At 33.2% G+C, this 68,510-nt stretch overlaps 1 long non-coding RNA gene and 1 pseudogene across 1 annotated transcript; both read left to right on the top strand.

Annotated features, from left to right (window-relative positions):
* Positions 1 to 31,757: 31,757 nt before the first annotated feature.
* LOC114387726 lies at positions 31,758 to 36,826 on the top strand. Its single transcript, XR_003661394.1, has 2 exons — positions 31,758 to 31,928; positions 36,119 to 36,826. It is a non-coding gene; the product is annotated as an uncharacterized LOC114387726 (long non-coding RNA).
* Positions 36,827 to 37,893: 1,067 nt separating this feature from the next.
* On the top strand, positions 37,894 to 60,698 carry LOC114386160 (annotated as a pseudogene).
* Positions 60,699 to 68,510: the final 7,812 nt, after the last annotated feature.

Below are 68,510 nucleotides of genomic sequence, written 5' to 3' on the forward strand. Positions count from 1 at the left end.
ACTATTGTAGTAAGTTCTTTTTTACACAATGTAAGTATATTTCCATTGTGTTCTAGGTTGAGGAACACAATGAAATTATACTTCCATTATGTTTTATACTTTTATACAAAACAAAAAAATGCACAATAAAAGTACCATGTCGTTGTATTTCTTAACACATAACAGAATGAAAATATACTCCCTGGTTGTGTAATTTTTTGGGTCCGCTATGCAATTTTTTTTACCTCCAAGAATTATACCTCAAAATCATGATTCTGTTCTACACTTTTTTTTCTCCCAAAAATATACAAGTATAAAATTGCATTATATATGAATCAGTATAAAATAAAAACACATTTCAATTTTGTACCGATTCACAACCCAAAACGAAATTTACATTTTTGTTCTGTATTGGGAACACATCAATCATCGTATTATTAAGGTAAGAACATTATCTCCAAAGTCTGAAAAAAAAAAGTTATCTTCCTCAAATATTAAGAAAAAAAATAAATATTGAAGTTATTAATTTTCCAATGTGGTGTTAAAAGTCAATGAGCAGCACCGTCAATTACGCTGGACAGTGGCCAGTATTTTAGACCTTTCTAACAATATAAAATAAATTTGGTTTAAATATGTTTTATATATTTGAAAATATAATTATCCAATGTTAATTAGTACTGTGCGAATGCAGTGTATGACTGTATGAGAATTGTCCAGATAGATCAGTATGATGATGCTTTCAATTATTTGAAAAGGGTAAACTATATTTTTATTCTCTCTGATATGATTAAAGTTTGAAAAATGCGCTTGACATCATGTTTCGATCCTTAGATTGAAAAAAAATGAACTTTCACACAAAATAAAAATATTAAACTAGAATTCAAATTCAACTTTGTTTGGAATGAATCCATAGATTGATCGAGTGTTTAGCCATGATCATCACTAGTGGAAGAGAAATGAAATTTGTGTAAGAAAAATGAAGAATAGAAGTGAAAAGAGGAAAAAGAATGAAGAAGAATTGAGAGAAAAAGAGAAAAAAGAGTTCGACCCCAAAGCTTGCACAACAAGTTTCTAAATCCATTTTTGTACAAATTGAAGTAACTAACTAACATCCATGAATATATACACGGCCTAAAGAAGGGATGGGTCTTGATTAGGCCCATTTAATTTACTTAATTAAACTAATTACACAAAACCAAGTCCAAATTCAGAGTCTAATTATTCATGTTCAAAGGTTCTGACTTTCAAGCTCAATTTGACCATCGAAATGATAGAATTGGTCCAAGCTTATTTGTGACAAAATTGAAGTGCTTGCTGACAAAATTAAAGTTCCTTTTCTTAGCTTTCCGGGGATTTTTAACATGCTCCATTTGAAGTTTTGTAGTGTCATATATGCCTTACACAAGGTAGATTGGTCAAGTAAGCATAAAATCTAAAAATAAGCAACAATTATCAACTAAGCTCAATCATTTGCCTAAGACTAAAATCGAGTTAGGTGAAAAAATAAGAATTAAAGAGAGGTCAAATAAACTAAGAAGAATAGAAAATACTAAACTACTAATGCTCGATCATAATTTGTCTTATTAGCTAGGAAATAACATACATTGTATTAGGTTCCACCTTACTACCTTAAAACCAATAACACCTCTACTTGTTTTGTTTCCATAGACCAAGATCAATTTGGAGCTCACAAAAATGTTGAAGAAAAAATTTCAGTAAAAACTACAAAAGCTCATGAAAATTTTTACTCACTAAAGCTATCTAAAAACATAGCAATCAAGTGAGAGTCAAGGCTTGCGTTAGACATATACTCTCTCATATACAAGTATCTTCTCCTTTTCCTAGAAGCAGCACATCAAAAGTATTACAAGGTTGCAATGTTGCAATTTAGCTATAAACATTACTTCATTCCTTAACTCCTTTGAGCCTTAACAAGAAAAATATGAGTGCCTTTTGACTGCAATTTGTCTTCCATATGGTAGAATTCCCTGATAAAAGTTTGCAATAATTCTTTGGATGTTTCAGGGCTTCTTGTCTTCAGTCCCTTGAGTCCTGTTGATTTGACAAGGTCTTTTACCAACTACATCATCTTTCTTCATTAATTTAAAAATAATTATGCTAGCAACAATCACTAGAAATCAGATGATGGGAATGTTAAAGTTGCAGTCCCCAGACCCAACCCTCTTAAATTAGGCATTCATGGATGAGGTCTCTTTGCTCGTAGAGATATACAAGAAGGAGAGATGGTAACTTCATCAATTTAGGAGTCACTAACCGGTAAGGTAAATACCTTACCGCAGTTTCTTCTTAAGACATTAAGTTCATGCTTGTTATGTTTGTTTGCAGGTTGTTGAGTATCGTGGTGTGCACGTAAGGCCTAGTGTTGGTGACCTGAGGGAAGAAAAATACCATTCAGAAGGCTACATTTATTTAAAAATTATTTGTGATTATGGTGGGTATAAGTTATGGAGATATATTGTAATTTCCCTGACTTTATTGACTTAATTTTTGTAGCACAAAATGCGGTCGAGACTACATTTTTAGCTGCTGCCATTTGCAAATGTGGTGGAAATGAGGAGAAAGGGAAAACACTATACAATGCATACAGATTGAATGGGCAGGTTTGCATATTCTTTACTTATAATATGCTTAATAACATCTCTATGGTGGCAATCCTCAAATGTAGGTTTGTTCCATAATATGTTTATAGTTTATACAGATAAGGAGGCAACCACTGACTTCACTACATTGTTAACTAAGATATTCAATAGTGATCACAACCTCTAAAATATCAAGAACACTTTCCACCTTTCATGCATAGCGACTTTCTGTTTGCATGACCACATGGACCATGTGTCGCAACCTACCCATCAGCGGGAAGGCGACGCGAGGGCTCATGGGTGCGTCTTCCAAGGGAAGAAGGCGCACGGAGTCTCCACAAATGTTTATTCAGGGAAAACATCGGGAAAACCAAAACGTGTGGTCTATGAACTTTAAGTGTGAAAGGTTCGGGAGTTATTTTTACGCACAGGGAAGGTATTAGCACCCCACACGTCCGTCACAAGGGACTACAACCTTCAATCAAGTGTGCAAAATATGACTTCAAAGTTTATGAATTTTTCCCTTTTTTATGTTCTTTTAGCTTTTTATAGGCCCTCTTATATTTTTTATCTTTTTGTGGTCGACAAGGGTGTTTTCCTCGCTCCTACATATTCCTCAATTGCGATAAGGAAATCAGACCTACGTAGTTCTTTCAGAACTAAACATTGGTTAAGTTGTTTTTATCTTTTTCTGCAAGATATATTTTAACCGAACAAAAGTCGTTTAAGGTATTGGACCTTTAAACGATCTTTTGATTTTTGAAAAGGGGAGAAACGTTAAGGCATTGGACCATTAACGATTTCTTGGTTTTGAAAGGAGAGAAATGTTAAGGCGTTGGACCATTAATGATCTCTTGGTTTTTGAAACGAGAGAAACGTTAAGGCGTTAGACCATTAATGATCTCTTATTTTTTGAAAGGCGAGAAATGTTAAGGCGTTTGATCATTAACAATCTCTTGGGGTGGTCGACAAAAGCAAGGCTTTTGCTTCTACGTATCCTCAATTGCGATGAGGAAATCAGACCTACGTAGTTCTTGCAAAAGTGGGTAAAGTTATGTGTTGATTTTATGCTTTTGAATGGTCCATGTTAACCGATAAAAGCAAAGAGGACCGTTTAAGGTGTTGGACCTTAAAACGGTTTTGAGTGACTTTTGCGGACAAAGCTTGGTTTGTGAGTTGATTTTAGCCTTAGTTTCACTTTGGTTATTAGTCAATTCATTCAAGGAAACCTTCAAAGAAAAACGTCCGATTGATTTTTTTGATTATTTTATTCAAAGATATTTTGATTATTTTATTATTATTATTTTCAAGATATTTTGATTATTTTATTATTATTTGCCTTTTTTTTATTTAACCGAGGTTACAACATGAACAATCAGTTAGATTTTGTTTTAATAGTGATTAAACGATATTACAACACAAATGATCGGTTGAAATTCATTTTATCAATTATTAGGCGAGATAATGACTTAAATAAATGGTAAAAAGCTCATTAAAAGCGGAAGAAAAGAAAATCGAAAGTGAACGAGATGAAGATAAAAGCAAACAAAACAAGAAATGAATTGAAAGTCTCGGATTCGAACACTTACCAGTTGAGGATCGAAGAACGAACGAAGAACGACGGAAAATCTTCATGGATTTTCTCACGGAAACGTCTCGGAAGCGTTACGGAAGCACCTCAGCTTGGATTTTCTTCACGAAAACACATTTTTTCACCAAAAACAACTGAAATGCATAGCATAGTGGTCAGAGATCCTTGAAACTCAGCCTCCTCCCCCTATTTATAGGAGAAATGGGGAGGTGCTTGCCGTCCAGAGGCTTCTTGAGGAAGATTTCTTAGCGCACCCCAATTACAAAGTTCACCCCCCTTTCTGTACTTTACGGAAAAGTTACGGAAGCCTTACGGGAGCATTTCGAACTTGATTTTCCTCTTTTTTCTCTTCCCTTTCACCAATATTAAGTGAAATATGCTAACCCAAGGTTTTTGGAAATTTTATGGAAGCATTATGGAAGCCCCAGATGCTCCGGATGCCTTTTTTTTAACAAAATGGAGGTGGTTGCCGCCAGAGGATTCTTGAGGAAGATTCCTGAATGGACCTTGTAATTGATAAGTTCACCCCCCTTCTAGAATGTTCTCGTTGAAGTTTCTTGAGTGCACCCCCCGTATTTGATAATTTCACTCCCCGCTTTTGTGTTTTTGGCTTTTTTTTTTGAAACGTCTCGCAACTTTACGGATTCCATGGCAATGGGTATTTTTGAAGTGGTCAAATGGAGGTTGAATACCGACAAACAATGGTCCTCAGACGAAATTAGGATATGACACCAGGCATCATATGTTTCTTGACATACTCATAGAATTGTGGTTGTTCAATAGAATCTGGTATCGCAACTGATATGATGTCATCAATATCTACAGGAGATGGATACTTGCTGGCAGCATCCAAAAATAGCAAGATATGAGCATGTGGTAAACCTCTCTTTTGGAATTCAACTGTGTAAATATCTGCAATTGTAACATTGTCAGTTTAATCACAGTTATACACGCAATAGTCAAATTAGTACTAAGTGCATTAGGAGTGGACAACTTACATGCAAACACATTGCCTAAAACTTTTCTATCTTTTAAGTCAGACATTAGTTGTTCTAGCTTGCGTTTAAAAATTCTTGTTACAATGTCTGGACAATCTTGTGCAGTTAAATTAAAAGCTGAAGCGGATCATTGAATCTCATGCCAATACAAATTGCAAGTAAAAATTAAGAATAAATATGGAAATCCAACAATTCTACATATGACCATTCCATCAAAGCATAATTGATCCATATACCTACCGCTACCAACAAAACATGAAGGTAAAATAATACGCTTTCCACAAATGGCATGCTAATTTTCAACCGGTTGTTGTGAGTTTTTTAAAGTGTTATATTTAACACAACGCAACTGCTTTTGATGAGTTTTGATAAAAAATAATTGTTCTGCTTCCATCATTGTGTAACCATCAACAATAAATTGTTGAAACAATCTTCTAGACCCCAATAAAGTTTGTGCTTCACCTTTTCCAGACTGTAGCCTAAAACACAAGAACTCTCCCATGGGCTAAGTATGAGCCCACTTATATTTGTACATATTAGATTAAAGTTTCATTATTTTTGGGCCTTGTATTTAAGGATTCATAATGTAGGTAGGGTACCCTAGAAATGTAGGATTTTTCAGCCCTTGTATTTAAGGGCACCTAGACTAGTTTTTGTATTAGGGGTAGTTTTGTAATTTCACGTGCATTAAGTGAATATTTGATGTGTGTTGGGAAATAAATTTAATTGAATTGGGAGAAGCCCAATCCAATTAAATTTTAGAGGGGGAGGTGAACATTTGCTTGCTACACCCCATTGCCACATCATATAGTCACACTTTGTGCATGTCCTTCATGTTTTACATGTCTCATGACACCTAAGCACACTTAGTGGAGAATCTTGGACTTGATCTTTGATTAGTGGGCTGAACCATAGCTAAAATTCACTAATCATAATTAGTGAAATTTTGGCTCCACAAATTCAATTTCAAATTCAAGTGAAATTTGAATAGAAATTCAAATTTTCCTCCAATTTTGTGTGACACTTAGGCTATAAATAGAAGCCATGTGTGTGAATTTTTTTCAACTTTGATCATTTGAGAATTACGCTTCAAATTTCATACCTCATTTGAGGCACAAATTTCGTGCTCCTTCTCTCCCTCTCCCTCCACTCATCTTCTCCTACCTTTAAACTCTTATCCATAACTTCTTATGGTGGTGAGCTTCTTCTTGACTCATCTTCTCCTTGAAGTTACATCTCCAATCATATTTCTTCATTCTCCATTCCGCTGCCATTCATCTTCAAGAAGAAAAGGACTCCATTGATGAAGAAGATCCAAGGCCTATAAGCTCCATATGGAGCTACGTCATGTGGTATCAGAGCATCTTCGTCTAGGTGATGTTCTTTTGCTTCCTCTATCCTTTTGTTTGGTGAATTCACTTTAATTCCTTGTTCTTCATCTTATTCTCCATGTATATTCTCCATTTTCTTGTGGTTTGGTGCTGTTTAGAGTAGATTCAAAAAACTAAATCGATTAAATCTTAGATCTACAGTTGTTCTTGCATTTCTATGGTTCAAATTTTATAGATTTACTCTTGAATCATGTTTGTGTGTTGATTTTAGGTTCTATCATTTTTCAGTCATAATCTTCTTGTGCTGAACCTTTAGATCTAAATTTTCTTCCAAAATATTGATTAGAAAAAAAAACACATAAATCTAAGTGTAAATCACTTAATCCATGTTGTCTTAGAGTCATGTTTAGTCATAGTAGTTGTCACATTATGTTCTAAGTTTGTGTTGAATTTTTATTTTGTTTATTGAATTCTATATACATTTGTTCATGTATTCTTGTCATTCTTAGCCTATCTTTTGAATTTTGAGTCTAATTCATGTATGCTATTTAGTTCATAACATGTTCTAAATCAATTCCTAGAAGTAGTCTTGTTGTTGAACATTGTTTTGTTTTCTAAGTTTCCTATATGATGCCTGTGAAGAGATTGAGTTGTGGTGCTGAGTTGTGGCTGGATTTGAGAATCAAAATAAGTCTTAAGCTCTATTAAATTGTGTTATTCAAGACAATTGAGCATAAGTAAACACAAATTGTAATTATCCAAGCCTTAAGCAACATAAACACTACTCTTGATTTCTAGGTTGAAATCGCTGGTACTGGCAGCTTGAACATACAAACTAGTAAAAAATACTGGGAATTGGTAACTGCGAATTTTGAGCTGAAATTTTTACTGAATTTTCTAGACATCTGGAAAAAAAATTATAAAATAATAAACAAGTGATTTGGAATAAAGTAAAAAATACTAAAAATCACACAAGTTGGAAGGAAAATCAGTGTCTAGGAAAAAAAAAGAAGTGAAAGGGAAGTGTGCTTGTTGTTTTGGCTCGAAATTTGTTCTATAATTGGTGTCTATTTTATACCAATCTTAGTTCTAAAATTTCAATTTAAAATTAGTGTGAAAACAAGTGCCAAAACTAGAGGTTTCTTGAGTCTTTTTTTAGTTTTTTTTACTCTACTCTAGAGCCATTCTACGTTTCTCTTTGAGTCCTAGCTTGCTTTTATGCGTTTTTCCTTGTTTGTGGGTTGCCATATAGGAAATTGGAAAGGAGGATTGGTTCCATCCCTTGAAGAATTTGAGTCAAAAAGCAAGGGGCCAACCACCTTAAGAGCTATTGGACTAAGAAGCACTCTAAATTGAGTGAATCACCAAAGAGATCACAACCACCAAAATTGAGGACTGTTTTGTAATTTTGTAATTGGCAATTTACTTACCTTCATTGCTTTCAAATTTTGTAAGAAAAGGCCTTTCATTGGAAGTGTGTTGGGAGCCTCCAATAGGTTACCAAACTTCCATTTGTGTGTAATAATTTTAGGCAATTTTCCCTTAGGATAGTGAGTGTTTTGTTGGGAACCTTAAATGTAGTCATCCAAACACTCTTAGGATTTGCCTACTTTACATTTCTTGCACTTTAATTTCTTGCTTACTTTCATAGCTTATTTTATTTACTAGTCATGCCTAGTTTATCTTTCTATTGCATGATACTTTCTTCTTGCTTATCACGCTTATCTTGAGTTCTTTTGAACCCTAGCTTTTACCTTTTGCAAACCCCCAACAAGAAAGAACCACAACTTAGGAACCAACATGAGTTATCATTCATCTAGTGTTAATGGTAAGGGTACTAGTCATAAGGACCCTCTATCTAAAATCTTAGATGAGTTGAGTTCTCTCAAGTTATGTAAAGAAAAACTAGAAAGAAAAGAAAAAGTAAAAGATAGGGTAGAAATAAATCAAGATAAGAGGGAACAAATAAGGGAAGAAGAAAGAAGGAAAATATTAAAATTTAAGGAAAGAAAAACATGCCACCTATAGTAGTCATGACTCTTGTAAGAGCCTAAGTGAAGAACTTCATGACTATTATGAAGGAAGGCATAGGTCACATCTTAGACCTCACTCCCATAGGAGAGAAAAGGAAAGAAAGCCTCAAGAGCCTAACATTAACCTCCCATACTTCCATAGGAAGGATAATGTAAAGACTTACTTAGATTGGGAAATAAGGGTAGAGAAATAACTTAAAATAAAAGTCTACCTCAAAATCTTATGGCTCTCACTCTTATCCAAAGAAATACCAAGGTCTAGGCATCTTAGGGGCAACACCTTCTAAGCCAAAGATGATAAGGGGAAGACAATAGAAAAACAACCCCCCTAAGGCTAGTATGCAAGAGAAGACTAGCTCTATAAAGTACTTTAAATGTCTTGGAAGAGGACACATTACTTCTCAATGCCCCACCAAGAAAACCATGATTATGAGGGGCTAAGACATTTATAGTAGCCAAGATGAGGCTACTACCTCACCTTCTCTAGTGAAAGTGAAGAAGCAAAAGGGGAAGAATCTAGTGAATAAATATACCCCTAAGAAGAAGGACACCCATTAATGGTTAAGGAGGAGTGTAAGGAGGTAAGTGTCTCATCCAAGAGGTTAGCTAGGAAGGAAAGTCATTTTGCAATAAAGACAAACATTAAAGAAACTTCCCCTCTTAGACAACCTCCACATTTTCTCCTCTGTCAAAAGACACTTGTTAGCATTGCCACACCTCTTGGGCTTGAGGTTATTCCTCAAGTAAAGAAGTTGTTGGATGAGGGTTTGGTTCGTAAGAGCTTACATCCTTGTGCTTTGTTGGTGTCCAAAATAGGTATTATTAGGCACCAAATCCCCAAAATAGGTGGTATGATGAATATGTTGAGTGGTGCAACCATCTTTTGTAAAATCACTCATGCAATCAACATCTTCATGACTTGTGTACATAGGGACTCATTAGGTAGGTTTGTTCTTATTTTTTGTTTCAATACAAACCTAAGTGCTCATATAGGACACCTTGGGTTTTTCATACTTTTTGGTAGGAGTAATCAACATGAGAATATAAAAAAAGGTATGTTTTGTTGCATTACTTTCCTTAATTTTTTAAATGGTGATCAAGGAGTTCCCACGAACCCAAAGAGAATAAAGGTCATTCCTGAGTGGTCCACTCCACCAAGTATAAGGAAAATTTGGAGCATCCATGACTTAACAAACTTTTACAAAAGGTTTGTCCCATATTTTTCTATACTTGTAGCACTACTCATTGAGTTGGTGAGGAACCATGTTCCTTCATGGGAAGATGCCCAAGAAAGGGGTTTTCAGACCTTACCTTACTCCAACAAACCAAACACCACTAATATATATGTTTTTATTCTTTTTACAGGTGTTGAAGGAAGAAGCCCAGAGTTTCAAGAACCTCTGGATTTGAGGTCAAATCCTTTACAAGGGGGAGGGAATGATGTAATCCTACCCCCCAAGGGCATTGGATAGAAGACTCCAAGAAGATTGGACCAGAGATGCAAACGAAGGCCCTACGGTTCTCATGAGTCTTAGGGTAGATTTTGGGTCCATGGGCTAAGTATGAGCCGAATTATATTTGTACATATTAGATTAAGGTTTCATTATTTTTGGGCCTTTGTATTTAAGGCTCCATAATGTAGGTAGGGTACCCTAGAAATGTAGGATTTTTCAACCCTTGTATTTTAGGGCACCTAGACTAGTTTTTGTATTAGGGGTAGTTTTGTAATTTCACGTGCATTAAGTGAATATTAGATGTGTGTTGGGAAATAAATTTAATTGAATTGGGAGAAGCCCAATCCAATTAAATTTTAGAGGGGGAGGTGAACATTTGCTTTCTACACCCCATTGCCACATCATATAATCACACTTTGTGCATGTCCTTCATGTTTTACATGTCTCATGACACCGAAGCACACTTAGTGGAGAATCTTGGACTTGATCTTGGATTAGTGGGCTGAACCATAGCTAAAATTCACTAATCATAATTAGTGAAATTTTGGCTCCACAAATTCAATTTCAAATTCAAGTGAAATTTGAATAGAAATTCAAATTTTCCTCCAATTTTGTGTGACACTCAGGCTATAAATAGAAGCCATGTGTGTGCATTTTTTTCAACTTTTATCATTTGAGAATTACACTTCAAATTTCAAACCTCATTTGAGGCACAAAATTTCGTGCTCCTTCTCTCCCTCTCCCTCCACTCATCTTCTCCTACCTTCAAGCTCTTATGCATGGCTTCCTATGGTGGTGAGCTTCTTCTTGACTCATCTTCTCCTTGAAGTGGAATATCTAATAATCTTTCTTCTTTCTCCATTCCACTGCCATTCATCTTCAAGAAGCAAAAGACTCTATTGATGAAGAAGATCTAAGGCCTAAAAGCTCCACATGGAGCTATGTTAGTTAGTCTGTTTCTCTTTCTTTGATGAGAATAATCCAAATCTCTATGGTTGATATCACTGCAGTACCCATCTTCACCACAAGGAAACATTAAAGGATATTGCAATCCAAGATAACTTGGATGAAGCTCGTTGATTCTTTGTAATCGTCCACTTTGTTTTTCAAGTATTATGGTTCGACTGATGAGTTGACTTACATCATCAACAATAATTGCAACCACCTTTGAAACTGTGGGCAAATTATAAATCCTTCCATTCTTTTTCCTGTCTGCAATCAACTGTAGATTAAGATTCTTTATCTGGTAGTTATCATATCTGTCTTTGGTCAGCCTAAAAGACTTAGCAAACATACTGTATTCATCAAGCATTTCTTTTAACTTCGAAAACAGCTGTGAATAAAGTATATTTTTCCTTGCACAAATACAAAAATGTCATGAATAATATAAACTAAATAATTGTGTCCATCATTTAACTATATGCCAACTCAATGAAAACAAACATATTATAAGCTTTGATATTTTGTTGGTAATTTATGCTTTCGGGTGATTCTTCATCACATAGTAGCTGTTGCAGAAGCATTGGAGAATTCTTGTGAAAAAGTTGTATCCTTCCTATGCTGCAGCAAAGACTATATTTGGAATTAGCTTGATTTCTATTTTTCCTCGTCCTTTCTTGATACCACATAGTAGCTTGGTAATATGCACATGTTTCAGAAGCGTTTCTTAGATCAACATATCCTAAAAAAGAAAGGTTAATTAGTTTGACATTAATAACATTGTCCTTAAGCTAAAACCTAGTTGATTGACAGTAAAACTTGTGCTACTGTGATGAGCAGAATCATCAATACTATCTGATAGCTCATTCTAATTATCTAGTTAAGTATCAGTCATTTTTGCATAAAAACCAACAGTAACACAATTATAATTATTACTTGATGTGTAATTCATTTGATATAGTCTGGAAATTATTGTCACCTGCATTTTCAGTACTATCATTTGGAGAGCCTTCATATGTCTAATGAAGTGGATCATTTGCGTGTTCAGGTACAAAGGAATAATCATGCGTTTGATTATCTAATAGTGCAGTAGAAGTTGAAAATGAAACTACAAAGTCATTGTACAAATTATTACGAAACTTGCAGATATTGTTGATAGTTTTCCTCTGTCTACTTGGGAGGTCATTGTTGTTTGCTGAGTATTAATGACATTTGCTAATGCCATTTGAAATTTTTTTGGTTGCCACTTGTTCCAGCTACATTAATGACAACATAAGAGAAGCTCAATCTTCATAACATATCTAGCAAGACACCAATACAATGTGAACATATTAGTAGAGATACAAAACCTATATTTTCGTTGACTATCTGTGTCCAGTTTCCTTTTTAATCTTGACAAACTGTTGTGTTAGAAACCTCTTCTTCCATGATTCATTATCTGAAAAAAAAACTACTTTAATAATGAACTGAAGATGTCTTAGCAAAATATCACTAAGCCAAATTGTTAAAGAGTCTTTGAAGATTGACAAATTTGTTTGAAGTTATGCACTTATTTTGATGTTATATGACTGTTACATCAAGTCTAATTCACCTACCAGCTGTGAAACAATTTTTTAATAAGTTATTTCTATTAATAAAAATGATATACGAAGTCTACTAATTAGAAAATTGTGTGCTTTTCATTAGGATCTTAGATGGTACCATGGTTAGAAGAGAAAATGTGACTTACTGGAAGACTTAGTACACTTGTTTGACAGCTTTTGTTGGTCACACCAGCTTTTTTGTAGCTGATAGACTTAGTACACTTATAGCTACCTTGTAGCCACCAATTAGTAGATTATGACTAATTTTTTATTGGTTAAAAAATACTATAATTGCAGCATATCAAATTTTAGAGATATTTCATCCAATTGGTAATAAGCTGCCAGCACACGTAAAAGCAAACCTCCTTTTGCTTTTGATAATAGGCTCCCAGGACAACTCACAACTTTTCCATGATTTCTGTTGGACACTTATCTGCTTTGGTGTGATTGGTTTAAGACCATTAACTTGAAATTGATTTGCCTTTCTAATCCTTTCTCATTCATAAAAGAAATTACAATAGTGTACTGCTACTTACACTAAACCTTATACAGAGGCTAAAATGCAATTTGGGACAGATATTTTAGAACAATTTTAGTTAGGAATGATTATACAATTAACACAGATCATATTTTGGTCATTCACAAATTGCCATGAATTTCGAATTTCCTTGTTTCTATTTTTAGGAACATTGCCTTACATTAGATCATAACACAACTTAGGTGTATGAGGAAGGCACCTCTACTATGTGCTTTCTAGATTACAATTGAACACATCTTAAAGTCAAATACAGTAGTTTGACATAACAATTGTTAATATTTGGATATAAGCCTTAATGATATTGAGTGTAATGAAATACAAAGAGAGTAGCCTCCATCATGGATTAAGACTAAATAGATAGTATTTACAACCATTTATAAAGCATAGTAAAATCAGATATTAAAATTCATTTATCCGAAACATTTGATAAACATAAGCTCTGATCCAATATGAAACATTTCATAGTCAATAAAGCATATTTTATATCTTAATTTAAGCCTACTACATAGTTGCTTATACAACACAAGGAAGGCTGATTTGGTGAACCAACTCCATAAGTGTTAACATATTACAACACCCAAAATAGAGCAGTTTTGGTGAACCATCACCATAAGTATCGACATATTACAACACCCAAAATAAACAGTTTTTGTGAACGATAACAATAATTAAGTACACACATATTTAACAGCCACAAAAGGTAACGTTAAAAAACCCAAAAAATAAGCAGGCTTCAAAATCCTTTTAATTTCCTTCCAACCATGTTTTACTTAGAATTGATATGCTTGGATAATTTGGAATAGGATAATTGAATTGATGACAGGTCTTCAAATAGTACTAGTTCCAGCTGAGATTTAGAGATCAATAATTCTCTCTTCGTAGGAGCCACTCACTTAGATGATTCAGAATCAAATTCTTTACTGGCTGATAAAGATTGTTGCTATGAAAATATATAAATACAACTTAAATTACCTTATGTGTAAGTTCAGTGTTAATAAACATAGGTTACACCAAAACTTACAGTTACACAAACTATATCATCACTCTTCTTCACAGACGAATCTGACATTTTAGGCTCAATTCCAAGAAGTTATAATTAAAAAAACATTAAAAGTCAATTATTTTAGACATGGTCACATTACAAACCATCGAGATTTTCAATTATATTGACCTCATTTGTAGGAAGTCTCTTCAATAATAATATAATTAGATCTTCATCCTCTGATACATGTGACACAGAATACCGGGTATTGTTCGACATAGACTTAAATCTAATAGCTTATTTTTCCCCAGTATCATATCAATAGCCTCCGGAATGTCCTTTGGATCAAATTCACCTTCCTACCAACTGAAACATCAAATTTAAATATATAAAAATCGTAAGCTAACTATGATGATTATTTAAAGCAGTGATTATTAAAAGAAGCCCCATTAGGTTGGGCAACTCTCACTTCCAACCGAAACCTATATAATATAAGATGACTTAACTTAAGTTATAAATGATTTAATCACACATCAATTGGAAACATATAAATAAGCTATGTATCATAAGAAACACAAGGTTTAAACTGAGAACCTGTGCACAGTTGTTGCACTTTCATTTCCACAACCTTGACAGGTGTATGGAAATTTCTCACAATCCACTTTCTTGTTACATTTTGGACAACTCTCATATATGCAACCATTGGCAACTAAGAACTTGGTTATTGTGGCAACAGATACACAAACACATTCCTAGCAGACAAATATTTAAAACTTTTAACATCATAGTTTTTATACATCATTCTTAATAGTGAAATCTAATGAGTACTCAAAATCAATCCTAGCAAATAAATAATAAAATATAGAACAAATACAACATTTACCTTTTTCAACTCACAAAGTTCACTCAATGATTTCACTTGAGCATTATAAAGAAATCTATCATCTAAAGTAATTTTGGAAGAATAAGATGACTCAACCTTTGACTGCAAGTCACAAGGCTTAGTTGACTCAGATCTAATCTGCAATAGAGATAACTTCATTTTAAACTATTATAAAAAAAAGTATTTGTCCCAAACTCATGCATTTTATTGAAGAAAGAAGTTTGATTGGACACTACATAAGCCCCTACATATGTATTATGATTATTAAGGCAAGCACAATATAATCTACAATTTATGTACATAAATAAGAAGTGAAATTAAGGTTGTTATTAAGGAAATAATGACCTTGTGCTTCCTTAATTTTTGCCAAATGAAGCAGAAATATAACTGGTCCATTTTCATGTTTGTCCAAATAATCTTTCAGAAGAATGCAAAATCCTCCCATAGAGTACAACTGACAATGGTGCCACTATTAAAAAACAAAACATAAATGTAGTCAATTATATGGATAATTATAAATATTTCTATTAATGACAGAAAATATCAATTTTTATGAATAAGAATGATAGAAAATATCTCACACTTATCCTTCATGGTGAACACCACCTTTTTGGGTTTTCCATCTAGGCTCCATTGCAATACATCAACTAACTCCCCAATAACATCCGCCCATAATATCAATTTTTATTTACTTTTGAATACAATAGGTGGACTTAATAAGAAATAGGTAATAAACATACCTATTACGTAGTCAGGATTGACACCGCCGGTAAGAACATTATCAAATAGTGTAAAATCATACACCATTTCTGGTATCATTGGAAAATCCTACTCTTTTATTTTTGTGGCATTGGCAAATTTCAGTTTAAAGGCATGCTTTCTTGGCCTAAATTATCCAGTATTGTTTTCAACTTCAAAATTTCGTATCATATATGTCTTACCCACTTTAACAACATCATTCCACTTTTTAGGATCAACATTTTTAATTTGAGCAACAATCTTATGAGCCTATGCAAATATAAAAAATGTGATATAAGATGGAAATTATTTGACAATAAACCTGAATAATCTATATTATATCTTCTCATCCATCAAGATCATTTCAATGTTACACCTTGGAGCCCTTCGAATATTCCACATATTAATCACATGTACACCAATTCTCCAAGTCTCATTTTCATCAGCAATGTCCATAATGGAGTTGAGCTTATGTGTCATGATGAACTATTACATAGATAAACATTAAAACACGAGTAAATAAATAATCTATAAACTCAACATACAAAGTAAAACAAAGGAACTTTTTAATGTACCAAAAATGGATAAACAATGAAGTTAGAAACTAAAGTACACAAAGCATATCCATAAAGAGAAACCATGGTTGAATTGTAAACATGAACTAAATAAATAACCCATAAACTCAACATAGAAAGTAAAAAAAAAAAGAGGAACTTTTTAATAGAGTAATAGAGTGAAGTGTGAATCGGAATAGAGAGATGAAGATGAATACTAAGAGAGTGGAGAGGTTAATGCAAATAGAAGCACGATAAGATAGAAAAAAGACAAAAACTAAAAAAGAAGGTTTCTAACAATACACAAAAGGCCATTCATCTATCTATAAAATAGAGCATGAGATGATACATACAACTGGAATGCAAAAATGAGGTTGGAAGAAAAGCAATTGGAAGCTAGTCACACAGTGGAAATGGAAATACAACAAATGAAAACTGGTTAGGATTTTTTATATAGCATGCACAATCAACATAGCTCGGTGACATGACCTGATAGGTCTGGAACCTAGCACTACTACAAAAAAGACTAACGACGACGGTGGAAAACAACATACAAAGACGGTTTTGCACCATCTTTGAAGCTAACATCGTTGAAAGTTAAGACTTTTGAGGACGGTTCTATAAAACCCATCTTAGAAAAATGTTGCCTTCTAAGACGGTTGTTAGCTAAGCACCATCTTAGAAAGGTACCTTTCTAAGATGGTGGTTAGCTAAACACCATCTTAGAAAGGTAACTTTCTAAGACAGTCCTTAGCTAACAACCGTCTTAGAATGTTATTTTGAAAAAAATAATTAATTAATTCAAAGTAATAAAAGCATTATTATGAAATGAAAAAAACAACATTATTATGAAATGAAAAAAACAACATTAAAATAATAAAAACAATTTTGTTAGTTAGCTGAAGTTTTGTCTATAAATACATAAATGTATTGTCAAAGTCAGAGCCTAATAATACCATTCATTCTCTATTAAATTACTTTTCTATTTCTCCACCTAAAACAAAGTAAAAAAGGTAGAAATCCAAAAGCAATGACTGATCAATACCCAACAGTCAAAAAACAATCTTCATTGGTCAGCTTCCTAACCAATTGATACATGTTTTCTCATTGAAAGTAATAACGAGTTCTTCGCTTTCGGCAAGTGCACCGGATCGCACAAGTAGTATAAAACGGTAAGAACCGAGTATCAAACTCTCGGGGAACTTGTGTTATTTGGTAAGCTATTTAAGCAAATAGGTGTCTGGTGTGTAAAGATAAGTGTGAATATGAACAGGTGTGTAAACTATCTGTGCAAAAAGGAAAATCACGCGAGAGAAATGATGTGTAAAAACAAGTAGAAAACATGTTGGCCTTCCTAATAAGTTCCTGATGCTAAAAAGATATTTTCTATCTAACAATGCTCATGTGTTCCTATGGTGTCTCCTGAGATATTAAACCCCAATTCCTCATGATAGTTTAGCCTAATCCTGATCAAGCATAGTCCACAGATTCCTCTTGTTAGACTAAACTCAACCAAGACCGCATTAAGACACACATACACAACTAAATTATCACACCCCGATTCCTTGTGATAGTATGACAACTTAGCCCTGTACTATCAAGGACTTTAGAATCAAACCAGTTTCCACTATTGAATGACCCTAACAAAGCTTGTGTTTACGTGATCAAGGTAAAGGCATATTCGAGTGAAAAGAAGATAGCACAGAGAACACACAAAACATCATTAAATAGATAGAAATATATTTACAACAGAGGATTTAGCTTTCCATAACCAGGATGTTGGATCAAGTGGCCTCAGAATAATTAAGAAAGGGGAGTTGAATTAATTATTAATGAACCTTTACTAATTAAAAATCTATCCTTCTTAATGTTACTAAATTCAATTAGGCTTTTACTATAATGTTAAGAAAGTAAACAAAAATAGAAACTTAACCAAAAGTAAAAGCGATAATTAAAGTGCACAATGGAAATTAAAGAGTGTAGGAAAGAAGAAGACAAACACAAGAATTTTATACTGGTTCGGCAACAACCCGTGCCTACATCCAGTCCCCTAGCGACCTGCGGTCCTTGAGATTTCTTTCAACCTTGTAAAATCCTTTACAAGAAAAGATCCACAAGGGATGTACCCTCCCTTGTTCTCTTTGAACAACGAAGTGGATGTACCCTCCACTTTGTGAAGGGGAAACAAAAGATATCTTAGGCGGTTAGTCCTTTGAAATCTTTTGTTTAAGGGAAAGGGAAGAATCAAAAGAATTCTCAGACTGTGTCATTTTGAATTCTTTGAAAAGGGAGAAGTGAGACACAAAAGAATTCAGGCGGTTAATCCTTCGTTCTTTTGGAAAAGGGAGAAGAGAGACACAAAAAGAATTCAGGCAGTTAGTCCTTGGCAAATTCTTTTTGGAAAAGGGAGAATAGAATGAAAAAGATGAATAACACACTTTTGTTTTTTGTGAAAGAACAAAGTTTGGAAACTAGAAAACTTAGAAAGCTTTTGGCAAAGGAAGAAGAAGAAGAAGTTCAAGAAGATGTTCAAAGAGATTCAAGGGTTGTAAAATAATATATGAAAAAGTTATATCAGGTGTATATAATGCAAGTCAAGGTCTTGCTTTTATAGACTCTTCATGTCTGGTCAAGAAAACCATTGGAAGAGTTATAACCTTGAGAAAATCTTGAGAAAACCATTGGAAGAGTTACATCTCTTGATTTTTATTCAAAACATGTTACTAGTAATCGATTAACAAAACCAAGTAATCAATTACACAAAGCATTTTATGAAAAGATGTGACTCTTCACAATTGAGTTTGAATTTCAACGTTCAGATACACTGGTAATTGACTACCAATATATTGTAATCGATTACACCATTTAAAAAACAATTAGAACGTTGCAAATTCGGTTAAAAGCTTTTGAAATCAAACTTTGCCACTGGTAATCGATTACGAGTGAGTAAAAACTCTGGTAACTTAGAAAATTTTGAGAAAAACTCTTTTGAAAAACAAAATTGTACTGTTTGTTTTTTGAAAAATATTTTCAATACTTCCCTTGTGAAGTCTTCTTGATTTCTTCTCTTGAATCTTGAATTCATCTTCTCTTGAATCTTGAAATCAAACTTCTCTTGATTCTTAAATCTTCTTGATTTCTTCTCATGAAGCTTGAAATTAATCTTGATCTTGAACTTGTTGACTCAATCTTGAAATCATTCTTTGGGTTTTTTGTCATCATCAAAACTACTTGAATCAACTTGATTCATCATCATGAAGCTTGTTTCCACACAGGAAGCCTTCTTTACAGTAAATAGAAGAACAAGATGAAAGATTGTGAAAATACAAGTGGTGAGGATGTCTCCTTCACCTCTAGGATCTCATAATCACTCACAAACTCATCTCAAGCTCTCAAACCGGCTCCTGCTTCAAGCTCTAGTCATTGCAGATCTTCACACAGCAAAATCTTTCAAAACTCTCTGGAACTTGGACCTTTCTCTCTTTAGAATCTCTAAACATGCAAAGCTTTGAATCCCAGTCCAAACTCCCTCTCTGAATCCCAGCCCGTGATATTGTTGAGTTGCAGGAATTTGTTGAAATGGATGGTTTGCTTCACAAAGCAATCCAAGTAGAGCAACAATTAAAAAGGAAAGAAGTGGCTAAGAGGAGTTCTGCAAACTTTGGTTCTTTTAGTTGGAAAGACAAAGACAAGAAAGATGGGGCTGCTATTTCTAGTAGCTCCACACCTACCCCATCAAAAACTCGTTCAAAGTCCCAAGAGGAACCCTCTAAAAGGAGTAGAGATGTGAAGTGTTTCAAGTGTGAAGGCCTAGGACACTATGCTTATGAGTGCCCTAACAAAAGGTCCATGGTTCTTAGAGATGGAGAATATATAAGTGAATATGATGTTGAAGAGGAAGAGGAGAGTGAGTACGTAGAGGAAGAAAAGACTCCGGAGGGAGATTTGTTGATGATTAGGTGGTTACTTGGTGGTCAATTGAAGCATGTGGAGGAGAGCCAAAGAGAAAACATCTTTCACACAAGATGTTTAATCAATGGCAAGGTGTTCATGGTGATCATTGATGGAGTAGTTGCACCAATGTGGCTAGTGCTAGATTAATGTCAAAGCTAAATTTAGCTACTAAACCACATCCTAGGCCATACAAACTTCAATGACTTAGTAAGGATGGAGAGGTGCAAGTGAGGCAGCAAGTTGAAGTTGATATTTCCATTGGGAAATACAATGATAAGGTACTTTGTGATGTTGTTCCTATGGAGGCTAGTCACTTACTTTTGGGGAGACCATGGCAGTTTGATAAAAGAGCCAATCATGACGGTTACACCATTGAGTCTACAAGAAGTGTGTGAGGATCAAAAGAAAATGAGAGAAAAACTTCTTCAAGAGAAGAGTGAAAAAGAAAAAGTGAGCAAAACACTTAAGAGTGAGAAAAAGAGGGAAACACTTGAGAGGAAAAAGAGTGAATAAAAGAAGAGTGAAACACTTGAAGTGAGGGAAAGCTATTTAGCCACAAAAAGTGAGGTCAAGAGGTTGTTTCGTGCTAAACAATCACTATACATCTTGCTTTGCAAAAATCAGATTTTGAACACTAACACTTTTGATGATTTTGAAGTGCCTTCTAGTGTTAAATCCCTTTTGCAGGATTTTCAAGACATGTTTCCATCAAGTGTGCCAAGTGGACTACCACCTTTGAGGGGAATTGAGCATCAAATTGATCTCATTCCGGGAGCTTCTTTGCCCAATAGGCTAGCCTATAGAAGTAATCCATAAGAAACCAAAGAGATTCAAAGACAAGTGGATGAACTCATTAGCAAAGGTTGGGTAAGAGATAGTATGAGTCCTTGTGCTGTCCCGATGATTTTGGCCCCTAAAAAGATGGGACGTGACGCATGTGTTTCGATTGTAGAGCCCTTAATAACATCACCATTAAATATAGGCATCCTATACCTAGGCTTGACGATTTGCTTGATGAATTGCATGGTGCATGTTACTTCTCTAAAATCGATTTAAAAAGTGGATACAATCAAATTAGGATTAGAGAAGGGGATGAATGGAAAACCACTTTTAAAGCAAAATATGGTTTATATGAATGGTTGGTTATTCCTTTTGGCCTAACTAACGCTCCTAGCACTTTCATGAGATTAATGAATCATATCTTGAGAGAGTTCATAGGAAAGTTTTTTGTGGTGTACTTTGATGATATTCTTATCTATAGCACTTCACTTGATTTGCATATTGATCATTTAAAATCTGTCTTGTGTGTGCTTAGAGAAGAACAATTGTATGCCAATCTTGAAAAATGCATCTTTTGTACTAACCATGTTGTGTTTCTTGGTTTTGTTGTGAGTTCAAAAGGAGTGCAAGTTGATTAGGAGAATGTTAGGGCTATTCAAGAATGGCCTACATCTAAGTCTATGACCGAGGTGAGGAGTTTTCATGGCTTAGCAAGTTTTTATAGACGATTTGTGAAGGATTTTAGCACATTGGCAGCACCTCTAAATGAAGTGCTCAAGAAAAATGTTGGTTTCAAATGGGGAGAGAAACAAGAAGAAGCTTTCAATGTTCTTAAGCAAAAGCTAACTAATGCCCCCATACTTGCGTTGCCAAACTTTCAAAAATCTTTTGAAATTGAGTGTGATGCTTCAAATGTTGGGATTGGGGTTATGTTGTTGCAAGAAGGCCATCCAATTGCTTATTTTAGTGAAAAGTTAAGTGGTCCTACCCTTAACTATTCAACTTATGATAAGGAGTTGTATGCCTTAGTGCGGGCTTTGAAAACATGGCAACACTACCTTTATCCCAAGGAATTTGTCATTCATAGTGACCATGAGTCCCTCAAATATATCTAGGGACAAGGCAAGCTTAACAAAAGGCATGCCAAGTGGGTGGAATTCCTAGAGCAATTCCCTTATGTTATCAAACATAAAAAGGGAAAAGGTAATATTGTAGCCGATGCTCTTTCTCGGCATCAGACACTACTTTCTATGCTTGAAACAAAATTGATTGGTCTTGAATGTTTGAAAAACATGTATGAATGTGCTGAAACTTTTGGTGAAATTTTTAAAAATTGTGAAAATTTTTCAGAAAATGGTTTCTTTAGACATGAGGGCTTTCTTTTCAAAGAAAACAAATTGTGTGTGCCTATATGTTCTACAAGAAACTTGCTTATTTGTGAAGCACATGAAGGAGGTTTAATGGGGCATTTTGGGGTCCAAAAGACTCTAGAAACATTACAAGAACATTTTTATTGGCCTCATGAAAAAGGATGTGCAGAAATTTTGTGAACATTGCATTGTATGTAAAAAGGCAAAGTCAAAGGTAAAGCCTCATGGATTATATACTTCATTGCCAATTTCGGAGTATCCTTGGATTGATTTATCCATGGATTTTGTTTTGGGGCTGCCAAAAACAAGCAGTGGTAGAGACTCCATTTTTGTGGTCATTGAGAGGTTTTCTAAAATGACTCATTTTATTCCATGTAAAAAAGTTGAGGATGCTTCCTATGTGGCTGATTTGTTTTTCAAGGAGATTGTGAGAGTCCATGGTTTGCCAAGGAGCATTGTTAGTGATAGGGACTCTAAGTTCCTAAGCCATTTTTGGAGGACTTTGTGGGGAAAGTTGGGCACTAAATTGTTATTTTCAACCACTTGTCACCCACAAACCGATGGGCAAACGGAAGTTGTTAATAGGACATTGGGAACTTTGCTTAATACAGTTTTGAGGTAGAACTTAAAAACTTGGGAAGCTTGTTTACCCCATGTTGAGTTTGCTAACAATAGAGTTGTTCATAGCACTACTAATTGTTCTCTTTTTGAAGTTGTTTATGGTTTTAACCCACTAACTCCTCTTGATATTTTGCCTATGCCTAATGTTTTTGTTTTTAAGCATAAAGAAGGTCAAGCAAAGGCGAACTGTGTGATGGAGCTTCATGAGAGAGTCAAAGATCAAATTGAGAGGAGAAATAAAATCTATGCTAAACAAGCAAATAAAGGGAGAAAGAATGTTGTTTTTGAACCCGAAGATTGGGTTTGGGTGCACATGAGAAAAGAAAGGTTTCTGGAACAAAGGAAATCAAAGCTTCAACCAAGGGGAGATGGACCATTTCAAGTGCTTGAAAGAATCAATGACAATGCTTACAAAGTTGAGCTACCCGATGAGTATAATGTTAGTTCCACTTTCAATGTATCCGACTTATCTCTTTTTGATGCAGATGGAGAATCCGATTTAAGGAAAAATCCTTCTCAAGAGGGAGAGAATGATGAGGACATGACCAAGAGCAAGGGCAAGGATCCACTTGAAGGACTTGGAGGACCTATAACAAGGGCTAGAGCAAGGAAAGCAAAGGAAGCTCTTCAACAAGTGTTGTCCATACTATTTGAATACAAGTCTAAGTTTTAAGGAGAAAAGTCGAAGGTTATGAGTTGTATCATGGCCCAAATGGAGGAGGACTAAATGGCGCCACTTCATCCCAATTTTAGAGTGTTTAGTTTGTCTAAATAATGGCCCAATCCATGTAAAGTTGGCTGACCAAAAATATGTTTTGGGTTAATCAACTAAAGGGGCTTTAGTTTGGTTCAGTTCAAGTTGTAATAAGGGCCCAATTGGCAACTTAGGCATTAGCCTTTGGGAAACCAAATGGTGATTGGCTTGATGGCTTTTAGGGTGACTTTTGGTTGCCACAATTTTAGTTACACTCAGCCATTAAGTTCTTTCATTCCCTACGTTAATGGCTCATTACTAAATTTAAGTGGATTGTAATTTCCTTTAATGAAGCATATGTAAAATCTGATGGTAAAGCTTCTTTATAAGCTGAACCATTTTATCAATAAATAAAAGTTGAGTTTTATTCAGAAAAATTAGAATTTATCTCTTTTATCTTAGTGAGACTGATTCTCCTAAGTTCTTGAGTGATTCAAGAACACCCTGACTATATCAAAGGTCTTTCACATCCTTTGTGTGTTGCCCTCGTCAGAAAGAGTGATTCTTTCCTTCCACCATTTCATCTTCAACCTTGTTCTTTCAAACCACAATTCCAGAAAATTCAATTCTGCCTAGAATTATCTCGTGACCATAACTCTCGTTTTACTCATTCAAATTAAGTGATTGTTAAGCCTAAATTGAAATTCAAAACGAAACCTTTCACCTCGTTTTGGAATCACCTCATTTGGAAACCTGTAGCTTGAGTTATAACCATTTCTGTTTTTCTGTTCAATCACCACTTAACCTACCTTTTTACCATCCCATTCATCCATTTTATGTCAAGACCCACCTTATTAAGGCCCAAGAAATTAGCCACTACCCAACCCTGGAATCTTGCCAATTTCTCATCCTTTTCTTATTCAATTTTTGAATTTTCCATCAAGGTTTAATCCTAGACGATCCTATGTCAGCCCTTGTGTAATGAAGGTTCATATCAGTACTGTGACAAAAGACACAGTACCCCAAATAAAACAACCTCAAAGCAAATGATTTGATGAGTTAAAAAATTGTAATCTGTTATATTTAATAGATTTGATAAAAACGTGATTCTTAATTATTTCTTAACCCAAAGGGGGTCTCAAACTCCATGAATTACAAGCTGATGATATGAAACACCCAAATTTTAAATCCTTGTTTGCAAAACTATGATTTGTAAAGATAAAGTAGGCATGTTCAAGTTACAAACCCAAAAAAAAATATGGAATAAATTATATTAGATAAAATAAAGAAAGAAGGCCTAAGAGAAGAAATCCATACAGTGCAGTGTTCTTTGATGAAGATAGGAAGGCTTCAAATCCTTTTAATGCATTCCCACATTGTTCAGGATCCTGCAATAAGTAACTTGTCTCCATATCATACACCTATGTTAAGGGGAAAAAAGATCAACAACTGCTCGCTATGAATCACACCAAAAGTACATCACTACATGCCCAATTAAGCAAAGACGCTAACATTGCGGATGAGTTCACCATACCCTTTTGCCCTAAAAGAGAACATTGTGTTATAGGTTTAATAACCCCAAAAAAAAATCAATTCAACCACAGAGTAACAAAAATAAAGGATTATTGCCTTCTGATTCCGTGTTTGAGAGATGGATAGTATCAACAAGTCTACAAAAGTTATTACCTTTTGTGCGGTGTCGTTTTGTTCACGTTCATCTCAACCACCCAAACAAGGAAACCTCACTTCACTGGCAGTGGCGGTGCGCGAAAGAGAAAACCTCATCAAAACCCCAAAACCCAAATATAGTTGGCCAAGGCGGCGCTCGACGGTGTGAACACCCTCACTCACCACCGACGCCGAAGTCGAGTACAACAACGACAACAGGCGTGAGAGTGACGACGAGCGAGACCACGAGATCGATGGTGAGGGAGACTGCGAGAGCGGCAGTGAGGGACACTGGGAGAGTGACAAGGAGGGACTAGGTCAAGTTGAAAGTAATGAAGGTGTGAGTGAGAGGGAAAAAATGTAGATGAGTGATTGAGAGTCATTTAATTGATAGCACATACCAGGACGATGCCTCCAAAAATGTCGTGGAAAGTGCCACCGTGTATTCTTCTAAAACAATTTCAAAGGACCGATGTGGAAAGTGCATCGTAAAAACCTCTTTTTCTAGTAGTGTAGCACACATAGCCTGGTCTTTTGAAATTCAAATTGAAATTTCGATTAAGCTAGGAAATGGTGGAATGAAGAAGTAGAGGAAGCACAACGCGGGTTTTTGAAAGCGAAAATAATATTAAAGTGAAAAAAAAAACGGAGGAGCCAACACGTGTGCTAGGTGGTCGTTCTTTTATTACTAACAATTAGATTGTATGTAACAAGAACTTAGGAAGTTCTTAGATTACTAGAACAATTGATAAGGGTGCAGTTTTACAAATGGTAACTTAGAAGGTTATCACATTTTAAGTGATTGCAGAATATGTGGGTCAACTTGTGTGTCAGTTGACTTAACATGTCCCATGACCACTGTTGCCTGTGAATAATTGATTGACTAACATGGAAACAATGCTTACTTTTTTCTTAATTTTTCTGAATTACATCCATCAAATAACTATCAAACTTCTACATTTTGTGGCTGGTTTATTGTACTTAACATTTGTTTTAGACATCATTCATTCCCTATGTGGTGTGGGTGGTGACATATTTTTTACTGTGGCTATGTTATTTGTAGGGAAGAGAGGCAATTCTGCAAAGGTCTTCAGTGTAATATCATGGAGTAGGATAGCTGTGGGGTTAACTTTTGCTTCTTTTTTGTCTGTGATAACTTTTTATGCGTGTTGATTTGCTGTTCTAGGATAGCTGTGGGGTTAACTTAAGCATGCATAGTTGAATGAGAGTGGTGAGTGAGTCCCTTTATTATAAAGTATTTAGTTTCTAAGTTTGGTTAACTCTAATAGGAAAGGTCTAGTTTGTCAGACATTTGATAAAGTGGGGATTAAATTATAGACATGTACAGTTTTAGAGACTAAAGCAAGTTGCCACTTATGGAAACGAAATTACTTGTTTACTCTTTTTTGTATGACCAAAAGCTATCTCTGAACTCATAATTAAGAGATTAATAGTTTTATCTTTTCTGATAAAGATCTTTTCATATAATGACTAAGAATCGAGCTTTTAACAAATTCAACCATCTACTAATTATATCAAATTTTGTTAATAAGTCTGTAATTAGCTTGGCAATCAGTTATTAGTATATATATTTAATATTTTCTTTGGTAAAATAGTATTAACAGAGAGGTGTGTACTTATCTAAAGTCTAAACTCTTCCCCACTAGACCACTAGTAGAATTCTAATTAAAGTTGTACTCCTACCATTGTGATTTATAAGTCAAACTGATCATAAACTTGTTATTTTCTCCATATTCTCATTTACATTGCTTAACTTATTTCATATTTTTCACTCTTTTCTTTAATCTCTCTTAATTTGAAAAACAAAAGTCATGTACAAATTGAACTTCTCGATTCCAAAAATAAGATATGCATACATTTGTAGTTGGCAATGCTTTTTTTTTTTTTCTTATAAATATAGTTGGCACTGCTTTTGGGGTTAACTTGAGCATTTTGATACATAGAATGGTTGCATGCAGAATCTGTTCTATTGTATTTGTATAACCAAACTTCATAGTATTTTATTATGAAACATTGTTATTAATATAATTTATACAACAGACCCAAGATTTGGTATCTCATGCCTGGGAAAAGTCAGTACGGTATATGAGAATGACCTCGATTTGGTGATTCAATTTTATAAATTCCTTTCAAAGTAAGTTCTCTCTTTCGTGTAGGCTGTAGCTTTCACTCACTTCTTACCCTGTTATCACTCTCATGTTAATGTTGCTGTTACGCAACCGTGTGAATTGAGTTATTTCTCTTTTTCTGATTGACATCGTCAATTGTGAAACATACTAGTTATAGTAATTTGAAATCAGGGTGCAACGTGATGGCAATGTTATCATGGGTGTGAGTTAATTTCTTTATTTGATAGGTTCAGAGATTTCATGTGTGTGTGAGCTTTTGTAACCGGTTACTTTTTCGCTGTATTATTGCAGGATGACTTCGCTACTAGGACCTCCAGGAGCGGGCAAAAACCTCCTTGCTTCTGGCACTAGCGGGCAAGCTTGATAATAACTTGAAGGTTTGTATCATAAATGAATACTGTGGAAGTTATCACTAAACACGCTTATAAATGAGGGAAAGAAAATTTCAACTCAGCGTTTTGTATAATTCTGCTACCATAACTTATTTTAGCAACATAGTTTACGAGAAGATAAGAAAGAAAAGGAGAAATTCAGGATAAGACGAGTGACATAATTATAATTTATGTAAAAATAATAAAACGAGTTCAAAATGAATTGGTAAACAATTTATTATTAATAATATATCATTCATATAATTACTCTTATTATATAATATTTTCCCTTTATTTTTTTATATATCACATGAATAACAATATTATTTTATATTTTATTCTTTTTCTTTTTTTCCTTTTTTTTTATAAAAAATACTAACAAGTATCCTTAGGATATTAGTTACTGAATTAAAAAAAAAAATTCTTTTACATTCTCTCCTCTTCTATAATTTTCACAACAAATATAATATTTTCTTTCAATTCTTTACCAATTTTATAAGAATACTAGGCAAAGAAACCCTTTTCTTATTTACATTAAGATAAATTATATATATTTATTGTATAATTAATTACAATTTCTCTTACCTTTAAATTTAATGATTTTCTGTAAATTTAATCAATATAATAAAGAATGTATTTAAAAAAGTGTTAGAGAGTGTATTACTATTTTTTACATGATTAATAGTTGTATAATTTTAAGTGATTTTTCTGATTTTTTTTAACTCTCTTCATTTTTTTATATGACTAGTAGTTGTATAATTTGTTCAGATTATATACAATAATCTTAAATTTTGATTTATCTAAATAAAGAAAATCTTCATTTTTTTTTGGTTAATTTGATTTCATCGATGTCTAACCTGCATTGAAATTTGGTTGTTTGTAATTGTGCCGCTCTCCCATGTTCATATTTAGCAAAATCTAAGCCATTGTGGAGAAAGACACTGTAAGCTAACATTTTTTTTTATATTACCGTGCTCATTTTAAAATTCGCTACTCTTATATTTTTTTTCTTCTTACTGTTCTGTGTCTACAGACAACTGGTAGTATAACATACAATGGCCATGAGTTAGATGAGTTTTATGTTCGACGACTTCTGCATACATTAGCCAAATAGATGATCACATTGCAGAACTGACAGTACGAGAAACTTTGGAATTTGGTGCTAGATGTCAAGGTGCAGAAGATCTTGCAGGTAGTTAAATATTGATTTAATTATGTTGAAGATTTTTCTATGTATTTGACAATTAAATTTCTTCAATAAATGTTCTTAACTCTGGCAGCATATACGAATGAACTGGGCCGCCTAGAGAATGAAAGGAAAATACGACCTAGTCCAGAAGTTGACGCGTTTATGAAGGTTATCATCCTAAATATCTAGTCGATGAAAATCATGAGGCATGACTGCACCTGCACGTGTGTTTTCTGGGCTACATATCCTGATGGCTTATGTGAGATTTACTTGATTAACTTCACAGGCATCTTCTGTTGGGGGTAAAAAAACACAGCGTGAATACAGATATTATGTAAACCACCAATTTTATAATTAACGTGGATGTGTAGTAATCTTCAAAGAAGAAACAGACAAGAAATTTTAATAAAAAGAATTATATTCATAAAAGTAGTTTTTAATTTTAGGAGTTGTTATCAATATTTGATTTCTCTCTTTTAATATATCCCTTTCATATGTGACACAGTGATTATGTGGTTTGATCTCATGGCCATGCAGGTAATAGTTCGTAAATGGGATCAACAAGATGAAAGGTTAATCAAATTATCTGAAGAGGTATGCGTTCATTTAAATTTTTAATAAAGATATAAATACTCGTAGCATGTCTATAATGCAGCAAAATGTCATGATTGATATAGTTTATAGTGCATTGTTTTCCCAGGATGGATATAAATGCTCATTGATGAATGGATGAATCAACCTGAATTATATAATTTTTAAGAGTGCTTTATAGTGCATTATTTTTCTAGGGTGGATATAAATACTCATTGGTTCAGCTCAATGGTTATTAATTTATTTTCTTCTAACCTTAATTTAATCTTTATAAATTATTTTAGATATGTTATGTGATACGTCACTTAAATGGTTATCAAAGTAATACATATGCTTTTTTTGAAAATTGTGCTTTATTGTGTAGAAAAAGTAGTGGGTTTTTTAATTATTTTTTAAAAAATACGACAGTTTTTAGAAAAATCATTTTAGAATTTTTAATTTTTTTTTGAAAAAAGACATTCTAAGATGGTTCTTTGAAAAATAATCTTAGATTTTATACATTCTAAGACGACTTTTGAAAAATTTGTCTTAGATTTCCCATTTTTTAATTTTTTTTAAAAAAAATATATATTCTAAGACTGTTCTTAGTTAAGAACCATCTCAGAAGAGTACTCTTCTAAAACGATATTTAGATTAAGAACCCTTCTAAGACGGTTTTTTAAAAAAACCGTCTTAGAAGGGTTCTTAACAAAGAACCATCTTAGAAGGATAATTTTTTCTAAGATAGTTTTCTATGGACGATGTTGATTTCAAAGACGGTTTTGAACCGTCTTTGAATGACCTTTAGAATCGATGTTGTATGTGGTTTTGGCTATAGTGTGGATTGCTTAAAAAAATGTCCAACTAATAAGAGTTAGACAAAGAAGCTAATATGGAACAACAAGGGAACATGAGTGTTGAAATAACATATATCATACTAGAAGGGGGTTGAATAATATCTTTAATAAAACTTAAAATATTTTTCAATAGATAGAGAGTTTCACAAATCAATTTTATCACAAGTTTGAAAAGAATGTACTTAACAAGAGCGTCCACACTTAAATAGACAGATTTTCTCAAATACACTTTTAAAAAAACTTGTGCGTCCAATGATAAGATCAAAACAACTAAAAATAAACAAGTTGTAATAGAAGTTAGATCAAAAACACAATATTTATACTAGTTTACTCAATCTAGACTACGTCCAGTTCTCTTTCACAAATAGTAAAGGGTTCTACTAATCACAATTTATTACAAGAATTTCTTGTTTTTACTTTGCTACTCCTAGCTACGTTTGAGTGTTTCTAAGCCGTCGAATTTTTATTTTGTCACTCTTGACTACAACAAGTATTCTCTATGTCACTCTTGTCTTACCCTTAATCTCCACCAGAGATTTAGAACATCCAAGTATTCTTTGATCACTAAGCCACTCCTGACTTTCCAAACAATAGTTTGAATGAATGTAATATTCAAATCTCTCAAAGAAAGGATATATACTTAAGTTTGAATATAGTGAGATAACTTTGCTAAGCAAAGATAAGACTTTCTAAGGGCCCGTTTGGATGTGGCCCAAAAGATCTTTTATTATCTTATCTACTGAAAAAAGATCTTTTTTATTTTTTTAAGAGTGTTTGGTTATTATTATTTTTTTAGCTTTTACAAAAGCAAAAGCTCTCAACAGATCTTCCTCTTAAGCTTAGATTTCTAGCTTCTCAAATCACCTTTTCGGGAATCTGATCCTAAAATAAGGCTTGGACAATAATGTCCTCAAGAAAATTTCAAAATGAAAAGCATACCCTCCTCAATTTTCTCTCGTTCCTGAGAACTTGCCGTGCTATGCCTTCCTCGAAATTTTTCTCTCATGCTTCTGATCTCCTTCGTCACCTCTTCCGATCATCCTTCGTCTTTTTTTCTTCTTCCTTTGTTAGCATCACAGGTTTTTTTCTTCGTCATTCTTTTTCTTCTTCCTTCGTCACTTTTTCTTCTTCCTTTGTATGCTTTTGTTTGTTTCGTTAAGCTTGTGAAATGTCTCTCAATCAAGTTCCTATGAAAAGAACGAAAGCAGAATGGTGTGATAAAAATACTGAGATTATATTGAAAGTGTGCATAGAAGAGGTGAATGCTGGAAATAAACCTCACAACCACTTCACTAAGCTTGGTTGGGCAAATATTGTAGAAAAGTTCAATAAGGCAACAAATTTGAGATATGAATATAAGCAATTCAGAAATAGGTGGGATTCTTTGAAAAAGGAATGACAATTATGGGCTAAGCTTATTGGGAAGGACACAGGTCTTGGCTGGGATGGGGAGAAGAAAACCATTGCAGCTAGTGATGAATGGTGGGAAGCCAAAATTCAAGTATGTGTTATTCAACGAAAACCATTGCAGCCTTCTTTTGTTCTTTTGTTTTTTATGTGTGATTCTTGATTTTGATTTTGATTTTTATGTGTGATTCTTGATTTTGATTTTTATGTGTTATTCAACGAAAACCATTGCAACCAGTGTAGTGACAAGAAAACTGAGGCTGAACCAACCTCGCCTATTATTTATTTTGATTTTTGTTAAATAGACATACATATCATTGAAGAATAGTTGCTCAATATACTAGTGCTGGAACTTACACTTTTGTCAGTTTGGGAATAAATAGAAGTTCAATTTTCTAGCTGTGATTTCTTTGCCTGAATGTGTATGCAAGGACAAAACAGAAGAAGCAAGTAAAATCAAATATATTTGACTGATGAATTGTCTATATGACTTATGAACTAATCAACAAAATGATTGGATAAGTAAACTATTTTCTCCTCTTGAAATCCTCATCCAAATCCACACTCTTGAGTCTTCTGTGTTCCACAATCCAGAAGAATGAAGTGAAATTTATTGTATTAAACTTCAATTGTTTTCTGATTGAGAGTTGTGTATCTCCATCTCTCATTCTCCACAAAATCAGCATCAAGGAACCTGGCAACAAAAGTCCATAGTTTATATACATCTTCAAAATTAGCCAGGAAGCTTAATGCAGCAGTAACCACAGTTCCTCCTAGCTCATCTCTATCTTTCTTCTTGTTGGTGGTAACTCCTTGGACTCTTCCTTCTTTGGTCTGTAGAACTTTCCCCTTGTCTTCTGCATACTTATCTGCAAACCAAACATGATGGAGAAATCCATAGCTGAGAGATATATTGTTCCTATCAGCAAGCTTTTGTACAAGGACAGGCTCAACCTTTTCACCTTTCCAATCAAACACATTGAAAGCCAAAGCAGGTCCCCTATCAAATTTCACCTTAGGACCATAAATCTTGACTAGGGGAACCCCTCTGCATTAGGGTGCTTCAGCTTCATCATGGAGTTCACCAGCCAATTTATAAGGTACCTCATTCTATTGGTGATCATTATCAATCCCAAAGAGTCCACTTGATCCAAACACCTGCACTCAATGTTAAACCCCCATTCTCACCACTATCTTGTGCTTTCTTACTTTGAAGGCTCTCAACTGGTCCTTTTGCTTCCACACTTCCAGAACTTTCCTTTGGTTTTGCAGGTGCTGCTATGTGCCTTGGCTCCTCTCTTCTCTGAGCAACTAATCATTGCTTCCACTGCCTCATTCTCATAGTCATAAACTGTCAGAAGCTTCTTGCTAGATTGGAATGGATATGAGTCTGCCACAAGCTTAAAAGTTGAGGTTCTGTTTGCTGTGAAAACCATGAAGTAGTCATTGTCAGAAATGTTGAGGAACTTCATTATTCTTCTCCTCATTGCAGACTCAAATGCATCGCACAAGACTAAGGATATTCCCAGCACATCCTCTGCTCAACAAAGAAAGTGGTTCATCCTCTACCTTTAGTCTCACAGCTAATGCACTTTTACTGTGAGATTGGTACCACAGATTTTTCTTCTGAAATTCCATGCATTTAATTTTAATCAGCAAACATGTCTCCGCATAAACAGAACAAGCAATGAAATGTGAGTCTGTGACAGAAAATTCCATCCATGTGAAAGGCATAATTCTTCTCTATTCCTTTTCTAAGTTAAGAATATGCTGGCAGTGAATACCTATTCCAGAACTATGTCCATTCTCAATGTCATGGTTGAAAAATCAATCCCCCTTCTTTTTTTTTTCACAAGTGACGCATTACCAAATTCTGAAATGACAAGTCTAATGATATTGTGATCTGCTTTCAAAAATCAATGTGATCTTTCCATTCAAATGACTAAATGTATTAGTGATTGCTGAGATCATATGGCTTGTGTAGTATACTGAGTAACCAGTGCAGTTGACACTTTGAAATTCCATTTAGAAATTGAAATTTAGATGCAAGTTGTTTAAGTGCTTTTCGTGCTATTGTCTAATTAGAATTGGAATTTAGATTATTGAAATTAAATTCTAATTTTGATTTGAAAATAATAGTAAAGATATTCAAGAAACTGCATCTAAATTTTGTGGACAGTGTCACAGTGATATGGTGCTTTATGTGGGTGTTTAATTTTTCGTATAAGAGAGGTCAGGCGTGCCTTATGTTATGTATGTGTATATCTTAGGTCTAAGAGCATTGTTAGTTTAGGTGAAAGAATGAGATGAAGACCGTTCTGTTTGATGTTATTGAATTTAGCAATACCATCAAGCACCAGCTCAGGAGATTAGAACGTAGTTCTATGCTACTATATTTGAAAAATGTGAACTCCTGTACCTTTTTTGTGTTCATTGTTCATATAAGTCAAATATTGTATATTGCTGCTTGTAGCAAGAACCAGCATAGGGTTCACACAGAGTCCATGTAAGATCACTACCTGTGTCAAAAATGAGTGACAAGTCCCTCTTGGGTGTACCAAGACCAACAACAACAAAATAGTTTCCAGACCCAAAATGGCTATCAGACTTGGTGGGTAGGGTAGTTGAATCCAATTCCTTCACACTATTTTCTCGACCCCAATTCTTAGAGAGCCTGGAGTGAATATACTATACCCTTTCATTGTCTAGGTTCATAATATCATTGTGTGATATTGTAGCCTCTGCATTGCCATTATGATTTAGTTGGGAGCACCCAAATGAAAGTTTGTGCTCTCTTTCAACATGATATTTAAATTGCAAAAACTTACAAATGTTAAGTTAATGAATTAAAAATAAAAATATATTTATTAAAAAGCATTATTAACTCATTTGCACAATGATTTTCAATACACCCATAACATAGTAATTTTCAATAATAATAAAAACCTCTAATTACTGATTCCTTACAAGTTTAGTCAAGTAGAACAAGTCAGAGTCGTATTTGATAAATTGCAAGCTTTAACCACACTCCTCGGGACCAAAAACAGAAACACTCATCCTTTTGAAACAAGATAAATATAAAATTTTCTATTATTCATTACTCTTTGAACCCAAAAAATTTTCTTGCATTAAATTGAGGTATCGCTCTCCCTAAAATTTTATCTACCAAAATAAAAAACTATAAAATCCTATTACACGAACGGTCTCACAAGGCATTGATTTTCACGTGGCTTAACGTAGCAGGTGTTGGATATTTAACCAAAGTGCCATAGCACTGGAGAAACCTATTGATTATATTTATATAGAGGCCAGATGAAACGGAAAATTTGTTGGCTTTCTTCAGTACCACATGCATGTATGATTGAGAAAAGTTAGGAAATTTTAATGGAATCATAGAGAAAATTTGTTGCCTTTTGATTGGCAGGTGAGGAGTATCAAATATCATCTTAGCTTTGCCTGGAGTGAATATACTTTACCCTTTCATTGTCTAGGTTCATAATATCATTGTGTGATATTGTAGCCTCTGCATTGCCATTATGATTTAGTTGGGAGCACCCAAATTCTTCTATATTCAAATTTCTTTGACGCTTGAACTCAAGAGAAAGAATCATATCACGGTGAAGGATGCATGATTATTCTGGTTGTTTATATATACCTGTTTGACACTTGGATTTACTGATGGTTTAATTTCTCTATAAGAAACACACAAACAGAAAATTACAGAATGTTTGTGTTGGTTTATTTGTAATTATGTGGCTGATACGGTATTGTGTGAACTCATTGATAAGGTCAGGTAGCACAATTTGGACTATTTCTTGGGTGGTTTGTCAAGTTGACCTCTTATAATATTGTGTCCCATAGGCCAATCAATCTGCATCTAGGCGTGATGGTGGTAGTGATATATGCTTTGGGAGATTTCCTAACACGTTATAGAAAAAAAAAGAAAAAGTTTATAACATTTATTGTTGCACCTAATTAAATTATTTTGCTTACTTGTACTGACTAGTGACTCCTCTCCATTTCTTATTCTTTTGTTCTTTTGGTCAATTCAACTTGTCCTTTTTTTTAATAGTGATTATTTGTGATAACACTCGAAGGTCACCAAATTGATTATCTAAATAGGCACAAATACTGCAGAACACAAGTTCTATCAGCTAGAAAGTTGGTTTTGCTTAATTTAAATTATATAGGAATACCTTACCAAATATATTATAATGAGATTGATTTTTATCTCTTAATTCTCATGCCAAATATATATTATAATTCTTATTTTATATTTTATAGGAGGATCCTGAAGTAGCAAAGTTTAGAGAGCAAGGTCTCAAATTTTTACCTGAGATGAAATTCCTTTTTAAAGGTACTATTGCTACTGGTTTTGCAGCATATGCACCATCTGAAGATTCAAGACAATATGAAGGATTCAACACAAGAACAGAAGAGACAAATGATAACATTGATGATAACACTGACATGGAAGTGAATGAGCTTGAGATAGACACGACAACTCATAACACGTCTTCGGCAAAGGAAAATGGACAGAGGAAGAGAGGGTGATAAAAGAATTGGGGTTGCTGCCAAGCTTTCCTCACAATTAGATCGTATTATTCAAACATTTGAATCTAGTGTATCTGCTCAAGACCCAACTAGCATTACTGCATGTGTAGCAAAGTTGAAAGATCTACCAGGACTTGAGCATGGGAGTGAACTATTTTACAAAGCCACTAAACTTATGGAAAAAAGGGCAAACAGGATCACCTTTGTTGCTTTAGAAGATCCTGAGCTACAACTTGGATGGATCAAGTCTGAAACTTAAGCACAAATTCCTTAGTTTCTCCTCTATTTGATATCATTGACACTTGCTAATTTTGCTTGGTTATGAACCTTGGTTGTGTTATGGATCTTAGTTTTTAATTTCAGTTATGTCATGGATCTTTGATTTTAATTTTGGTTATGTTATGGATATTAGTTATGGTTTGGCTCTTGATTTTTTTATTTTCAGTTGTGTTATGATTTTTTTTTCCTTCTACAGGATGTCTTCATCATTATCATCAAATGACTCTTCATCTGATGATGACGATCACATTATGAAGAACAAAGTGTTGATGTTTGTTGTAGCTAATGTTACCAATTACTTCATGAAATATGTTATGAAAAATCCATGTAGAGATTCAAGCATGACAGACCATCGTTGGGTATCTGAAATTCTAAATGGTCATCCAATACGTTGTTATCAGATGTTTAGAATGAAGAAACTTGTCTTTCTTGAATTATGTGATATCTTGGAAACCAAGTACAACTTAAAGAAAACTCGAAATGTCAGCATTTATGAGCAAGTTGGCTTGTTTTTATACATGTTGAGTCAACCGGGTTTTGTTCGTAATTGTGAGGAAAGATTTCAACATTCAGGTGAAACAATATCTAGACATTTCCATAATGTCTTAGAAGCTGTGTGTATGTTTGCAAAGGATATAATTAAGCCTGTTGATCCATCATTTAGGGATACTCCTGATGAGATTCTAAAAGATGCCAGATATGGCCCTTACTTTAGGGATTGTATTGGTGCAATAGATGATACTCACATACGAGTTTGTGTTCCCTCTCATCTACAAGGAGTCTATATTGGTCGGAAAGGCTACACTACCACTAATGTCATGGCTGTTTGTGACTTTAGCATGTGTTTCACTTTTGTTTGGGCAGGTTGGGAAGGTTCTGCACATGATACTAAGATATTTATGGAGGCTTTACGTAAGCCTGCATTGCATTTTCCACATCCTCCTCAAGGTACTTAAAATTTGTATATTATAAATATGTATCATTATAATTTTGTGTCCTAACATGCTCTATTGTTTTATTCTTTAGGTAAATATTATCTTGTTGATTCTGGTTACCCTACTTTTATGGGTTTTCTAGGACCGTACAAGAAAACTAGGTATCATCTCCCACAATTTAGAATTGGGCCTAAAATCAGGGGAAGAGTTGAAGTTTTTAATTATTATCATTCCAGTCTTCGAAGTACAATTGAACATGCATTTGGTTTATGTAAAGCAAGATGGAAGATAATGGGTAATATGCCACCTTTTGCTTTGAAGACACAAAACCAAATCATTGTTGCTTGCATGGCTATACATAACTTCATTCAAAGAAATGACAAGAGTGATGGAGAATTTGATTCGCTAGATGAAGATAATGAAGATATAGATAGTGATGAGGATGAAAGTGAAGTTGGTTCTAGTACTATAACATGGGAAGAACCGGATGCTCAAAGTACTCTACAAATGGAACGATTTAGAGAATCTCTGAAGAATATGTGTCCAACACGTATTTAATTTCTTTATTTTTTAATACTACAAGGTTGCATGTTTATGGTATGGGTACATTTGAACAATTTTATATTGAAAGACATTATTGATCGTATTATTACCAGGTTAATGATATTTTATATTTTGTTATAAATTATAATTACATAGATAATAATTAAATTATAAACTAGAATGTATGTGACAACATTACTAAAACAATAAATTAATTAGATTTTAAATACGAATTTTTATGAGATACATTTATTTTATTTTTATAAAAATAATTATTTTTTAATCAAAATTTCTAGAAAATATATAACAATATTTTAAATATAATGATAAAGTTAAAATATTTTTATAAATGAAATAGAAGAAAAAAATAATTTTTATTATTTTTAATAATATTTAATTATTTAAGGCATTTAATAATTATATAATAATGTTTAAGTATTTAATTATTAGTTTTAATAATGTCAAAGCATATAATATCCTTTTTGGTAATTTTAATTATGCAAAAGATCTTCTAAAATTTCATCCAAATACCATATTAATTTAAATAAGCACTTAAGAGTGTATCATCCAAACATCAAATTAACTTATGTAAAAGTAACTTTTCAGATAAGAGCTTCTTGGATAAGTTCTTTCTCTATAAGGTCTTTTACAATAATGCATCCAAATAGGCCCTAAGTATCAATTTTGAGCATCCAAGAGCTTCAGTACTTTTGAATATGATTCATAATATCTTTTTGATACTCGAGGTAGCTTTAATAGGCTTCAAGAAAGATGTCTTTTGTCGGATCACGCCTTCCTCAATTAATTATGTTATCAAAACAACTTGTCTTTTTTGCTACGTGGTAGTTCTAACGCCCTGAAATTTTGCTAACTATAAATCGATGTTTAATTGTATTTATCGTGTTATTTGATTATGTGATTGACTTTAATGAGTTGAGGTATGATGTGAATTAGTCATGTGTGATTTTCTTGATGTGGATGTTGAGTTATGTGGAGTTTTACTGACCTAAGTTGAAATTGAGATTTCAAAATTTACCTAAACCTATTTCGGTAAGACCGCGATCCTGGATTCGTTAACTATTGGATCTTCTTCAAGTTTTGAATGTAGGTTCATAACATATGTCCCCGAAGTCTGACCGTTGGGATTCTTAAAGTAACAATTTTTGACCTCTCCCTTAGTGTGAGAAACACGCTCAGCGCAAATCCCAACTCAAGAGGAATTGCATAAGTGTGAAAAATCGTACTTAGAGCCAAAAGTGGACTTCCGCTTAGCGAGACGAGCTTGCTAAGCGAGATATGCAGATTATAAATACGATCTTCAGCATGAAAAACACGATTTTTTACTTTTTTCTCTCCAAACGCACACCCAAGCCCTAACACCTCCTCCTCCACCACCCATGACCATCGGTGGCAACCACGAGCCACCGTTGCTTGTCATTGAACCACCACACCGAGAGGAACATTTTAATCAGAGTGAAATCCTCAGCATCCACCTCAAGGATTCGATGGAGAACAATCCCTTAATTCTTTCTTTCGTAACTTCTCTCAGGTAATCTTGACTTTTAAGCCTTTGTCCTAGTTAGTTTGAGTTTCTCTTAGTGTCTCTTGTGTTTTGGGCACTGCAATCATAGAGGAGAGTTTGCCCAAAATGAGACGTTGTAAAAGTTAGCTTTTTATAAAATTGATTTTATTTTCATGACCTTTGTTGAACCCCGGTCACATTGGCGTGATTGGAATTTCAAAATGACATTTCCTTTTAGTAGAATTGGAAACACCCCTTAGCCTTTTATGTTTTGACAGGGGTAATTGGCCCAAAATTTTGTTATTAACCTTGATTTTGAAATCTATACTAAATTTCATTCAATTTTGTATATAGAACCTTGTATTTCGATTGACGAACATGAACAAGAGAGGTCACTAAATGACGCAAAGAGGAACTAGCAGAGAGCTCACGATAGGTGAAGGAAGTTTATTATAATTTACGGCTTTTGATACCATAGTTGGGGTCAGATAGCCAAACTATTGGGATGCATGTTTGTCCCTGTTGCAAGCTGGTTTTCAAGAAAAATTGTGTTTTCGACTAATGAAATTGTGAATGATGTTGTTGTTGTAACAATTGGAATTTTTGGGAAAAGTCTTAATTACAGAGGAGAGTTTGCCCAAAATTTCATACTTGTTCTTATATTTACTCATTTACTAAATTTTAAATGGTCATGCAAGTTTGTTGTGTAAACTATAGTTCTCCTTTTTAATTTATAATTTTTCCCTAAAATACTAGTCTCAAGATATTATGGATTGTTGTTGTATTAGACTTATGTTGTAAGACCTGGGAAGTGTGAATCTCATGCATGAAATTTTTATGTATGTATTTTTGGGATGTGATTACCGATGATGTTGTTATTGATGATAACGTTGAAATGAGATGATGTTCTTATTGGTGATAATATCAACAAAGAATGATGTTGTTATTGGTGATAATATTGATATGAGAATCATCTTGTTATTGATGATAATATGACATGAAGTGATGCCGTTATTGATGATTATGTTGATATGAGATGATATTGTTATTGTTGATAATGTCATTGAGATGAGATGATGTTGACGTTGAGAATGACATTGAGATGAGATAATGTTGATGTTGATAATGACATTGAGATGAGATGTTGTTGATGTTGAAAATGTCATTGTGATTATGTATGTTGTATATGTACATGGGGGTGCAATGACCATGATGGATATCCCTGGTGGGAGAAATAGAGTGGTTCAAGAGTTTTAAGCTTCTCTGGAGGGGGATGACTTAGAATCTTTAATTATCCACGATCAATGCATTGATGATGCTCATGTTTCATACTTCATATTGCATATAAATAGTATAAACTTTGTCAGTAACTACTTGTAATTTCTCATAAGGGGTAATACTTGTACTTAGGGGCATGTCACTCGGTTTGGAACTCACTTGAGACTCAGGCTGATCACCAGGGGGGGGGGGGGTTGTATGTGCACGACAGGGTGACCTCAACACTTGTTGCTTAGTTTTCATAAGTGAGGGTGTCATGTGGAAACGCTTAGGCTATTTCTTGATGAATGGTATCACATTGCATTTGAGAGTTGAGGTCAGGTGCATGCATCATACTGAGTATGATTGATTGTAATTATGGAAGGATGATGACTACTTGTTGGGTGTATGTTGGACTAATGGATGTTTGTGTATGATTATGATATTTGTAAATGTTTTCTTACTAATCATGGTTATTTGATTTTTGTGTTAATTTCTTTTATAATAAATTCACCCTTGCAATTTTTGTACCACGTGGTTGATATCTATGATGATCACGAATCTTCGTTCGTGGGAGCAAACAAACAGCAGTAGAGTACGCGTAGTGAGATTCTTTTGTGGAGCTACCAAGCCAACGTGATGACGTTAGGATTATTTTGGGAGAGAGTTGTGTTTTGTTAATCAACTCCTCTATAGCTTATTCTATATATCTTTTTGAATTGCGGATGTAAATCACATATTTAATTATATATATGAACTAATTTACTTTCCATTATGTCAATGATGTGTACCAAGTATATATATATATATATATATATATATATATATATATATATATATATATATATATATATATATATATATATATATATATATATATATATATATATATATATTACTTAAAGAAATTATGTGTTTGTTTGGCAAATGTACATTGCGAAAAAATTTTAATCTCATTTTTTCATAAGCAAATTAATAGAGTTTTCATTTAAAAATTGAAATTTACGTGGTTTAGATTGTGATATCATAGCGATGAGATGGGTCATTATAGTAGTTGGTTGAGGAGAGATAGGGGGGCAAAGGTAGAATGTTTTTACAGATATCTCCTCCACTACTTGGACAATTGATTTTGTCGTTGATGACACTTCTTTTGTCTCTATTTTTATACATTGGAAATTCAAATGTTAGTGAAATGTCACAACATACATCAAGAGAGAAAATTCAAATATTAGAATGAGCCAATCAACCTCGACATTAACTTACTAAATATAAAACTTTGTGTAAGTTAGTTATGTCCTTTTAGATGTGTAAATGCACTCATTACATAAGTACTAGTTTTCACAAACCATGGACACTAGTTTAATAACAACATATTAGACACTGAATAAGATAGTTAGTAGAAATAGTTCCATTAGCCTTTGGATGATAGCTTGTTAAAGTATAAGAATAAGAATTTTTAGCATTTGAGCTTATATCTAGAATATCTTGTTTCACTTCACATAAGTCATTAGTCCATTAACAATTTATATCTTTGTTATCATCAAAGCTATGGCTATTTTGAATCATCCAATTATAACATACTGGACAATCTAGATCTAACAAGCATAAATTGTCACATACTCATAATTAAATGGTTTTGTATAAAGTGAACCTAAATATGCATCTTTAGAGAAATTTTCTTGTTCCTTGAGATCTCTTTAGGAATCTCAAAACATAATAAATAAGAAAAATAACACTATATATAATGAATAACAAAAAAAAATACTTATATCATAAAAAAATTCAATATTGATAGGGTACTCAAACAAATATCTAATATAAATGCAAGATAAATAATGCATTAATAGTATCTAAACAAATTATATCAATAATAATACATCAATAAGGTGTAATTATCATCAATATAATAAAAAGTATCAACAAGTATGTCAAATAGAATATAGACAATAGTCGCATTTAAAGAAAACCAAAACATGCAACTTAACAACACTTAAACTTAGTATGTAATAAACACAACTTTGTCATCCTAAAAACCATGATATTAATTTCATGATCTCTATATTGAAGAGCAAAATAACAAAGTTATTTGTTTCATGTGATTGAGTCAAGAATGCAAAAATGCACAAAGCAATTTGATATTTATATCTAAATAGAACTCTAGAAAATTATAAAATACTCCAACTAAAAAATAGAGTTAGGATATGATTACAAAATTGAGTATTATAACAAGTAATAAAAAAATGACTTAAATATGCTTTTGATCCCTAATAAATATTCAATTTTGCATTTACTCCCTAATAATTTTCTTTTTTGCGATGAGTCTCTAATAAAACAACAATTATGTTTATGATCTTTGACATACACTTATCTTTAGCCCCTAATAAATTAGCAAATTCTGTGTTTGCTTTATGATAAATATTTTTCATTTGTTATTAATATAGACTAAAACAAAAATTGCTAATTTATTAGGAAGCAAACACAATTTTTTTTAATTTATTAGGGACTAAAACAAAATATCAAGGATAAAAAATGAAAATGTTATTTTAATAGAGACTCGACACAAAGAAAACATTTATTAGGGAGCAAACACAAAATTCGGGTATTTATTAGGGATAAAAAACATATTAAGCCAAATTAAAAAAAATTGTAGAATTCTTACTAGAAAATTTTTAAAAATAGTGACAATTTCGTATAATTACATATTTATAATCGAAAAAATATAAGAATAATTTATTTACAAATTTAAAATATTTCGCAACAAACCTTAGAGTGTCACTAATCTTTATGCATATATAAGATCAATGACCTTTGATGACTTAAAGAGTATGAGATGTCATATCAAGAGAAAAACTCCAAAAATAAATCAATAAGACTCATCATTTTGTACAAGACCAAATTAGATTTAATAACTTAAAGAATATGTATTGTCATATCAAGAGGAAAGCTTCAAACATGAATGCCTTAAAAAATGTTCAATTGAAATATCTTTTTTTTTTCTTCAGGAAAACATAAATATCTTTAACAAAAAGGCATGAGAGAACTTAATACATACTTTGGATTAACTCAGCATAAAATATTTGAAATAATGCACAATTTCATGATTCACTTTATAAAACAAAATATTATTTTGATTAAAACTTCTTTGGCATGACACATTATTAGAGAAAGTATATACTCGACACATACTTATCTCAAATTAAGAGAACATATAGATATTAACATTATAGTAGTGAAAACACAATGTATATTAAAACATTAAATTATGTCAATGTTATATTTATTTAATATAGACAAATGACATAAAGTAATATACAAAGTAATGATAACGAAGAAAAAATTGTGACTGACATTAATCATTATAGAGAGTGCCTAAAGAAAATTTATGTCTCATAGTTTGTTCCATTCAAAATTTTGACAGAATAGAAGACTAAACATCACAAAAACATTATTTGATTCCAAAGAAAAGTTTAGTCAAAAGAGAGTCTCTAAGCAAATCAGAAAAAGAAAAGCACATTATCGGACACCCTCTGCCCCGACATACATATACTTAAGAAAACATATAAAATTTTAGAATTTAATTAAATCAATTTTATTCAAATCACTTAAACAAATTAGAGTCATATTCACTTTACCGTTATCAAATAAAACTTATTAAAAACATCTACAGTTCAAAACAAGACCGTCCAAAACTCCAAAGAATGAATTAAAGACTCAATATGTGAAACAAAATGATAAAAACTAAATATCCAGAACTTCACACAATTAATAAATGTCCACATTTAAGGTTCCCAAAAAAACACTCACTATCATAAGGGGAAAATTGCCTAAAATTATTACACACAAATGGAAGTTTGGTAACCTATTGTAGGCTCCCAACAAACTTCCAATGAAAAGCCTTTTTGTTACAAAACTTGAAAGCAATGAAAGTAAGTAAATTGTCAATTATAAAATTACAAAATAGTCCTCAATTTTGGTGGTTGTTCTCTCTTTTGTGATTCACTCAATTTGGAGTTCTTTTTAGTCCAATAGCTCTTAAGGTGGTTGGCCCCTTGCTTCTTGACTCAAATTCTTCAAGGGATGGCACCAATCATCCTTTCCAATTTCCTATATGGCAACTCACAAACAAGGAAACAAAGAGACAAGCAATAACCAAAGACCAAAAAAAATGAAATGAAAGCTAAACCAAAAGAGTTATAACAAGAAAAAATTTCAAGGATTATTCAACAATTAAAGCAATGAAAAACACATAAAAGCAAGTTAGGACTCAAAGAGAAACCTAGAATGGCTCTAGAGTAGAGTAGAGTAAAAAAAACTAAAAAATAAGACTCAAGAAACCTATTGTTTTGGCACTTGTTTTCACACTAATTTTTAATTGAAATTTAAAAACTAAGATTGGTATAAAATAGACACCAATTATAGAACAAATTTCGAGCCAAAACAACAAACACACTTCCTTTTCACTTTTTTTTAGGACACTGATATTCTTGTCAACTTGTGTGATTTTTCGTATTTTTTACTTTTATCCAAATCACTTGGTTCTTTTTTTAAAATTTGGTTCCAGATGTCTAGTAACTTCAGTAAAACTTTCAGCTCAAAATTCACAATGACCAATTCTCAGTAATTTTTACAAGTACGTATGTTTAAGCTGCCAACACCAGCGATTTCAACCTAGAAATCAAGAGTAGTGTTTATGTTGCTTAAGGCTTGGATAATTACAATTTGTGTTTGCTTATGCTCAAGTATCTAGAATAACACAATTAAAGAGAGCTTAAGACTTATTTTGATTCACAACTTAGCACCACAACTCAATCTCTCCAAAGGCATCATATAGGAAACTTAGAAAACAAAACAAAGTTCAACAAGACTACTTCTAGGAATTGATTTAGAACATGTTATGAACTAAATAACATGTATGAATTAGACCCAAAATTAAAAAGATAGGCTAAGAATGACAAGAATACATGAACAAATGTATCTAGAATTCAATCAACAAAATCAAAATTCAACACAAACTTAGAACATAATGTGACAATTATTATGACTAAACATGACTCTAAGACAACATGGAATAAGTGATTTACACTTAGATTTTTTTGTTTTTTTTTTCTAATCAATATTTTGGAAGAAAATTTAGATCTAAAGGTTCAGCACAAGAAGATTATGACTGAAAAATGATAGAACCTAAAATCAACACAAAAACATGAATCAAGAGTAGATCTATAAAATTTGAACCATAGAAATGCAAGAACAAGTGTAGATCTAAGATTTAATCGGTTTATTTTTCTGAATCTACTCTAAACAGAAGCAAACCACAAGACAATGGAGGATGTACATGGAGAATAAGATGAAGAATAAGGAATTAAAGTGAATTGACCGAACAAAAAGATAGAGGAAGCAAAATAACATCACCTAGACGAAGATGGTCTTGATACCACAAGATGTAGCTCCATGTGGAGCTTGTAGGCCTTGAATCTTCTTCATCAATAGAGTCCTTTGCTTCTTGAAGTTCAATGGCAGGGAAATGGAGATGGAAGAAAGATTATTGGAGACGCCACTTCAAGGAGAAGATGAGTCAAGAAGAAGCTCACCACCATAGGAAGCCATGGATAAGAGCTTGAAGGTAGGAGAAGATGAGTGGAGGGAGAGGGAGAGAAGGAGCATGGGATTTTGTGCCTCAAATAAGGTATGAACTTTGAAGAGTAATTCTCAAATGATCAAAGTTCAAAAAATGCACACACTTGGCCTGTATTTATAGCCTAAGTGTCACAAAAAATTGGAGGAAAATTTGAATTTCTATTCAAATTTCACTTGAATTTGAAATTGAATTTGTGGAGCCAAAATTTCACTAATTATGATTAGTGAATTTCAATTATGGTTCAGCCCACTAATCCAAGATCAAGTCCAAGATTTTCCACTAAGTGTGCTTAGGTTTCATGAGGCATGTAAAGCATGAAGGACATGCACAAAGTGTGATTATATGATGTGGCAATGGGGTGTAGCAAGCAAACACTACTAAAAAAATTGGTTTCTATGACACACTAACTACATCGGTCCTCCTAAACTGATGTGCTATAATAAGTGGTGGCAATTTTGTAATTATGGAGTTAGAAAACAAAGACGGTGATATACAAACCCGTCTTTGAATTGCAGAAACACTACTTCGATGATGTTGCTTTGGTGAACACTGTGGTGGTTGGTGCGGCATTATCACGTGACTGGAACAACACTCTCGTGACCTCAAAAGACTTAGTTGCACGCCCTAGCAAGTCGAACAACACTCTCGTCACTTAGTTCATCGTGACTCACCTCTCTCCCTTCCTCGGTCATCATCACTCCTTTGTCACCCCGACTTACAGTGGTCATCGTGACTCAGGTCACTCCTTCCGCGGTGGTGCACCCCTAGCCTATCGTGACTCAGGTCACCCCTTCCCGTGCGTGTTTGCCCAAACTAAACCCTAGTTTTGTTGTAAGCGTTCTTTTTTGTCCCTCTTTGACATTTGTAGTTATTTTCCATTTTCATTCTTTTATTGAAAACATACAAAGAAGCAAACAAACTGCTTTTTGTGATTTTGAAGAAATTATTAAAATTTGATGTTCATGAAGCCGATTTATTTTTTATTCGAACTGTTTTGGAGTAAAATTCGGGTCTGTTTTCCGCTGAACCCATGCTGAACCTCTTGGTCATACTTTTGATTTTTTTTATCAAAGTATGAACATTATAGTTAAGTGTTTAGTAGTATTTCTGAACCAATGGAGTTGTTCATATGATTTATCAATGTATTTAGTAGTGTTTAGTAGTCCTTTCTTTTCTGTATTTTTATCCAATCCCCTATTATTTTAAATGCTAGATTACAGCTAGCTCTCTTCAACCTCTGCAGCATATTAGCAAGCAACAATTTGTTGTTTATTTTGATTTTCATATCATTTAGAAGGTTTGGCCAGGCCAGGGTGCAAGGAGAAGAAAGGTAGCTATAATTTCTTCCTCTTTTCCCCTTCAATTTATATACACATACCTGCAACATTGTTACTGATTGCATATTGTTTTATCATATATGTGAGAACAATACAAAGAGAAAATCAGATGCATGGGCCAGATGCTAGTGTTTAGTAGATTATTCTGTTCTTCTTTAACTGTAGAATGGAATCCTTGGAATAAGTTTCCTTTTGGACTGTAAAGATAAAGCCATGAATGGAGGCACTGCAAGAACACTAACAGTAAAGATACCCACTTCCTAAGAAAAAGGTTCTAGTATAAAGGAAAAGTTACTTTCTGCGCCATAGTTCAACCATGCATAGACACATGAGTCTCTATACACCTTTTAAATTACATTATTATAATTCAGTATCTCATCAGTGCAGCTTTTACTTTCCAAATTAGTGTTACTAGCAACTGAAAAAAAAAATTAAAAATAAAAGTAATAAAATCCCTCAAGAATTAAAGTAGAGAGATGCTAATGCACATAAATTTCAATGCCATGATGAACTGAACCTCAAATTGTGAGTTTCAAAAGACCCTTGACATGCTAAAAAAGATCTGTTCAATAATTATGCAAGTTGTTGAAACTGATCTAACCTCTTTCACGTGTTAAACTTAACACATAATGTCACTATGTGTAGAATCACATATATAGTGACACTCTTGAGTTACAATCTTTATGATAAAAACAATATAGAGAAACTAAGATGGTACTAGTTCCCAGGCCTTGGCTCAGTGCTCATGCCAACACAGAAGCATGGCTACGCAATGGCGAAGAATGTAGAATTTTGCTCACTGCTTCTTCACCAGATGGCTGCACTTCTGGCCAAAAGACTTGCAGGAATCACAAACTTGATGTTGTTGCTGCTGCTGATGATTGCTTCCTCTTGCTCTTAGCCTTAATCTTTTATAGATATAAACTATCAATTCATAACCCTTATTTTAATCAATTCAATATAATTATCAACTTTTGTGGTTGTTGACTTCTTTTTTCTAATTTTGCTTTGTGCAGGAAAATAACACTTCCGCCACTCTCCTATAACACCCTTTTTCCTGTGTCTTGCTTCTTGCAGTTGCAGTAATCAGTCGCTCAAGTTTTTTGGCATAGTTTCAGCTCAGTAATCTCTGATTTGGTACCGGCCTTTTACCTTCATACTTGCCATCATCTTCAGGTTCTTCTTACTTCACTATTTTCTAACTTTTGTTGTTTCCTGCTGCACATAAGGTTCACAAACTTGAGATAATGCTCTCTTAACAAATTTTAATTAAGTGCACCATCACTTATGAAACTTGAGATTGTCCCATCTTAGCATCAGAATGAACTCTTACTAATGAGAATTCCATTTGGATTGACTCTTCTAAAGTACCTAAGAGTAAAATAGATCATCTCGATATATCACAAGAAAAATCATCTGTTAGATAATTTATTAGAGTTTAATTCTTATGCATCTTAAAAAAAAATTACACCGCCAACCAATTAAAAATAACCGTTAGGTATAACTTTTAAGCTAATTGGTGTAATAATCAATAAACTTATAGTAGCTAATTGGTGTAATAATCAATAATCTTATCTTATATAATATTTTATAATCGCATAATATTGTAATAACTCTCTATATATATAGCAGAAGAGCACATATCAATTTGGGTTGTAATTTTTTGGATATTCTAGATCAATTTGGGTAGCAGAAAAGCCAATGCTTCATTCCTAGTGACCAGGCAACTGAAGCAAGAGCTTATGCAGACATTTGTTAGACATAAAAGTATTGGTAAATCTTAAAGAAGGACCTGAAGGTCTATCTTTCCTGCTGAGAATTAATCCAGTGTCAAAATCATACCCTCAAATTCCATGTTGCTTCATTGGATAGTGGTACACTACAACTGCTTCCAAGACCTGAAACATCTGATCCTAAAGGCAAAGGTGTTTGCTCCAAACCCAAGAAGGGCTTCATGTTCAATCTCATTTATTTTAATACAAACTTATATAAAACATAAGAAAATATTAGACTTGACAATTAAACTTACAAATATGTATTAACTTAACACCAAATTATAATTAAAACTTAAAGAAACTATTATAAAACTAAAATTTTTAATAGATAAACTGCACATAAGTTTACTATTAAATGTAAATCTTCGTGTTTCAATCAGTGATTTACAGCATCATTTGCGAGAGAATTAAACTGCTGAAGTTTGCATATACTCCTGTAATGGTTTCAAGTACTGCTGCTAAAGTTGTCTTGTTACATTAACAAGGGATATTTCCCCTAATACACAATATTTCCCCCAATACACAGTATGTTGACTTCATGTTTATGGCCTATACTTATTAGCCATATTATATTATATTACATTTAGTCCGTTAATTTGTTTCTAAATATTCATTTAAAATTTTGATTGTTCATATTGATTCCTAATGCAGAACTGAAAAACACTTGAATACCATGGTAGGATTTGTAGGAATTAATTACTAGTAGGGTATTTAATTACTAGTACTAATACTATATATAGTCAATAATAATGAAATCAATCCATGCCACTTTGACTTTAAGCCATGTACACATAACTTTATGTGCTGCATTTGTCTTACCATGTGTGCAATCTTTATCTCTCAAGAATGTAATTTAGATTTGCTTTTGATGCATTGCCTTAGGATGCCCTAAGAGCTTTATGGAGTGCCGCATTTCCTGAAGAAGAACTCCATGGCTTGATTTCTGAGCAGTGGAAGGACATGGGCTGGCAAGGGCTGATGTGGGGGGAAAAATCTAATAAGCAACAATTTAGCCGAAATCCTTTGTGATCTAAATAAAATTCTTGTGTTCTGAATTTGGACTTCATGATAGAATTTTTTTGCCATATTAATTTGTTCTTTTGTTTTATCTTTGACATATTAGTCATGCATTTTAGGTTGAATTATAAATGAGAAAAGAGAATCACATTGAAATGAATTGATCTTGTGAGTTGTGATAATATATGCCTTAAATGCTTAGATTCTTCAGATAATTTTCTAGTCTCCGTGTATTTCATGTATAAAAGGATGAATGGGGGATGCCTTTATGTATGGACACATTTGTTTCCTCATTCTGGTCTGGTGATATGCCTTTAACTATGCAATGAATTGAATTTTCTTAATATGTTATCTGTTACTAATGTTTCTTCCACTACCTCTCTTTCACTTACCTTTTCTGCTATATAATTTTGATTTTCCACACTTGTCCCTCTTTGCATTCAGCTTATCCTCTCATGAAGAAAATAGACATCTCATTCTCGTGTTAGAAGAAAAGCCAACCTAGCTGCTGATAGCTTGGCAAAGTTCAATCTATCTTCTCAAATTCAATCCTAGATTTTGTAAGTGACTTCTAATTTTATAAGTCTGCACCTGTTAGCTGACAAACTCGTTGTTGTTTTACCTCTGGATTTTAATCTCTCGTAGTTACCCTGTATCTCATAAACAAGTTATTAGTAATTTTTTTTAATTTAACTTTATTATGCAATGCAAGGATGATATATATACTACATAAAAAAGAGAATTATTTTAAATTTACTTTTTTAAGTTTAAACAAAATTACTTTAAAAGTACTCTTGATAATCTATATTGATAATTGCTAATTGCTAATTGCTCAGTACCACATTAGATGTTGTACCTCTTCTTAGTAGGCAATTCGTCATGAAGCTTTTACACACATGGAGGGCTAGAAAGAGTTTGTTCAAATTGACACTAACGACTTATTTCCTTATCTTCTAGTTAATGTTGGATCTGGTGTTAGTATGATCAAGGTGTATTTGTTTAGTTTCCTCTTTTTATTGAACTTGCTGATCCCTTTGGTAATCTATTATTTTAATCTGGGTTAATACAGGTTGATGGGGACGGAAAATATGAGAGGGTCAATGGGACTAATTTTGTTGGTGGTACTTATTCAAAATCCTTCTGCTGCTGAGGATGCACGATTAGCATCTCTCATTTCACTTGATAGAATATTGAAGCAAATCAAAGTTTCTTTTTTGTTATTAAAATCTGTTTTTTAAAACTTTAGTGTTCTAATAGGAAATACTTAATAATTCAAGGTATAATTTGAACAGGATATATCTAGATTTTCTACTGTGAACACCATTGAGAAAAGTAAGAAAAGAATAGTGCTCGATTCTCTTGATAAACTGACAGAATAAATGTCTTCACTTCTTGAAATTGATCATCCATGTGTTCAGAGGTACATAATTTTTATTACTCATTGTTAGTTTTTACTAAATTTAATATTATTGTACTATATTTTTTTATTACTAGTAATATACATAATTTTTATTACTCATTGTTAGCTTTTAGTTAATTTAATACTAATTAATTATATTTATTGATTATTTTAGATAATTTTTATTATTCATTGTTACCTTTTAGTTAATTTAATATTATTTTATTATATTTATTTATTATTAGAAATATAGATAATTTTTATTAATTTTTCTTAGGTTTTAGTTAATTTAATATAATTTTATTTATATTTATTGATTATTAGGAATATATATAATTTTTATTAGTCATTGTTAGCTTTTAGTTAATATAATATTGTATAATTATATTTTTTGATAATTATTAATATAGATATTTTTTATTACTCATTGTTAGCTTTTAGTTAATTTAATATTATTTTATTATATTTACTGATTATTACTGATATACATAATTTTTATTACTCATTGTTAGGTTTTAGATAATTTTTATTACTTTGTTTGATTTTATATAATTTTATTTATTCATTATTATTAATTTATTGATTATTATGCAGGTTAAACAATTTTTTTACATCGCTGCTAAGGCGATGAACGATGTAGAAAGCGCACCTTACTACATCGCTGACGTTGGGCCCGTTGTAGAAAGCGCACCTTACTACATCAGTTCTGACGTAGACACCGATGTAGAAAACAAGTTTTCAAACTCGTTGTTGATGTCATCCCAGTATTCGAAAGTCATCCTTCTACATCGGTGGTTTGGATGACACCGATGTAGAAATTAGTGGAATTCTACAACCGGCAGTTGGTGACTGTTGTTGAAAATTTTTACTTTCAACCACGTTACATTCTACATCAGTTAAGCACCGATGTAGAATACCCAATTCGACCGATGTAAAAAGTGTGTTTTCTAGTAGTGAAATATTCATCTCCCTCTCTAAAATTTAATTGGATTGTGCTTCTTCCAATTCAATTAAATTTATTTCCCAACACACATCAAATATTCACTTGATGTATGTAAAATTACAAAACTACTCCTAATACAAATACTAGTATAGGTGCCCTAAAATACAAGGACTGAAAAATCCTACATTTCTAGGATATCCTACCTACATTATGAAACCCTAAATACAAGACCCAAAAATAATAAAATCATAATCTAATATGGACAAAGATAAGTGGACCTAACCTTGACCCATGGACTCAAAAATTTACCCTAAGGTTCATGAGAATCCTAGGACTTTCTTCAGCAGTTCTAGCTCAATCCTTTTGGAGTCTCTTGCTCATGACTCTGGTAATTGATCCCTTCCTAGAAAGGATTGCATCACTTTCTTCTCTTTTACTGCTTTCGCTTCTCATTGTGTTAAATCTCTTGACACAAATCACCCTTTTTTCGGATCTGTAAAGCAAAATCCTTATTAAATGAGATCAAGATGAACACCAACTTGATCATGATTAGGAGGTTCAGTAGATGGATATTCAAGGTTAATTTAATTTTCTTTTCTTATCAGGTTCTAATAATCTGATTCCTTATTATAAGATTAAGTTATTTTTCTTTCACTATTCATCAATACTAGTCTTCGCTTTTTTTCCATGTGGTTGCTTACTATTTCGCCTCACTTTTCATTTATGCAGACTTGCTGAAAGCTTGTGACTGTTAGATAATACGTAAGGAAATAATCGTCTCGATTGAAAGTGTCAACTAAGAGGTAATTTTCTCACATGTAAAATTTTTATTTTTGTGATGGCATATTCAACAATTCAGTGCTAAGACATGCATAAAGTTATTTTTTGAAGATGAGACAAAAATAATTGTATTCATCGTTGGTGGAACCAGATCTCAGATTTGATTTTCTCTCTCACACACACAAATTTTTGTATTTTTTTTTTTTTTTGTGGTTGAACTTTATGGTAGCTCATTGTTTGATTTATTTTCTTCACTAGCATTTTGTAACTTGTAGGACACTCATCTAGTAATACCTTTTGGCTCATGCGCTCAGATGTTAGGATAACTCAATGAAGCTACTGGATTTAGGTAAAGAAATTTCGTTTTGTGGCTAAGCTGTAAATTTTCTGCCGTGGATGAATGTTTCTTGTTTTCCATATAAAAAGTTGAAATTTCTTTTATATATATAAAAATTTTCTGTTTTTAGTTTTCTATAGTTTTTACATCTAAGTGTATATTAAAAATGCTACTCAAACATACACGCATACTGATTCTATAGAGAATGTTTGAAGTTTTTAAGATATTTTATAATAAGCCTTTTCAAGGCATTAATATTGAGATTACTCTCTTTTAGTTGAGATGTTGATATAACTTGGTCTTTGGTGTTCAACTCATATGGATGATATCAAATTTTTAAGTTTTTTATTTATGATATTTACAATTTATTGTTTTTGTTCTTCATTTTTCATTGAGCTGGCTATCAATTGATTTTGTGTTTTGTATATTGATTAGACAATTAATGTTTGAATTTCCCATTGAGATAGTTTTTCAAATTTCATCACATTAACAATATTGTGATGTGTAGTAGTGTTTTACTTTAGCATACTTTATATTTTAGTTAAATTTTACTTAAATATCGAATATTATTATATAAATTATAAAAATAATTTGAGTAAAATTTAAATAATTTAAATGAATTATCAATAACAATAATAAATATTATAAAAATAATAATATGGTATCAGTTTTCGTTATTGATAATTAATTTTTTAACAAAAATGTATTTAATGTTTATTATTTTATTTTATTCTAATCTTAAATATTTTATACATATATAAATTTGAATTTGCTCATTTTATTTTGCAAATTTATATTAAATATTTTTATAAAGAAATATTTCTTTGAATTAGTATATTATACTTTTTAAACGAGATTAGGCCCAACCAAGTCCAGCGCCTCCCTCCTTGTCCGATGAACACTACACTTATATGGCTCATATCCAAATAAAATATATTTTATCATATACTCTTTTAAGTTAATAATTAAGGATAGAAATTAATAAATAAATTGTTATTTATATATATCAGTATAATTTTTTAATGTACTTTTATTCAAATCATAAATACTATTACAAATGTTATAGTTTCTAATTATCGCTCTCTCTTTCTTTCTTTATATATATAGAGTAAAAGAGACTTGGGGTTCTTTGTAACCATTAGATCTAAACTTCAACTTTACATCCAATGATTCAAATCAAATTGAAAAGGTAAATCTTGTGGTTAGAAGTCTGTTTGTAATTTTCGTTCCCAAAATGTGTAATTTTCTTTCCCAAAATATCATCTTATTCTTCAACTTATGTAATATGTAGGATATAGGTATAAATTATATAGAATACTTTATGTTTTAAATGTTAAAATTATGCACTTGGTTATCTACGGCGGCAACAGCTTGAGCCATTTTTGCTTTCTTGCTATATATATATATATATATATTTCAAACTCATTTCTTGAACATATATATGACTTCAATTTTGAATAAGTCATTACAATAGTAGTATTTTCTTATTAGCATGCATGTATATTTTGTGTTCAATCTTATCTTACATTAAAAACATTGATTTTTTTTGTTGTGAACCACTAAAATCATTGATAGTCTAATCTTATACTATCTTGCTTTTTAATGTCATGTTTTGTTGTGTCTTTGTTTTGTGAGTATTTCCTCTTTTCTATTACTCAATTTTTTAATCTTTCTATTACTCAAAATTTGAGAACTTGATTTCTCTAACTTGATTCTTTTTTTATTGGGTTCAATAGTATCTATTGCAAATTGTCAAGATATATCCTTTAATTAATTGGTAATGGACTACCTATTAAATAACAATTAGATACATCTTCACAATTTGCAGAAAGTACTATTGAACCCATTCAAGAAAAAATCAAGTTTGGACAATCATGTTTCTAAATTTTCAGTGGTAGAAAGATTAAAAAATTGGTTGATAGAAAAAAGGGAATGCTCACCAAGCAAAGACAAAGTAAAGTATGGCGTTAAAAAGTAAGATAGTGTAAGACCAGACTATTAATGATTTTAGTAGTTGATAAAAAAATCAATGCTTTTCCGTGTAAGTTAAGATTGAAAACAAAATATACATACAAGCTTTTTTAAGAAGAAAATAATACAAGTGTTTGTTTTTTTGTAATGACTTATTCAAAATTCAAAAGTCATATATATGTTCAAGAAATGAGTTTGAAATATATGGCTTATATTTTCAGCTAACACATAATTCTCTTACCTTCGCACAGTGCTATATTCTCTTACCTTCGCACAGTACTATATTCTCTTACCTTCGCAGAAGACAATACAGTCTAAGCCATATATAGTTGGATTTTTATTCAATGTAGATATTCCATGGAAAATTGGTAACAAAGGTGACTGAAGTTGATGTCTTAGATTAGCATGTACATATTGTCTAATATTCAAAGAATGAAGCACTTAATATAATATATTCATATGCTCTACACTACACGTGTTGGAGAATAATAAGAAAAAGTTGGAAAATGAGATTATTATTATTATTATTTCTATAATGCTAGTATTTAAGAATGAACTAAAATTAAACTAAAAAACAAAGTATACTAAATTGTAACATCTAAATTTTAAGTATATTGAATTAAGTTAAATCAAATTATTATGATATCTAAATTATAAAAATAGAAATTAATAGAAAATATTATCATAGAATAGAAATATTTCATGTGTCTAAATTGTGTATTAAAAAGCATGAATGTGAATCATTTAATCGTACGTCCATTAATGTTAAAACCGATTAAACCAAATCTATTCAATTCAATTCAATGATTATTGTGAATTTAAGTGTTTTTATCAACAGCTATTAACACTTCAAGTGAACTTTACATGTATATGTATTAAGAACAACTAGCCGTTCAACCCATGCGTTGCACGATTTTTGTTTTAAAAAAATAGTATATATATATATATATATATATATATATATATATATATATATATATATATATATATTATTTTATATTTATTTATATAAACAAAAAAACAATTTTTAAATATTTGGTGCTAAGTTAAACATAATTATATTATTAATGATAAATTTGATAATTATATTTTTAATTAAGTGAATTTTATCTTAAAAATTGAGTATATTAAAATTTATTATTCATTCAAATAATAATGATGATCTAATATCTTTTGAAAAATAAATACAGATAAATAAAATTATCCATTTTAAATATTTTTAATAGTGAAACAAATATATAAATATTAAAATTGAAATATAATGTTAAATATTATATTTTTAACGAATACATGTTTTCTTTAAACTTAGTAAGTCTGTTGAATTTTACGATAATTTATTTTTTCTCCAAGTAATAATTTAATATCTGCCAATAGATAATATATTCAATTATATTTGAATATTAGTCAGGTTAGAGATAACTTGTTTCTTGGGGAGTCCGACTGCAAAGGATCAGGTGTCCGCGCTCTTGTAGCAAGACTGACGTGGAGGGTTGACACGTGTCTCTAAGTGTTAAGTAGGATGTCATGTGTCTCTAAAATAAAGAAAGTGATGCATCATCATCATTTTCCACACCAGACCTACATAACATTCTTTAAGCTACAACATTCCCAAAAACCCAATGTGTCATTATCTAGGTATCCTTTGTAACCAACATGCTGACGAGTCCACTACTATAAAAAAGAGATTCAACATTGCCCAATTAATATAAGTTTTGACAAAAACTGATATTACAAAATGCGCAATGGTATTTTTGTAAATAAAATGTCATTGTTAACATCTGTTTTAAAAACCAGATGTTGATAGCGAAATGTTAACATCATTTTTAAAAATCAATGTTGATAGAGAAATATTAACATTGATTTTAAAAAACCAATGTTGATAGTAAAATATTAACATCGGTTCTTATACAATTGATGTTGTATTTTATCCCTTAACATCAATTTTATGAAAAACTGATGTTGTGATTTATCGGTTAACATCGATTTTAATAAAAAAGGATGTTGTCATTCTAATGTTTTTTCGTTTTCTTAGCCGCTGTCAAAAAAATGAGAGTGAGAGAATTGGAAGAGAAAAGGTGCAGGTTTGGAATCCTGAACTAGAAGACACCAGTGCTCCATAATATCGTGTCTTCGTGGGAGAAGCCAAACACCCCTCGACCAATTCCTCAACCCCAAATGTCCCTCCTCCTCCTTCTCCCCCACCATATCCTATTCCTCCACCTCCTCCTTGTTAGCATCAACCTTCTTGTTGTTAGTTGCTATTCATAAGTTAGTTTGGTATTGAAAATTTGTAAGGAAATAGCAATGTGCCTCCAATTTATGGTTCTTTTTGTAGAAATTATACATATTTTCTTTATTGTGTGATTTCATAGAGTAGAAACTCCATTTTTGTGACCTAATATTGAATCCAACTCAGTTTTTAGGCCAAAGAAGAGAAGGTAAAAGCTACTGATGACTCGCTTAGCGAGGCAGTTTGGCTCAGCGAGGCATCCAGCTTGCTTAGCGGATGGAAAACCCTAGAAGAGGATAAGTCAGAGATCTGTGCGCCCAGCGCACAACCAGCCTGCCTAGTGAGGATGTTGTCTCTTCTCACGCTTAGTGCGCCCAAGCTCGCTTAGCGGATTTTCACTTACTCTCTCTCAGCGAGACATGCTCGTTGAGCGAGCTTTCGGAAGCTGAAAAGTCCAAGAGCCTTTAAAACATTGAGATTGGTGGAACTCAAAAGGCACAACCGATCAAGAGCAACAAGGAGAGCCTAGCTTCGTGAAAAATAGAGAGATTTAGGGTTGAGAGGCTGGAGAAGACATTCTCCATCATCTTCTTCCATTTTCTTTCACCAAAAATAGTTTCTTTCTTGTATTTTGAAGTTTTGCTTGTAATGGAAGGCTAGAACCTCTTTATTGGGGAGTAACTACTGAAACTCTTGGTGTAATACTCTTACTATCTATTTAATGTTATTTTCTGGTGTGTTCTTTGCTTCTATCTATGCTTATTTTACATGCTTGTGGCTTGATCACCCATTTGTATGTGTAGTTAGGCTTTTTAGTATTGGAAAATGCTTTAAAACCTTAGAAATTGATAGAGCAAGCTAGAAATCTGTATGTCTAGGAATGTAGTGAAGTGGTCAAGTATAATTTAGTTACATTGTATGCTTAGTGCAACTCTGTTAGAGCAAGTTTGTTGAGGAATCAAGAACAAAAGCTAAGAGAGTTAGGCTCATTCATATGAGGAATCATGGTCTAAGTATTTTCTTGATGTAAGAACACTAGGATAACATTAAATAGAGAAAAACCTTTTATACAGCAAGAGATATTTCAGTAGGAACTCCCCAATGCTTTAAAATAGAGAAAAACCTTTTATACAACAAGAGATAGTTGTCATATTTTATAGCTTTGAGTATTTTAATATTGTCTAAGTAGTTCAATAGTGCAGAACTTAATCCACCATTCAATATTTATTTTATTTCAAGCTTTAAAAGTGTTTACATATTGAATATACATAGTCTAGGTGAAACAAATTCCCTGTAGATACGATACTCGGTTTTACCATTTTATATACTACTTGTACGAATCGGTACACTTGCCGAGGGACGAACACCTAACTTCTCCATTGTGTGTTCCTAGCTTCAACCATATATGTGTGCAAAGTGCAATGGTAACTAGTTAGGGTTTGTGCGAAACTGACAAAGTTCAGGAAATTAGGTTGACCCTTAGTAATTGAATGTCCATGCTCAGGTTAATTAAAAGATAATACTTTCAAATCATTCTTTTTTGGTTTACAAAGGTGTTAATTCTTGTGTTCTCATTTATATAGAACCATGGTGTCACAATTGGTGAAGCACGAGCACATCAAAACTACTGTTGCCAAGGTAATCAATCAAAGTGGCGTTGTTTACCACTTTGTCAATATCAAATTGTATATATGGTGTTTGTAATTTGGTCGCAGACGAAAGAGATCAAAAGACTCATAGATAATATGGTACAACTTGGTAAGGAGGTTCATTTGTATGCATTTCTTTATAATTTTTAATTTGGGGGTGAGAGTCCTCATTTGTGTTTTCTTTAATACATTTGATTTTGTGAAACTTTATATTGTGCAGCGAACTTGTTCCTGTATGATGTATATGTTTTCGGTTCTTAATATGAGCTATTATGCCTTGATATGATTGCTAGTGTCAATATGCTTGTTAGAATACAATTCACTCGAAACACATAAATGTGGACATGTGTTTTCACCTTGGCCTTAAGAATGAACTTGGCAGAGTAGCCAATTCTTTTTTCATTTAGCTTGATTACTGCGATTGGCCTATAGTTTACAATACATTGTAAATTGTTTTAGGGATCCCAATGTGCTGCTAGTTTTGTGCAAGGAAATGAAGTCCTTCACAAGTTGTTTACAGAACTGGCTTATTGGTACAAGTAAGTAATAAACAAGATATAGTTTAAGTTGTTAGTTTATGATAGTAAGGTTGTAACACTGACTAGACATTATGTTGTGTAGGGATAGAGCTAGAGGATATACCAGATTGCTTCAGACACATTTGAGTGGGTGATGTTGCACCAATGGCATATATTAAGTGAGTACATTACAACTTATTTCTCATTGTTCTTAATGTTTCCTTCTGTCTAATATATTTTGTTGTAGTATCCAAAAAGGCTTTTATAGGGCCAAGTCAAAAGTAAGAACGTTTTAATTTTAGTGAGCAACTTATAGGACTATGAGTTTATACCCTTCCCTGTATTGGTATTTTGTTTTTACTTGTCATGCCCCCTGCCTTTTAAGTAGCATGGATTTGCAGGCATGTAGTGTCTTTACTTGTCTCAATGCTATGGCTTATTGAATTAGTTGAATTGTCATTTTTGAAAGCATTTCAATTATTCACAATCATGGTACATTGATTCATCTCATGTTAACTCATGTTGCATCACTTGCATAGTTGCATCTGTACAAGAGGAAGAGGGTTTGGAGTTCAGTGAAGATTTTTGGTGATTCATTATGAACTTGTTTGCTCACTATTTCTTGGCGTACAGTTTGCTCATAGGAAGTGTATCCAAAGATGGTGCAATAAGAAAGGAAATACAATATGTGAAATCTGTAATCAAGTTGGGGCTTTTTTCAATTCATTCATGATATTTTGTTTTCTTCATGAGCTACCTAAAATTAAAATTACAAATGATGAGTTATATTTCATTTTTTCAGGAATTTTCACTGAATTATTCTCTTCCAACAGTCAGAAGCAATGCAATAATGGCGATTGAGATAAGGTAGTAATTTTAAACCTGTGTTAGACTAACTGATTTTGATATGGCTTCTTATTAATTTCCATCTTCTAAAAGGTTTTGCTTAATGCCTATGAGTTATGTGAGCTGAAATTTTCTATGTAAGTCGTTGGCTATTTATTCTTCATTCTTGTGTCTCAAATATGATGCCTAGGAAAATGATCTTGTACTAGGTACAAAAAATTGTTTGAATATGGTAAAATAATTTTACAGAAAAAAAATCTTGTACTTGCCACTAGGTACAAAAAATTGTTTGAATATGGTAAAAGAATTTTACAAAAAAAAAATCTTGTACTAGCCACTAGGTACAGAAAAGTGTTTGAATATGGTAAATGAATTTTATAGAACTAAGTTTATCCCAATTGTTTGAATATGGTAAAGGATTTTTATAGAAAATGAACTTGTACTAGCCACTAGGTATAGAAAATGATCAAGTGTGAATTTCAACCAATTTTTTTTGTTATTTATTCAGTTGGAGAACAAAGAGGAGGACAAGGATTCAATTGTGATTTTCTTGCTTGACATGCTGGAGATTGTGAGCAAAGACATAATGGATGAAGACATTGAGTGGTAAGTCCTTTAAAATTTTTGTATCCCTTGCTAATTTGATAAATTTTGGATTCATTATCATTCTCTTGTAGTTTGCTAGATTCAAGCCATGGTGGGTCTTACGGAAAAGATGAAAGGTTCACACCCCTCAAAAAATAGTATATGGTTTTTGGCAAACTTCAATTTCCTATCAAAACAAATATTGATGCCTAGACAGAGAAAGTTAGTTTCACAGTAAAAAAAAATTTATCATTAAGGAACATAAAAGTTATATGTTTTCTCTCAACCTCATTTTATCGAGATTTTGGATGTCTGTGTAATTCTATTACATGTTTGTTAGTCTTCTTATTCCTTATGTTGATATGGTTTATTCATTTATTGGTTTGTTGTTTTTGCAGATAAAAATTTTTCATTTTGCTGCTTACTATCAAGGAGTCAACTATGAATGTTTTCTCCAACTTAGATGCTAGGAGGCGTATATCTTTCTTCTCGTAAGCTCATTTCATCTTCAACTTATGTTCCATACTAGAACATCATTTTGTGATTTATTATTGAGTAAATTACACTCCATTATGTTAAGTTTTGTCAAAAGGACAACAAATACTATATAATGATAGTGACTAATATATGTTCTATATGAGTATGATATATAGAATAGGGATTAAGGAGCATTTTGACATACAACAAAAATGTCTTGGATATAATATCTATATAAACTATATTAATGGAATTATATATCTTGATTTTGTAGTGTCTTGACACCATACTTTGATGAAGTTATTCTTTTCTCCCTGAGTGCTAACCCTACTTTCTCGATAATTTGGTACATCTTCTCAGCATCATGAAGGATGCGGCTAACAAAGTAGATGGGTGTTTGGTGCTTTCCTTTTTCTTGGACGAGTGCTAAACTGGTGGCTTCTTCTACTACTGAAAGGTAGAGAATCAGCGGTGCTTTAGGCTTGGGTCAACTTAGAACTGGCGGTGTTGCAATAGTTTTCTTCAAACCTAAGAAAGCTTACTTAAAAGCCTTGTCTCATGAGAATAGTTCAATTTTTTTGAGTAGCCTATAGAAAGGCTTTGTTTTTTCAGCGAGTTTTGGGAGGAACCTTGAGAAAGACGCCAATCTACCATTTAGCTTCTGAACTTCTTCGACATTGGTATCCAGTATCGTTGTACACTTGTTAGGGTTAGCTTCGATTCCACTGTGGGTGATCATGAACCCCAAAAATTTTCCCCCGCTAACCCCAAAGGTGCATTTTTAGGGTTGAGGTGCATGTCATATTTATGAACTTCTCTGAATACTTCCTCTAAGTCTGCTACATGTTAGGCCGCACTGTGAGACTTGATGACCATGTCATCCATATAAACCTCGACATTTCAACCTATAAGATGTTTGAAAACCTGGTCCATGAGCCTCTGGTATGTGGCCCCGACATTCTTGAGTCCAAAAGGCATGACCTTGTAACAGAAATTGGTATCTCCAGTGATGAAGGCAGTTTTTTCTTCATCTAGGGGTTGTTGATGGATTGTCAAGTGCACCAATTCGTCCTAAGTAGTAAAGTTTAAATTGGCCCTGACTTTGTTTGTACTTAGGCTGATGAATATTTAATTAAGAAAAAAGATTTGGAAAAGGTAATAGAAAATAGTAAAATAAATTGCTAAAAATTAAATCAAACTAGAAAAAGAAATTAAACAAGAATTTAAATTAATTAATTAAAGACAAAATAGTAAATTCCAATATTATTGTTGAAGGAAATTCAGAAGATGAGAATGTTGGGAACTTAGCCTACCAGAGCTACTCTTTGATGTAATGTTAACGATTTTTCTCTATTTATAATTATCCCAATTTATACCTCCATCTACTAGTATAGTCTAAATTTGGTCCCCCAAACGAAAGAGCCTTATTTATCTATTTTCTTACCCAAATCCCTGTGTAGAGCTAAAATAGTAAATTGCGTTAAGAATAAAGATGTATATCAGGATAAACAAATATCAACCATCCCTAGTGATGACTTTATTTAGATATCATTTCCCAGTTCTATTAGAAAATAACATTTCCCAATGCTACCCCTAAAACTTACCATGCAAATGGGTGGTCAAGCCACAAGCAATAATATTAAGCATGGGAAAAGATAAAACAAATGTAATATTCATAAATAGACTGGAAGAGAAATTACATAAAGAGTAGGTTGTTGCCAAGTTCCCAACAAAGGGGGTTTAGCCTCTTATTGTCATGGAGGCTTTACAATTGCAAGAGGGAAATATTTAGTAAAGGAGGAAAAGATAAAAAAGGGAATGAAGGGAAGGAATGACTCCCAATGCTTGCTTCTCCTTCTTCTAGCCTTCGCCTTCTATAAGAAATTGTATTTTGTTGGAAATCCTGTGTGTTTTTTCCTTATTCTTTCTTCTTCTTTTATAGGTGCATATTAGCGAGCTTCTTACACTAAGCCCGACTTTACTTTCCTTAATTAATTATTCTTTCCTTAATTAGTCTTTTTTCCTTAATTAACCATGTTTTCCTCAATCATCTTGCTTTCCTTAATTAATCTTCTTCCCTTAATTAGTATTGCTTTCCTCAATTAGCCCTTCTTTCCTCAATAGCTTACTTTCGTTAATTAGCTCTGATTTCCTAAATTATTCTTTCTTTTTTGGGCTTTATTTTAATCACTAAGCTTCATTAATTCATTACTTTTAGTATTCTCTGCACAAAAACTTAAATGATATTAATTTAACAATTATTTGCTCAAAACGGAAAAATTAAGAGAGAAAAATTACAAATTCCTATATAATTTAACCCTCAAAATATACTCCTAATTAGAAGTTATCAGGGGGTGCATCTTGATTTTGTTGTACCCTAAATAAGAGTCTAGGAAGCTCAACAACTGGAAGCCAAATGCGTTGTCCATAGGCTTGTCGATGCTAGGCAGAGGATACGTATCTTTGGGACACACTTTGTTAAGGATGATGTAGTCAGTGCAAATGCGCCATTTCCCATTGGCCTTTCTCACCATGACTATGTTGGCCAGCTAGGTCAAGTATCTGACTTCTCTAATAAACTAGGCTTTAAGCGGCTCGTCAATCTCTTCTCTAACCACCTTATGTAGTTTTCTCCCATCTTCCTCTTCTTTTGTGAGACTTGTTTGGCTTAAGGAAGGATGCCCAATTTATGGCATAGGATGCTGGGATGGATGCCTGACATATCAGATGTTTACTCGACAAACAAATCTGTGTTCCTTAGTAGAACTTCAGCTATATGTTTGTGCTCGTGGCTGGTGAGATCTTTGTTGAGCTACGTGAATTATCCGAGTTTAGGTCCAAGTTATAGCATAAAAATATCTTTTATTGGTTTTAGGCCTTTGTCGATGGTGTCATCCCCAGGATCTACGTCAAATGTGTCATCAAGATTTCCCCTGGTTGTCTCGTAGACGGTTAGGGTCCTTATGGGGAATTCTTCGACAATCTCATGACTTGACTATTGCTGCCACCAAAGGGGGAATGAGGCTTGCTTGACTCTCTGATGGGAGGATAAGAGGCCACCTTTAGGCTCACAGCATAGCATTGTTGGGCTTGCTTCTGGCCTACCTTGATAATGACAATTTCTCCAATCAAGGTAGGGATCTTCATCTTGAGATGTGGTGTAGAGACTATGGCTTCGAGCTCATTCAATGTTTTCCTCCCAATCAAAGCAAAATAAGAAGTGTTTGCATCAACAACCAAATATCTTATAGTGAAACTCCATGAGAGCTTGCCCAGACAGAAGGTGGTCATCAGGTCCATGTAACCTCTGGTTTCCACTCTCTTCCCAGGGTAACCTAGGAGTGGTCCGTAGTTTGGTTGAATTATGGTGGGTGAGATTTCAAGCCTTTGAAATGTCTTCTAATAGAGTATGTCTATGGAACTTCCTTGGTAGATAAGGACTTTAGACGCCATGAAGTTAGCAATGACAATAGAGACAACCATATGGTTGTCTTGGTTAATGGGGTTGATGCCTTTGAAATCTCTGTTGGTGAAGGCTATGGGAGGAAGACTTCTCAGTGATTGTATGTTGACATAGTGACATCAAGATCTTTGATGGCATGGAGATGACGCTTCTGGGACTAGCTAGATAGTCCTCCATAGGAAAATCCGTTCACAATAATGTTGATAACACCTTTAATCTATTGAGTGGGTTCATCTTTTTGCTCTTGTTGGGGTTGGAGGTCACGCCTTTGTAGGTGATACCTTTGCCTCCCTCTATCCTTTATTTTGTATCCCCTTCTATCGATATCTCTTCTCCTGTGATGGTTCTCATTGTGCCCCTTAGACCGGCCTCTTTGACTATTATTGGGTTTTTCAACAAGTTGGGCTAGGTGACTTGCCTATATAAGTTTCTTGATCTTGTCCTTGAGGGCCCAATAGTCTTTAGTGTTGTGGCCATGGTTGCGATGGTAGCTACAGTGCTTAATTCCATCTAGACCAGGTCTGGGAGGAGGTATAGGGGGTAATTGTATGGATATCTCCGCATTAAAGGCTTCTTTGAGGATGGTGGCTCAATTTGTCGTCAAGGGTGTATACCGCTTGTACCTTGCTCCCCTTGGAAGAGGCTAACGCGTGTCCTATTTTTGTCTCTTGTTCGACTTGTGTGAGTTGATCCTAGGGCTAGTTTCTCTTTTCTCACACTTTTGTCCAGCCTGTCAAACATCATTTCAGAACCACAACCTTCTTCCATCTGAATATAGCCCTTGGCTCATTCTCGAAACATGTCCATGCTGCTAGGAGGTTTCTTGCATAGACTGCCAACAAACTTGTTAGGTCATAAGGTGAGCAACATGAAATGTAGCGTGACCTCGGGATTGAGATTCCTGATTTGGACAACGAGGCGACCAAATCTGTCTATAAATTTGCAGAGTGACTCGTCGTCTTCCTGTTGTAGACTAGCTAGAGCAGCAAAAGTTGGGAGGTACGATCAACTCATTGCATATTGAAAGTTAAAGCGGTTGATAAGGGTGTCAAAACTGTCAATAGACCAGGGAGGGAGTCCTTTAAACCATGTCAACATCACTCCTTAAGGGACGTAGGGAAGACCCGACATAAGATCATGTCATCATTAGTATAGAGGTTATCCAGGCCGAGGAACATATCCAGGTGTTTATCCAGGTTGGTGGTCCCGTCATAATGTTCTAGGTTGAGCGGTTTCCAACCAAGAGGTAAGTCGGCCTCCATGATTCGATCGACAAAAGGATGCCATCCGCCCTTCATATCAGTGTACGTTCGAGGTGTTGTGCCATCATGGTATTGTTGGTCTGTCAAGGGTGCAATTCACATTGGGTGTGCTCGTGAATTGTGTGAGCGAAGTGATCGTATCATTGAGGACATCTAACACGAGCATCTAGTTCATCATGGTCAACTTTCAATTTTCTGAGCTCTTCCTCATGGCGTCTTTCTATCTCTATGATGTGGGCTTAGAGTTAGTGGAGTGCATCTTTGTCTGTCATGGTGGCCATCGGAAGTGGGTTGGAATTTTCAGGGGGTGTCACTCTCCTGAGACCAAATCATGTGCTGACCATAAGTACAGGTGGCCGAAGGGAGATTTTTACCATGGCTCCACAGTGGGCACCAAATGTACTTACTAAAATTTGGAGCCAATTTGACGTCAGGATTGTCTGCTGTCATAATACACTCTAGTGATTCCCTTGATGGTGGACTCGCAGGTATCCTTCATCTGATGCTCAATTAAGTGTTTGAGTGAGTTGAGAATGAGGGAAAAAGTGAGTTGGAGAGAATGTAGAAACTATTATTTATAGTGATGGATGGAAACCTTGGTTCCTCCTTTGTCGGGGTTGTTGTAACAACATAGCAACTTTGTTAATCACGTGCAATTGCCTTGTAACAACTTGATAAGAGAGTACAATCTTATCATCAAGATTCTGTTAGACAAGTGACCTCAGTATCTTAAGAAGGGGGGTTGAATTAAGATACAAAACTTTTCCTAATTAAAATTTTAACTCTCTTTTAGATTAACAATGCACCCTTAATATAAATTACTCAAAGAATAATTTAAAATAAACTTCTTTAAATAAAAGATAAACTACAATAATAAAAAGAAGTTTAAGGGAAGAGAGAATGCAAACTCAGTTTTTATACTGGTTTAGTCACGCCCTATGCCTACGTCCAGTCCCCAAGCAACCCGCTTGAGATTTCCACTATCTTGTAAAATCCTTTTAGAAAATTTTGAACCACGTAGGGACAACCCTTCCCTTGTGTTCAAATAACCTTACAACTTAAGAGACCCTTGGTCTCTTAAACAGATCTCATTGAATAAGAATAAGAAGAAGAATTTTCTCTCTTTAAGAGAAGGATATTACAATTGAAGATCGATCAAGATTCCTTGTTGAGTTTGCAAGTATTTTGGCCAAGAAATATTTTGAGAGTTATAAGACAATTTTGTTTTGAGAGGATAAGACAATGTTGTTCAGAAAAACTCTAAGGAATTTTGTACCCCAAGTCACCTATTTATAGGCCTTTGATGGTCATTCAAAAACTTTTTGAACAGTTGTGACTCTTGGGAATTATTTTCAAAAATTC

This window comes from Glycine soja, chromosome 15 (assembly GCF_004193775.1).
Source record: "Glycine soja cultivar W05 chromosome 15, ASM419377v2, whole genome shotgun sequence".
In the NCBI taxonomy this organism is placed as follows: domain Eukaryota; kingdom Viridiplantae; phylum Streptophyta; class Magnoliopsida; order Fabales; family Fabaceae; genus Glycine; species Glycine soja.